Here is a 72089-nt window from a genome sequence, read left to right on the forward strand (position 1 = left end):
GGCAGGCCACTGCGGCGGAGAACTGCCGGCCAGAGAGAAGACACCGGGCAAAGAGGGAAAAAAAAAAAACCAAACACCAAACAGCTGACACGAGGGCAGGCCAGCTTAGCAAGAGGCCCAGAGACTGGAAACCACGGAAGCGAGCGCGGGGAGCAAACCGTCAGCCGTGCAGAGCCTCCGGGGCGCCAAGTAGGAGTCAAGACGCAGCAGGAAGGAGCTGGGGCCGAGGAGGCGGGCGGGCAGGGGACCTCCTGAGCTGTAAGGAGCTTACGCCTGCCCTGGAGGTGACAGGAGCAGGGGACTCGCACCGGATTTGCATCTTAAGTAGGGTCCCTCTGGCAGCAGCTGAGGAGGACGGCAGGACGGGGGAGACCTGCGGCAGGGCACCAGGTGCCCAGCTGGCGGGGCGGCAGCAGCAAGAGGCCGCGGGCCGGGCCGTGCTGGCGGGGCTGGGGGCAGCGAGCCCATCCCGGAAAGACTTAGGGCAAAGAGTAATAATAAAAGCCCCACGCAGGATGCTGCTAATTAGGCACGAGATGAGGAGAGGGGGGACAAGGTGCCTCGGGGGCCTGGAAGGCAGGGCGGGCTTGGGGACAAGGACTCCGAGCCTGGGAGGGGCCGGTGGTGGAGGGACCCGAAGCCGAGGCTGCAGGGAGAGGCGAGCGCCCGGCGGGGCCAGGCCTCGGGGCGCGGGGCGGCCCCCCGGGTGAGGAAGGCGAGGAGCAGCACAGGTGCAGACGCCAGGGCCGCGTCCCTAACACGGCTGCACCGGCGGGTGTTTACAGGCGCGGCCTCTGCCCCCTGACGGCTCAGGACGCCGCCGTCGGACCAGAGAAACCCCGGCCGGGGTCGCTCCCCCGGCCCGCGGCCCTGGCCCCGCGGCCACCCCAGGCCGAGCCCCGCGGGCCTGGCCAGGGAGCTCCCGGGCTGCAGGCTCTGCCTCGGCTCTCAGGCCTCCAGGCTGGGAAGGTGGCGGTGCCCTGGAAGCCGCGTGTTCGAGCCTCCCCGCCGCTGTGGGCCGCGCCGGCCCGTCCTCCTCTGCCAGAGGCTCCTTGGCTCGCGGGCGCTCCCGGCCGCGGCCCAGACACCTGCTACTCGGCGCCCCCGGCCGGCAGGTGCGTGACCCCGCTCAGCGCCCGCGCCACGCCCCGCCTCTCGGGCCTGCAGGGCCCCCGGCCACCGCGGGGCAGCGGGGGTCACCCCGGGGCAGCGGGGGTCACCCTGGGGCAGCGGGAGTCACCCCGGGGCAGCGGGGTCATCCAGGAGCGGAGCCGCCTGCTTTCGCCGCCGCCCGCCCGTTGGCCCGTGAGAACCCGCGCAGAACCTTCTAGGCCGCGAAACCTGGTTAGGCCGCGGCGGACTCGCCTCCCGCGGCTGCGGCCTCCCGGGCCCGTGGGAGCGGACGGCCCTTTGGGAGGACGCAGGGCAGCTGCGGGGCTCAGGCCGCGAACTCGGGCGCGGGGACCGCGTGAGCACCGCCGGGCAGGACGCACAGGCCGCGCTGCTGGGGCGCGCTGTCCCCCCCCCCCCCGCCCCCCGACCCCCGCGACCCCGGCGGGAGAGCGACCCCCCTGGCCGAGCGCGGCCGAGCCAGGCAGGCGCCCCTGCGGCCCTGCTCCCAGCCCTCGCGGCCCTGCTCCCGGCCCTCCGCGGGGTGACGTCGCTGCAGCAGATGCCGGGCGCCTCCAGTGGGAGGAGTCGTGCGCCTGTGCGAGGGCGCCGGGCCACCTTGGCCGCCCCCGGGACCTGCGGGGACCCGGATGTGCCCTGCACCCTGGCCGGGCCCGCGGGGGTGACCCGAGGAGCCCCGCGGGGGTGTCGGGGGAGCCCCTGGGTGGCGTCGGGGCGGCGAGGGCCCCCCTCCCCCCACCCCGGTGACCTCGGGGCACCGCAGCCTCCGCGGGGTTTCCTGAGCTGCTGCTCCGTCTGCCTCAGGTGCCGTCGCCCCCCTGGGCTCTGCAGCCCGCGCCGTCTGGGACGCCCATTCCCTTGATGAGTCCGCCGATAGCAAATCAGTAGAATTGCTTGTTCCCTAATTGATAGAAGGCAGCGCCCTCCTCCCTAATTGATAGAAGGCAGCGCCCTCCTCCCGACAGATTAGCCCGAGCCCACTCCCCAGCGTCCCACTTCGTCCACCCCAGGCCCATCGGTTTCTACCGTCAGTAATAAATCCCAGCCTATCAATACATAATAGCTCTTCATAATCAACATCCATAGATTCTGTCTGGTTCAGAAGCAACCACCGGCCATTTGTTACAAGCCTACAATTAGCCGCGGCCACACGGCGTTTAGGCGTCTGAGCACAAACGCTCCTTCCTCCACCAACAACCTGAACGCATTTTACATAAATTCAAGCTGATTTGATTCCCCTGTCGGAGCACGGAGATAGAAATACATTTATGCATGTGTAATGTTCTGCAAATTAAAATAGTTCAGCTGACCCGAGGGCCGCGGTGAGCGCAGGGACCGTGGCCGCCGAGCAGCAAGCTGGGCCGCGCGAAGGCAGAGCGCGCATCGTTTACCAAACGTCGGTGTGTCCGTCTGATCGCGTTTGGCAAGCTTGGGAAGACCTCATCCCCATCTAAGGGCACCCGGCCTCGGGCCAGGATGCACAGTCCACTGACACTTAACCCCGAAAGGGTACGACCCAGGAGACCCAAGCTGGGTTAAGGGGGAGACGTGGGGAAGAGGGCTGGGTGCAGCAGGGCCGAGCGCACATGCCCCCAAAGCCCCTCGGAAGCAGGTTCGCCAGCGGGGAGGACGACAGTGGCCCCCTTGCTTCTTATAAATTAAACACCACGAGAGCAAGCCGGTGAGGGGAAGCGAAGAAAAAGCGCCCTAAACAAGGTAATAGAACCATAAACTTAATGAGGGCCAGTTTACCGCCTTGCAGCCTCTCCCCTTTATAACGTGTCCTCCTGAGCCGGCCTGTCAGGATAATGTAATTGAGAACTTGCTATAAAACGTATGTTTAATGGAGCCAGGGGCCAAGAAAAACACTGTGTAATTGTAATAAGCAGCCTAGTAAGTAAAATGATATCTTTTAAAGGTTAAAATAGAGTTGCTTTCAGAACTGGGCCAGTCTGCGTCTTCAAATATTGCTTTGCTAATGATTTCTTCACTTCACTTACAAAATGCATCTCTGAGGAGATTTGTTACAAATGTGATCCCTGCCTGGGAAGTAAACTGCTCACCATACAGAAGGCTTGGGCATTTATTCTCCAGTTTTATATAACTTAGAGAATGATGTTAAAATTGGCAAATACATCTGAGGCACACCAGGCCACAGGATTTTTTTTTTAATCCACTCATTGTCCAATGCAGTTCAACTTGAAAGAGATACAACAGAGAAAAGATTGATCCTTTGTGGCCTATTCTCTTTCCAGAAGGTAAAAGCAATTCCCATCAACAGAGCCCAGTGCTCCGTGGGGTCATCTCCATTCTGCTCTGGGGAATTCGTTGCTCATCAGGGCATGAATATTTTTAAAAATAAGAAAGAAAGGGGAAAAAACGAAAACCGATTCTGGGAGCTGGAAGACCCACCTGCTAAAGGCCCAGGCCAGGTCTACGCCCGGTACTTGCTAATCTTGACCTTGAAGATCCTCCTTTGGGGAACTAACAGATGAGCTTCCCCAATGGTAACCTTTTCGATTTGTGTTTCTTTGGCTTCCGAGGTGGACATTTTTTTTTAAATATGCAAATCTGCCCATTCCACCCAATTTGACTGGCTATTGTTTGTGATGGGGGTGTGTGGGGGGGGGAGCAGGAGGGGAACTGCAAAACTGGTGGGAGGGACAGCCTGGGTCCTGCTAAGAAAACTCCAGTGGGCAGCACTGTCCTCCGACAGAGCCAGTGGCACCCCGTGTGACCCTGGGTGCCTCACGTCCAGCCTCTGGGGCTCTGTTACGGCACCTGTTAGAAACGGGGCTTGTGGGAACGGGACCACCGTCGGGTTGACCTAGCAACTTCCTATCTCACTTCCAGTTTTAATGAGCTGTCATCGAGATTAACCTCCAGATCATAGATGCGAGCGAGATGGTCAGATGGGCCCTCAGCATCTGCCTCCCCCCTTCTTCTACAAGATCAAAACTCCAGAGCTTCAGCTCACATAGCTGCCCAAAGTAAGGACTACATTTCCCAGGCTTCCTTGCAGCAAAGTGTGGCCATGTGACTCCATTCTGGCCAGTGAGATGTAAGCAGAGTGTCACTTGTCAGCCTTCAGGAACCCTCCTTAAGGGACAATTCACATATGGCCTTTCCCACTGCACCTATTACGCTGCCTGGAAGACGGAATACGATGGCTGCAGCTCCTGATGCAATTTTAGACCAAAGGATGAACGCTTACCTAGGGATACTAGACCGAAAATCTAAAAGGGGTCTGTGCATCTAGCCAAGTCCTCCCTTCAGCCCAGCATTTGCCTACCTCCTCGCTCTTCTGTATAAGAAAACCAACTATCTCATTTAAGTCACTGTTATTTCGGCTCCTTTACTTGCAGGTGACCTATGCATTGTATTCCACATGTACTTGTGTCATAATAAATAATTAGTCCCACAAACAGTGACAACACATATGTATAGTAACCAACAGTATGATCTTTTGAAAATGTACAACTGTTATGTCACCCCCTTAACAGCCTCTCACAGTTTCCGTTACGTAGAGCATGAAATCCAAACTCTTTCTGTGCCCACCCCGCCAAGGCCTTTTAAATCATATAAATTTTTTATTTTTTTATTTTTTTTTTCTTTTACATCATATTTGACCACACCTTGCACCTTTGTCCACCATGGCTCAGTGTTCCCCCAACTACATACATGAGTAGTTCTTTCCACTTCTTTCCAGCTCTGGAGGCTGTCAAGGTCATACTGGCCTTGGGGATTTTACAGTTACTATTTGCTCTTCCTGAAACATTCTTGTTCAGCTCATTGCATGGCTGACTTTTTCTAGTATTCAAGTTTCTGTCCTAACGTCACCACCCAGAGAGGCCTTCCTGAACCAGCCTGTCTAAAGGGACTTCACAACACACACATACACACACACACCCTATGCAGAGTAACTGCCCACCCCATGATTGTATTTTATCTTCTTCAAAACCCTGAAATGCTCTTATTCCTTTATTAAGCATCTTCTCTGGGTAGAGTATAAGACCCATGAAAACAAGGCCCACATTTTTCTTCATGTATCCGAGAGCCTAGAACGGTGGCTGGCACTAGTAGTCATTCAGTAAATATGGAATAAATGAACAGGTGATCCAGAGTGCTGTACTTGGGAGGAGGAGAAACAGCTGGTAAAAAGGCCATAAAAGATAGTATCTCTCTGTTCCAGACAAGAGGGCAGATGTGGCCCAAAACACTTGGATACACATTGCTTTGGAATTCAAAACTTCTTAAATTTTTGAAATGTAATTTAGTGCATATATCATATATCATGAAGCATCCAGGGTAGAGTTTGGGACAGCATCTCATCATCAAATATGTTAATATTTTTGCAGAAAATATAGAATATTCACCCTAAGGGGTCAAAGACCCAAAATAGCCTTTTGCCAGTTCAGGGAAGGTTTGACCATCAAATGCAGGTCAAAGACTATGAAGAAAAAATATTTTACCTTGGGGGCTTTTTGGACTTTGGATTTCAGATAAAGGACTCTGCATCTATACTAAAAATATTGGAGAGACTTTTAGAAGACCCTTATACATCACCACTATTGCCTGGACGTAAACACTACAGATGCATAGTTATCCTTCATTCTTCTTATTCAATACATCTTTAAAAACTTCTCCTCGGGCAGCCCGGGTGGCTCAGCTGTTTAGTGCCGCCTTCGGCCCAGGGCGTGATCCTGGAGACCTGGGATCGAGTCCTGCATTGGGTTCCCTGCATGGAGCCTGCTCCTCCCTCTGCCTGTGTCTCTGCCTCTCTCTCTCTCTCTCTCTCTCTCTCTCTCTCTGTGTGTGTGTGTCTCTCATGAATAAATAAATAAAATCTTTAAAAAAAAGTTCTCCTCAAAGAATATGTTTTATTATGCCCCAAGATTATAGAAATATTTAGGAGAATTTGTATAACTGGTGACTTGGTGGTCATGGCACCACCCAAAAGGCTGGAATGAAGGTAAACAAGTGGCTAAGATAATAACATCTGACATTTGTTGAGCATTCATATGCCAGCACTGCTGTAAGCACCAAATATATTTGTTCATTCAATCTTCACATTCGTGGGCACTATTATATTCTTCATTTTGCAAATGAGGACACTGAAGCCAGGGAGCTTAAATAGCTTATCCAAGGTCAAAGAGCTCATAAGAGGTAGGGCCAGAACACAAATCCTAGAAATCCCGTTCCTGAGCCTGTGCTCCCAATGACCTCCCCAGTTTTATTGCTAAGTGGTCTTGTTCAAGAATTATGAATAGACCACCAGAGGTGAATGTATAATTCCAGTTACTTCTCCTCCACTCCCCACCGTAACTACCCCTTTTTTCCACCTTGAATCTTAGCCAAACATGTAACCGAAAAGCACAAAATTGGGCATCGTCAAATTGAAGGTGGCTCCATGGGAAAATGGAGGGAAGAGGAATCAGACAGAGAAGGGGCAAAGAAAGAGTAAAAACATGATCTTAATCTAAAGGGAAAACAGACGGGGTCCACAGACAGGTCAAGTAGGGCCAAGAGAAATGACACCAAAGGTGGGAGGGTGTCCATCTAAGGAGGACAGAGGGTAAGGCTTCCAGAAGGCTTTCTCTGGCAGCCTGAAAGCTAAAGACCAAAAAAGATCACACGCTGAGGAACGTGCTCCCCACGGAGGCCAGCAGCCCGGTGGCATCTGAACCTGGGCCGCGTGCTGCTCTCGCTGGCTTCTCGGGGCCACCGCCTAGCCGACCTACTGTCTCCCATCTCTCGATTGTGTTACTCTTTCCCTGGGCAAGGAGAGCAATCGCTCAGCCGCACGACATGTGTGCAACACTGAACCAATGTCTATAAATGTTTACCGTGCTGGGTTAGCCCTGAAGATACAGTGAGGAGCGAGTCCGCCTTGCCCCACAAGATCTCACGACCCCCGCGGAGGACAGGCCTCTACGTACATAATACAGCAGAGCGCTATCTTCCAGTCGCTCAGCAAGTGCAGGGGCGCCTCCTTTCACTGCACTTCACTTTATTGTGCTTCGCAGATTTCGCATTTTTTAAAAATTAAACGATCGTGGCAACCCCGGGCCGAGCAAGTCTATCGGCGCCGTTTTTCCAACGGCGTTTGCTCGCTTTGTGTCTCTGTCACATTTTGAGAATTCTCACGATATTTCAAGCTTTTTCGCTATTATTATACTTGAATTGCTGCGAGCTCATGATGAACTGTTAACAGATGAGCCAAGAAAGTGGTTTCTTGAGATGGAACCTACTCCTGACGAAGGTGCCGCTGAAGATTGTTAATATGACGACCAAGGGTTTAGAATATTCCATAAACTTGGCAGCAGCCAGGGTTTGACGAAATTGACTCTGACTTTGAAAGTTCTGGTTGGGGTAAAATGCTACCGAGCAGCGTTGCACAGGACGGAGGAATCGTCTCTGAAGGGAAGAGCCCATCAAGGGGGCCCGCCCACCGTGGCCTGGAGTACGAGGGCCGCCAGCAAGCACCCCTGTGGGGTAGTCAGCGATTGTCCACCCTGAGATCCTTCACCGACAAAGACCACAGCTCTCTGAAAGCTCAGAGGATGCTTAGCATTTTTGAGAAGTCAAGTATTGTTTGATTAAGGCAGATCCGTTACCTTTTGAGACCCAGGATAGCGTCACCGTACCTGTACGTGCCCTGGGGTAACCCAGGTTCCTGCGAGTGGCTTTACGGAGCCAGTCACCGGGAGCCGAGCTCGGGCCCAGGTCTGCGGGGCCTCAAGGCCGTATGCCCGGGTCATCTGCCGTCTGGCCGAAGGCACCTGCCTGCCCCAAGGAGGAGGAGGGTTAATCCGAGGGGTCGGGCTTGAGGAGTCGTGCTGGGCCCAGCTGGCCAAGCAGGTGAGGCCTGGCCGGGCCTTCCGATTCTGCACAAGAACCCAAAACACAAAAAAAAATAAAAAAAAATAGAATAAAAATAAATTAAAATTAAAAAAAAAAAAAAGAATCCAAAACACAGACCTCTTCTGTGAGATCTTCCAATCTTTTAAATGTTCCAGGTAATTCAGAACATTCTCCACGTGTTCGACAGCCTGGCCCAGCAGGTCCGCAGGTCCGAGACCGTGCACAGGCCAGAACCTCAGCAGGTGGGCTGCCAGGTGCCCCCCAGCACCCCCACCCCCCTGCCCTCATCCTGCCACCCTGCCCGGTACTGTGTCCTCACTGAGATGCGGGAGGGAAAGAATGAATTTTTCAGAACTCAAGGCAGCTGGGTAGGGGGAAACGAAGCCACAGAGTCGTCCCTCATTAAGGGGGGCTCGTGGCTGGATGTGTTCATCTCTCCCCACCGGCAACTTTATGGCCCTGTGGAGCCAGGTCTATCCTTCTCGCAAAAAATTTATGGATATGTTTAGTTTTCAACTGTTTTCTTCCACAGGTCTGATCTCTTACTCCTTTGAAGTTAGGAGACCCTGAACCAGACCTCTTTCTAGGACTGGAATACATTACAAGCTACGAGGTCACTGATCATTGCAGCAGCAGCAAACTATGTATTATCAGTTACAGGTACGTGTGCCTGTGCACACGGGTATGCGCGTGTATGCACATGTGTGTACGTAAATGCACAGAGACTCTAATAACTGTTACTTCTAAAAAGATCTGTTGAAAAAAAATAACTTCCATAGGTTTGTTACCAAAATCTCAAAAGACGTTTTCATTTTTTTTTTAGAAAACCTTAAGCCTTTGTTGCAAAGGTATAAAACATCATAAAAACGATTGCAGGTGACTAGCCAGTCTTTTGTTATATCTCTAAACATAAGACAAACAATAATGTAGGGTGTTTTTTTTTTTTTTCTTTTAGGGGAAAAAAAAAGAGCTCAATGTTAGTCACAGTAAGCCTCAACATATGGGAATAGGTGCAGGGCGGGGAAGGGGGAGGGGAAGCCCACACTTCATAGTTTTTCGAACCTTTAAAACTGAAAAAATATGTATCCCTGCTTTCTGTATATGCACATAATGTAAAATTTCATCAACCACAATATTTTAAAAGACAGGAATCATGAGATATATCACATCTAAATGGAAATATCATCTAAGGAAGGCACCATTTATCAACATCACTTTGAAATGCAGTGGAGGATGTGATGGCATTATGTAGATCTCAAATATCTATGGGTGAATGAAATTGGGTAACCTTAGCAACCCCAGGTACATCCATGCAGCTATAAATCAAATGTCAGCACTCTGAGCTATGCACAAAATAAAGAAATAATTCTTTGAAATATTCATAACGCTATGCAGTGTATTATTTTGTAAGTCTGTCCCCATTATGCATTTCTGAATCTAACTAAAAAAAAAAAATAGACATTACATTTGCATAACGCACCACCCCGCCCACCCTCCCACTCACCCGCCAACCGACATCCACAGGAGCTTCTAGAAACAGGCAGACCTGTGCTATATACTAATGGCCACAGCAGAACTCTGGCTCTTCTGTGGGAGAAGCAAAGGGAATTTTATACGCAGGCAGCTAGCCTGACAGCAACCCAAATGGCTTCATATTGATTATTCCATGAAAAAAAATAACAACTAAATAAGATATGAGAATTTTGGTAAAAGTGTCATGATGTAGGTACATTTCTGCGGGTGCGAAAGTAATGTATTCAGTATCCCAGCCTCTGAAACTGGAGGAGATTTGCTTTAAAATAAAGGGATCCTGGCCGGCGAGAACCTTCCCGCGGCTCCCGAGCGCGGTGGACTCGCGACACGGGTGGGCCCGGCCCCCAAAGCAAAGCCTCTCATCTCGTTCACACTGAGGGCTTCACCTGGATGACCCCGTTTGCTCGGAGGGGTGCGCGCTTTATGGGACACGTCTGTTGGCACCTGGCCCTGAAGCCTCGGCCCCGCCTGTTCCTGGAGGGGACTCTGCAGCGCCTGGCGGGCCGAGGCCGGCGAGCGGGACCGGGCCTGCCCTTCTCAGTGCCCCGGGAACGGGAACGAGCCGCTCCCCACGAGGCGACCTGCCTGGCTCTGAAACGCTCACGAGCGCGTTCGGCCGAGCTCAGCCATCGAGTCGTCCGGACACATCTAGGTGGCCGCCGTGGGGACAGCGGGCCCTCGCTCCGCGATTAGATACGTGTCATCTCACAAATGAGTTGTGTTGCCTTGAAATACGTGGACAGTGGCCCGGGCCGGGCGGGCGCTTTCGAGGGAGAACACAACAGGCCGCTCGGAGGGAGAGCGTCCCGCTTCTCCCGGATCTGTTTCCTGTTCCGAGCGACCCCCCTCTCCAAGCTGTATTAATTGTTCTGGACCTACAGCACATGCTTCAATGAAAATAAATTACTTTATTTCTATTACAGCGCTAATGGCTGGGTGACTTAATTTCATTAGCTCGAACCTGTTGAGAGTATTCAGATTTCCGTAGCAGGACGCACTTAAAATGAAAAGATTCTTTCGATTCTCAATTAACGGAATCGTTCTCTTTCAACTGAAATGAATGTTATTGAAACCAATTAGCATAGACTGGAAAATCTCTCGCTAATGAGGGGAGTGTGGGTGAGTAAACAGCAATGAAAAGATGAAATTAGAGGAGAGCCTCTTCTCGTTGGCCTGAATAATTACATGCTTAGTTGCCTAATTGTCTGGTGAAAGGCGCCGTGGTGATAGTAACAGATTGCCATGTTCATTAGGCGGCAAAAGGCCACCTGCTGCTAAGCTTCATTTTCCTGCAGTCGATATACACGTGTTTGTCCCTGGGGATTGATATTTGGACACAACACTAGCTGGGAAAAGCAAATGAGCTTGCCAATATGCTGCAATATTGTGTCCTTTATGCCAAGATACAGAAGCTTAATATGTCAAATAGGATGAATAAAACCAACAGTGATAACGAAGTTTATAAGGAAACTGACCTCCGAGCAGGCCCAGTGTAGGACGCGAAACCGTGTCGGGTTCAGCCCTGCCATGCAGATGTTCCCGTCCGGCCCGAACGGCCCCGAATTATATAGGACAAAAGACAAATTATCGCGGGTAGGGCCCCGGCAATATTTTAGACAATGGTGTAGCGAAAGCACGCCGTGCAACTGCTGAAGCTGGAAACAAACGTCCGGTCCTGCGGCGCCAGGAGTGAGGAGGGGAACGGCCGTCCCGTGGCCTCGCTGGGGCCGGGGCGTCAGAGAGGCCCCCGGTGCCCCCCGCGCCCCCCAGCTCGGCTGGCCGCGGCCCGGGGACCCAGGAGAGCCGAGGCTTCCCTGTGAACGTCAGGCTGCTTCTGCTGGCGTCCCATCTTCGCCCGGGGAAGGTGGGCAGCACTTCCAAGGTCCTAAGTACCGCACCTGATAGGATGGGCATTTTCCTACAAACGAGGCCGGGGGATCGGTGAGGAGCCCGTGCACGCTCCCAGCGCAGCGCTCCCCGGAGACACCGGGAATAACCGGGCAGCAGGGCTCCTGGCCGCCCGGAGCTCAGCACCGCGCCTGGGGCCCGGGACGCGACGGGCCCGCACCGCTACCTCCACCGTCCCTAACATCTGCCCACTCCCAGCCGGCCGACAGCAGGACGTTTAACATAAAGAGACATGTGTGCCTGGCACCTCGAGGAGACCCGGCGGCCTGGCCGGCCCCCTCCGGGGCAGCATCAGTTCAGCGACACTGGTCACGAGCTCTCGGCTGGCCTCGGTCCCCACCACTTCCTCCACACCCCCGAGGCCGGAGTGGATGGCGGCACCTGCTTAGTATGGTTCTTGCACCACCGTCCCTCTTAAAAAATTCAGTGGTTCCTGGTACCAGACGTGGGACAAATAGGCCAGGCATTAATCTTCCGAGAAGCATCCTTCATAAAGCCGGCCTCCCTCACCCACTGCCGTTACCCACCTTGTTACAGTTCAGCTTTAGAATTGTTTGTGAGCCAAAAAAAAAAAAAAAAGAAAAAAAAGAAAAAAGAAAAGAAAAGAAATTGAAGGCACCTGGGGGGCTCAGCCAGTTAAGCATCTGCCTTCGGCTCAGGTCACAATCCCGGGGCCCTGGGATCCAGTCCCACGTCCGGCTCCCTGCTCAGTGGGGAGTCTGCTTCTCCCTGTGCCCCCCCTCCTTGCTCGTGCTGTCTCTCAAAATAATAAATAAAATCTTGATTGGATAAAGAAGCTGGGGTCTATGTACACAATGGAATATTCCCCAGCCATCAGGAAGGATGAACACCTGCCATGTGCTTCGACGTAAATGGAGCTTGAGGGTATGATGCTGAGTGAAGTAAGTCAGTCGGAGAAGGACAGTCATCACATGGTCTCACTCATACGGGGAATATAAGAAACAGTGATTATAGGGGAAAGGAGGGGAACTGAGTGGGAAAAATTAGAGAGGGAGACAAACGATGAGAGACTCCTGACTCTGGGAAACACACAAAGGGTTGCAGAAGGGGAGATGGGTAGAGGGTTGGGGGTGACCGGGTGATGGGCACGGAGGGGGGCACCTGCTGGGATGAGCACTGGGTGTGATACTAGATGTTGGCAAATTGAATTTAAATTAAAAAAATTTTTTAATAAAAAGTAAAGGAAAAATAAATAGGTAAAATCTTTTAAAAAGAAAGAAGAAAGAAAAAGAAGAAAGAAAAAGAAAAGAAAGAAAAAGAAGAAAGAAAGAAAGAAAGAAAGAAAGAAAGAAAGAAAGAAAGAAAGAAAGAAAGAAAGAAAGAAAAGAAAAGGAAAGGAAAGAAAAGAGAAATTGAGGCTCTGAAAGGGAAGGTGAGTTCTCAGGGTTCACCCAACAGAGCTGGGACAAGAATTTGGGACGTCCAACAACGATCCTCCCTGTCACCCAAGAAGATGGCATCCTGCGGCGCCTGGCGGGCTCAGTCGGTGGCGTGTGCTACTCTTGATCTCAGGGTCGGGACTGTAAGCCCCACACTGGGTGAAGAGTTTACTTCAGATAAAATCTTTAAAAAAAAAAAAAAAGAATACAGCATCCTGAGAATTAAAGGGCATGAATCCTGCCCTCAAAGAACACATCAAGATGCACACAGTGAAAAATAACAAGCACAAGAGACGGTCAGTTGGACAGAGTGCTGACAGACGCGACAGGTAAAAGCTGGCAAGGGGACAGGAGGGAGGCGGGAGCTCGGGGTGGGGTGGAGGCTCCCCCAGCCCCCTCCTGGGTTGAGAGTAGAAGGAGAATTGAACTTTGACGGGGCCTGATCTGTCAGTCATCCCCGCAGAGGCAGCAGCCTCCCCGTGGCCCCTCGCAGGGCCCAACCACACCGCCCAGCTCGAGCAGCGATGGCGCGTGGGAGCCAGGCCCAGAGACACTCCTGGGGTGAAGCCCCCACTGCCCAGGTCCTTCAGGAAGCCCAGCTCCCGCACGACGGACACAGAAACCCCAGCAGAGGCAAAAGCCCATGCTCCATAGTCCCCAGGATCCCAAATTTAAAAATCCCTTTGGACCCTTCAATCAAAACCTGCTTTGCAATTCCCAGTGTCGATGCGCGTGAGCCTGTGTTGGTGAAAGCAGGCCAAGGTCGTGGCCTAGAAACAAAGCGGCCTTTGGGTCAGCAACAGGGCTGCCCAGGCTCGGTGTTGTGTCCCTCCATCCTCCAGATCATGTCGAGGAGTGCTGAAAATCTCAGCAGTGACTTTTCCCTACCAAACCCCATTTACACACACATTATTTTGCCTTTTGGTCCCAGGTTCCTTACTTACGCTTAGGATTTGGGAGAGTTTTTGAAACAAAGGTAAAACATACTATATAAAATTTTAAAGGAGCTCTCTTCCATAATTTTACTATTTATTCCATGGGTAATGCATGTATATTTTTGAAAATTGGTGAATGCAGATAAACAAAAGAAAACTATCGTTTTTTGTTTTTTTTTTTTTAAGATTTTATTTATTTATCCATGAGAGCCACACACTGAGAGGCAAAGACACAGGCAGAGGGAGAAGCAGGCTCCATGCAGGGAGCCCAATGCAGGCAGAGGCTCGACCATTCAGCCCCCCTGGGCATCCCCAATATTTTATTTTCTGAATGAAAGAGTAACACAACTATATTTGAGTATAGAAATTTTGGAAAATAGAGAAAGAACTTTTAAATTACCTATAATCCGGGCAGCCTGGGTGGCTCAGCGGTTTAAGCACCTGCCTTTGGTCCAGGGTGTGATCCTGGAGTCCCGGGATCGAGTCCCACGTCGGGCTCCCTGCATGGGGCCTGCTTCTCCCTCTGCCTGGGTCTCTGCCACCCGCCTCCCCATGAATAAATAAATAAATAAAAATATTTTTTAAAAAAATAAATTACCTGTAATCCTACTACTCTACTATAAACACTTTTTAGTATTTTAAAGTACAACTTCTAACTTACTAAGTCTTATAATTATATCTTAAATTTTATTTTATATCGGAAAACACAAAAATGTAAGAATTTATCTCCATCTAATCCTACTCCTATCAGCAGCATCATCAAAATTTAGATGGTTACTCTTCCCAACTTCTTCCCCAGTTGATACAAATATTTTTCACAAACAGCAAACAGGAACCTACTTTATATACTACATCATCATTTGCTTTGGGGGGCGGCAGGGAGCTCAATAACAGACAGTGACCCTCTTACTCAGTAACCAGCACATTGGCATCCTGAAACGTCCAGAGTATTCCATTGCATAACTGCACAAACCCCTATTGCTGAGCACGTAAGCTGCTTCGGGGGCAGCCGGGGGGCTCAGCAGTGGGGCACCTGCCTGTGGCCCAGGCCGTGACCCCCGGGTCCCAGGATCGAGTCCTGCGTCGGGCTCCCCACAGGGAGCCTGCTTCTCCCTCTGCCTGGGTCTCTCGGTAATAAATAAATAAAATCCTTAAAAAAAAAAATAAGCTGCTTCAATTTTTTCACTGTTAATTTAAAAATAGAATATAAACATCTTCATATTTATATTGCACACATATCCAATCATTTTCTGTAGGATACATTTATTTCTAAAAATAGATTTGCCAAGTCAAAAGACATGTCGTCCAATACTCTGGGTCTGGCAATGCCTTTTTCTCCACGCCCCGGCTGTAGTGGATATGGTCAATCCCACAGATGAACACGGTCTATTTTGCTTTTAATTTGTATTTCTTTGGCTACGAGTAACGTTGAACAGTTTTAATTTGTTTACAGGTCATTTATGTTGCTTTATTGGGTTGCCTGCTTAAGTCCCCAACACATTTTTCTGTGAGAGATAATCATTTTGTTTTTTACTTGGAAGAGCTCCTTATCTTTAACCTTTGTCATATGCACCAACATTTCCTCCGATTTATCATTTGTGTTTTACCTTGGTTTATTCCCTATTTTCCAATTCTGCATTTGTGAATGTGCAGATACCCTACCTTTCCCTTTGTGGTTTCGACTGCCGGTCACGCTTTGAAAGTCTTCCTCTACCCTGAGATTTCATTGTTTTCATCCACAGTTTCTTATAAACGTCCTCATCATTTTATTTTTTTGTTGCTAAATCTTTAATCCACATGGAATTTACTTTTATGTAAACTACGACTTTCTTGGGCATATTAAGGCATAAAGCTTTACTTTTCCTAAAAAGTCAGTCAGTTTTCCCAACATAATTTATTTAATAATATATCCTTTTTCTACTGACTTGAGATCATTACATAAACCTAATCCCTTTGTCTGTTTACTATTGGGCCAACACCATTCAGTTTTAATGTGCTGAGCTATTATAATTCATAATGATCCTGCTGAGGCACAGTGTTCCCAATCATAGTGATTCTCTTCTTAAAATGTTCCTTATTGTAGGATCTTCGCTCTTCTGGATGAACTTTAGAACAATTTTTCAGTATCTGCCTAAAAAAGGGCCAGGGGCTTGGGTCTTGACACAAACTGCATTAAATGTATGGATCAATTTGGGAATGCAAATTCATTTTTCATACAAAAACATTACAATTTCCAAACAAACTTTTTAAAACGATGCCTTCTTTACCTCCGCTGGCTTCAAAGTATGTAAACAGAATTTATGTGCTCAGTGACCCCACTTCATCGATTTGACAGGACTAATTCCTACGTAAGCAGGAGCTATTTCTCTAACCTATTGAGTATATGCTTCCATGACAGCAGATTTTCTCCATTCCTTTAATTAAATGGACAATGGATTGAAATGCAAGAGAATTTCTCAGCAATAGAAGATTCATCCTCAACTCTTGATGGTTCTTTCATTAAAAAAAAAAAAAAAATAGCAACAGAGCAAGCTGAGAGTACCCACGGTGAAACCCCGGCAGATGTGCCTGGGTGAGGCTGGAGGCAGGAAGGGCCACCTGCAGGGAGAGACCCAGCCAGCGCATCCCCACGGCACCCCCTGGGTGCTTCGGGAGGCACCTTGGGGCCACAGAAGACACCCCAGCCTGAGGACTCACTGAGCGGCGCAGGGCCAAGCGGTGACAAAGCCTTTATCAGGGAAGGTCGTTCCTGTGTTGGAGCCTGCAGCTCGCGGCTGACGCACACAGAGGTGAGGGAGAAGGAAGACGCGGGGCCGTCGCAGTCGATGGGGTGGTGGGGTCGCGGCCAGGTCACCCTCCATCTGACTCCGGCCCGAGGGTGTGCGTGGGGGCCTGGGGTCAGCCGAGCCGGTGGAGTCGTGGCGGCTGTGGCCCTTCTGAGGCTTCCACTCGGTCACGGGTGCAGCAAGGGTAGCAAGCCCACCGTGGGACACGGAGCGCCGGCGGGGACATGGGCACGCCCAGCGCCTGGCACCCAGGACATGCACAGCACGTGCCACCTGTCACCGTGGCTGGAGGAGGCGCGGCTCTTTGCTTCGGCTCCTGTCACTCGAGAAGCAAGCAGACCTCTTGCTCCTGAGCCCATTCCTCCCGAGTGGAAGCGCACCCCTTCGCCATCCACGCTGCACCCTCGACGCTTCAGGTGAAGGCGTATCCCGTGTGCATGACCAGCACGCAGCCGGAGCGGGAGGAGCCCGGCCCGGTGAGGCCTGTCCCCACCAGGGCTCCAGCCAAGCACTTGGGCCCGTCCCCGGCCTCTCGGTGTCGCTGCCCCAGTCACACGACCGTCGGGGGGGGGGGGGGCGCCGCCTCCCTTAGGCTCACCTGCGGGGCCACAGTGGCCGGAGAAAGAACGAGACGGACGGGAGAGGTGACCGGGCCCACCAGCGCTTCGGGCAGCTACGTGATGTACACGACGGCCTCGCACACCCGCGTGGGGCACGGGGCACAGCGAAAAGGGGGGACCCTTGTTGGAAAGTCCTTAGGAGCTTCAAGACAAGAACGGCAGAAAGTCACACCAAAGAGCAGGGCCCCGGAAGCCAGGCCTGGACGCGGCCCACCTCCCCGCCCGCTCGGCGCCCTGGGCCGCAGGAGCCCGCTGCCAAGGATCCGGACAGACGGGTGCGAAGCTGATCGCCCCGGAACCCCCTCCTGTTCGTCACCACTAGGGCACTGATAATAAACTAGGAACGGCGGCTTTGGCCAAATTGAAACTGGCCTTAGTTCGGAATTGAATCAAGCTAAGATTAACTCTAATTGATTAAGTCTCGTCCTAATTTCTACCTAGAAGCTACCTCTGATGTCTCCAGCCTCAGAATAAAACGATACACGGGTAAAGCAAATGCCATTTTACCTATTGTGGGCGACACTGTCAGGGTGACACACAGCAAAATGTCGCTGACCCCTGAAGGAATATTATGGCTTTCGCCAAACTGAATATCCAGAGTACCTTATAAGTCTTAAACCAAGGCCCGAGGGGCTTAAGGCCCAATTAGTAAATTGAGTACATTAATTACCAAGTTCAGTTTTATTACGATTGGTGAGTAGGTGATTAGGTAGTTTACTACTCTCCTAATAGTCTAATCTGATTTATGGGTGATGCGGCTATTAACGTTCGCTTTGGGGAGACACGTGCTAAATGCAGCTCGGCGAAATTTCCCAGTCCCCATTCAGGAGGACGTTGGACAATTCAGTGCAAGTGAACCGGATTTAAAACTTAATTAAAGTTATTCTGAGCAATAAAACAAGGGACATGGACAAATGAGAAAGATGTGCATCATGTAAGGTCTCGACTCACTCAAGGGCAGGCATTTCGACCTGATTTTGTGTGAAGAACTTGCATTTCTAGATAGGACTATCCTGGACGTGGAGAAATTCTAATTTAGACCAAGATCAAGGTGGGAAAAACAAAGAGACGGGGTTTTATTGACAGCCCCCTTCTATGGGGGGGGGGGGGGTACCTGTCAAAAGACTAACGGTGATTATAATAAAGCAAACAGACTGAAGTTGCTCCTAACGACAGAACCGCAAGTACTTGAAACGTAAAGGCCCGATTCCATCGTGCGCAGCCAGCTGAAGCCCGCGTGAGTGTGGTACCTGTCAAAAGCCAAGGGTGTGAGACCAGGACGTGGAGAGAAGCTACGTTCTGATTGTCCAGAAAAGGAAGTGTCGCTGTCCCTTTAGACAGATGCCCAATCATGTTGACGAGACGGTCCCCAAACCAACGTCAGTGCAACTGCCGACCCGCGCCGACGCGGTCACACAAGTCCCCCCAATCAGAGGGGGAGAGAGAAAATGACCGACGGTCCTCACGTTCTTCTGGTAGCTTGAATATTCTCCTCTAAGAACTTTACCTTTGAGAAAAAGGCTATTTATTTAAGCGGCTACACGTCCTCCTCCCTGCCCCATTTTGTGTGTGTCCGCGTGTACACACGCACATAGATAGGCAAATACATGGATTTACACACGTTTTATTTTTCTAAACCATTTCAGAATAAGTTGCACACATAATTCCTTTTTACTTGTTAAAACTTCAAGTGTATTTCCCATGAATAAGAATATTACCCTACATAACCTCCACATAGTTCTCACAATCAGGAACTTGAACAGTAATACAATGCTATTATCTTCTCTTTTTTTTTTAAGATTTTATTTATTTATTCATGAGACACAGAAAAAGAGAGAGAGGCAGAGACCCAGGCAGAGGGAGAAGCAGGCTCCATGCAGGGGCCGGATGCGGGACTCGATCCCGGGACCTGGGGTCATGCCCTGAGCCGGAGGCGGCACTAAACCCCTGAGCCACCCGGGCTGCCCGATACTATTATCTTCATGTCATATTCCAGGTTCACTGACTTTTCCAAAAAATGTCTTTTAGAGCAATTATCCCCTTTGGTTCAGGATCCAATCCAGGATTACACTTTGCATTTCGTTCTCACGTCTCTTTAATCTCATTTCATCTAAATCAATTGCTCGGCCTTTCTTTGTCTTTCCTGCTCTTGACTTTTTTTTTTTTTTTTTTTTTAAGAACAGGCCTGTGGTGTGTAGCGTGCCCCTGACCTTGGATTTGTCTGTGTTCCTCATGATTAGATTAAATTCAGATTATGCATTTTTGGCAGGAATACCACAGAAGTGATACTGTGTCCTTCTCAGGGGACCAGCGCAGGAGGCTCATACTGTTGGTTGGTCCCACCAGTGGTGATGCTCACTTTGATCACTTGGTGCAAGTGGCACCTGCCAGTTTCTCCACTATAATGTCACCATTTTCTTTATATAATTAATGAATAATTTAGGAAGATACTTTGAAAGTACCCTTTGAAACTTTGAAACCTGTTCCTCATCAAATTTTTAGCCACTACCTTTAGCATCTATTAATGATCCTTTCCTAAGGATTACAAAATGATGATTTTTTTTGTTAACTTCATCATCCTCATTCTGTCTACATTGATTAGTCTGATTCCTACTGGAAGGAGGAGCTTCCTCTTCTCATTTGTCTGTTTGTTATTAAATGGACTGACAAATGCTTATGTTATTCATGTGTGATAATCCATTAATATCTTTCTTATTTTGATGCTGAAATCCACAAATACTTTAAACATGGTGGCTAAAGGAAGGGCCATTTCTCAAATGTCAAGAAACTAAGACAATTTTCAATGTAAATTACCAAGAAAGCAAAAATATTTGGTTTTTAAAAAAAAATATTTGTTTTTTATATCTTGCCTTCCAAAGGGAGCCGGATGTCAATAGAGAAAACTTAGGAGGGATGTTCAGGATCAGAAAACCAAAACTCATCATATAATTGAATTTTCATGAGAGAGGAGCAAGCCTTGAAAGTCTATCCAAGCGCCCATTATTGCTTGTGCCTTCATAAAAACTTCCACTGCTTTTGCATTTCATATGTCTGGACTCCGTTTCAAAGAGGCATCAGGTGCGCACACCCTGTAATGAACCAGTCGCTCTCCCACAGACCAGGTGCCATGTGTATTTACTGAATTGCTGCTGGAGACCACACACTTACAATCACTGTTGTTTTCTTTAATTTAATTTCATTTAATTTAGAAAGACGTTTTGCTCAAGGTCATCAGTCTGAGAAAACATTTAAGACACTGTCATTGTGCAACTCTCCTCTAATATGACTAAACCCCACTTATAAGAGAGAGCGTCTCATCTGGATCAGTGCTCCAGGCCTGTCTAAGGAAATACCGCATTCACAAAGGTTGCCGAGTATCCGCTCAGAGTCCTAAATATCTAGTTGGCACACATATACAACTGGCTTAAATTAACCCTCTAATCCTAAGGAATATGAATATCACAGAGCAAATAATACACATTAAATACAACATCTGGTAAGTCTACAATGCGTCAAGCCATGTTAAACTCGGAAGTGAGTAGAAGGAGAAGGGATGGAGCACGGAAAACCCTTGGATGCCATCTCAGGCAAGACAACTGAGTCTAAGAGTTTGTTTTTCGAATTATTTTTCTCTTTAGGATTGCAGTGTAGCTTAGGCTTCTATTCCTTATGTCTAAATCAGGCTTCATGTTATGAATTTGTGCCCCTTCCAAGTTTATCGCATATTCAGCCCTTGCATTTCACATGGGGGTATCCCTGTTCTTACTTTTCACAAGTAGCGCCCAAATGTTCACCACCATCAACTCAATAGCCAGCATTAATGGAGCACTTATGGTTACTAGTCACTCTGAAAAGCATCCACATTCATTTTTCACCTAATTCCTGAAGCCACACGAGGAAGTGAATTCAGATGAGGCGACGGAGGCTGCAAGAGGTTGAGGAACCCGTCCAGTGTCCCACAGCTTCGTGTCTGTTTCGGGCAAGTCGCAGTGATTGAGGCTCTGGCCAGTGTTCCTCCAGAAACCTGCCCAGGGTGCTCTGTCCTGCACGGGGTGCGGAGAGGAGGGTTCTCCCTTTGATGTCGAAACCAGAAGCCTTTGATTGCAGCCAGCTGTGTGATGTTTGTAACGCAGGTATGCACCTGAGCCCTGCCAAGGAATCACACCCCTGGGGATGGGAAGGCAAACAAGACAACTCTCCAGGATTGTCTGGGATTTATCTTGCTCCTTCCCCTTCCCTTCTTCTTCACCATATCCAATGAGTCACCAAATCTTCTCAGTTCTGCCTCCAGCGTGGCCCTTAGTTACATACTCTCCTTTTCACTGGCTTTCCTCTGGGAACGTCACTCCCTAGTCTCAACTTCCGTCTGGGTTCCCCACGCCCACTGTTCTGCGGCCACTCAGTCTGACTTAGGTATCGCCTCCAACAGCTCTCATCCACTCAGGAACCTCAAAGGCTCCCCACTTCTCATAACATAAGCAGCTTGACACTCCGAGACGCCCACTCTTTGGTCCTCACCTGCCTCTCCAGGGGGCCAAGGCCCACCCCAGGCTGTGTGCCCCCACCCGGTCCACGCCGATATACTTGCAGGGCCCTACGCTGTCCCTTTCCAGCCAAGCTGTCCCTCTTCCTGGAAGAGCCTTCGCCCTTCACTTCTCTCTCTTCCCCGCACCGCAACACTTAACCGCTGTCACTGGTCCACCTTCTCCTTGTCCAAGACCGATCTGTTTAGAGAGGTTGAGGCCAGGCCTAACGGGGTCAAACCAGACTAAAAATTATCTTTTGTGTACGAGGTGCTTCCAGGCACCCTGTCCACAAGGGGACTAGCTCAGCCGCCTTTAATCTCTCCTTCCTACAGAAGCCTGACGCGTTCTGTTTGTGATGCTGCTACAGCGCTTACCAAACCCCGCCTTGTGTTGAAGTTAATTGTGTCCACGTCCACCTCTCCCACATGACTGGGAATGTGTGAGAAGTGAGAGCCATCCTGAACGTGTCTGTTTCCTCACAGGCATATGTTGGACTTGTCTCCAGTTATGGGTGGGAAGATTGGTGGTTATAAGAAGATGATGATTTTGGTTTCCGACGGTATGATCTATATATAGGTAGATATCGTAAATACGTATATTTGTTTTACACACACACACATGTATATTATCTACTGGTTCCATGAATTCAAGATATTGATGATAAATAAAAGCTAATTCATAAATTTTGCAAACCACACTTCAGTCACTGGAGATGTGTGGCGTGAACCTATCTTTAATTGGTGAGATATTTACAGAACCTACATGGTCTCTTCAATTATAAAACATACACATAGATTTAAAATGTTTCATGGAATCAGTATCTTTTAATATACAAAGAGCCCTTTCCTTTCCAATAAGGAAAGTGTTAACCGCACAAAAGAATAAAATGGGCAAACGACATTAGCCGACATTTCTCAGAAGAATAAGTATAAATGGCTAATAAACATATTAAAATTGTCCAGCTACTAGTATCCACAGATTGCAAATTAGAACAACGATGCACCTTTTTCTAACCTACCAGCTTGACAAAATTTGTCTAAGGCAATACCCATTCCCACTGTTGGTAGGCTTGTAAATCATTATGAACTTTCTGGAACGTATCTTGGTGAAACATACCAAGAGGTTTAAAAATTTCTTCCTCTTTGACCCAGTAACCCCACGCCTGGGAATCTATCATGAGGAAATAATAAGAAATATGAATAAAGATATATGTTCAAGAACTCTCGTCAAAGAGGTATTCATAACAATGAAAAAACTGGAAAAATCAAAACTATTGAATAATAGGGAAATAAATTATGTAACCATCCATACAGTGGAATATTTTTAATCATTAAAGATAGCATTTTCAAATGCTATTTTTAAATGTGGGAAATGATCAAAGGTAACAGGAAAAAAAACTACTCGTTACGATTCCTGTTTCTGTGAAAATTATTTGGTGGTATTACAGATGATATTTTTTCATTATACAATATCTATTTTTTTCCCAAGTTTTCACAGAGACAAAATAGTTTTTATTCTTTAAGACCCAAAGTGAAAATAAAAAAAATGATACTTAATTGTCTTATTCCCAGTAGGAACTGAGACTCAAAGACCAAACAAGTCCGTTTTTTATTTCCTCCGAGAGTGAAAACGACTGACTTCAAGAAACCGCCAGAATGCTGCTGTAAGCTCCCATTTCAAAGAAGTGGTGTGGTGTTTGTAATGGATAAATTTGAAGAGACAGCCAGTATTATTCTCATCTGTGATATATCATTTCTGCCTCTGATATGATCTTAAAAAAAAAAAAGATCCACTTTCACTTCTCTTTATTTTAACTCCTTACAACTATATGGACACCACTTGGTAATAAAAACAGCCCTAAAACCATGTGTCTCATTATCTCACAGCTACTAACCATAAATAATAGTCTCGTACTTTGGAGATTATAAATTATTCATACGAAAGTAATGCCAAATTATTAAAAGCCATTGGGTGAATCTGTGACCTTGTTTGACAGCCGCTGGTTTGAGTGACAGCGTGAGAGACAGTGTAGTTGAAGCCTGTATGGCCTAGTCCAAGACAAGCTCTGTCCTCCTACCCACCAAGCTGCTTTAACTTGAAACCAGATGAGCCACATCTCTGAGAGAAAAAAAAAAAAAAAAAGAGTCTTTTCCATTCTAGAGCTCTGTTTGGGGTCATAGGTGTACCTTGGGAAAATAGGAATACTCTTACACTGTAATAGCTAACAAATCACTTTCACATTTATTAACCCTAAATGCTTGCTATTTTTCTAGAATCTTTGAGGTACCTAGATTTTCTCTGCAGCATAAAATTATTTCTGGTCTAACTGCAAGAATGAAGAACACTTATTTACAATGTAGACCACATTCATTTTGTCCCACTTTTTGCAGTGAGTAACGTTTTATTAAATGGTGCAAATATCAGAGTAAAAAAACAAACAAACAAACAAAAGCAAAAACCATCAGAAGTGACTGTCATTAGATTATTTTCATTTAGCAACTGTTGACCTGGCTCTGAATTCTGTTGGCACATCTTCTTTCAGCCTTGCTTCCCTTTGGAGAACTACCGCTTTGCTCTGCTTGTAGCAAAAGATGCTAATTTGATCACGCTGATTCCTTTTAATGCAAAGAGTGAATTGTTTTTAGACCACTGGTGATTAATGTGGGTATTGATTAGCTGATCAATAAGGCCACAGTGTCTAATTATTGATAATCCCTCTCCAAATGAAAGATCGAGTATAAGGAGTCCTAGTTACAGAGTTCAAAATATAAAGTGATTCAATGTGATGCCTGGTAATTGAAAGTCAAACTAATCCCATAAATTAAATCACAACAATCCATAACATTTACCTGATAAATCCTTTGGAAGCTGTATTTAACTTTCAGTATTCTCGACTTTTTCCCTCTCACGAAGCCCTCTGAAAGCGTGCAATTTGTTGGGAGAGATAAAAATCGTTCTAAAGTGACTTACCTTGATGAAGTAAGGGATCCAATGGCCCCACCACCGATGGCTACACATTCAAAATGATGGCTTCATCCCTGAATCACATCATAGAAGGAAGAATAAAGAAGATTTAGCATGAATGCTCAAGAGAACAAAGGCTGTCCCTGATGCTTAGGCTCGCAGACCTGGAAGGAACACCAGCGATCCCATAATCACCTTCTCACTCTACTACGGGTGGTGTGAGGGACCCGAGATTGTCACACAGCCAGCCAGCGGTCAGGACAGGATTGAGAATCTAATTTTGTTACAGCTTCTCCCCTTTTCATCAGTGTGTCCGGGGTACGTAGGCATTAGTTTGTATCAGGGTCAAAATTTACTCACAATGTCAGTTGCTATGATGTGCAATAATTATAAACCTTCTTTTCTTCTCTGAGACAGATCTCAGCTGGCTCCAGAGCCCCTACATTTCCACTGGTGATGGAGGGGCAAGGTGGGGAGATCTTGCTAATGGAAGACAACTAAATCTCTTCCCTTGGGATTACCTCAGGCTCCTTTGGGTAAATGCTCAACTTGGGAAATTTCCTTCTCTTGCTTTTCCTCATGATGGCATCTGAGTCTGTTAGGGCTCTTAGGGCCCCAAGGTAGTGGGAGAGGGGAGCAGTAGAACCACATGGGTTTTCAACAGTCCTCCAGAATTTACTGAAATCTGCTGTGAGGTGGCTGGCCTGACCCCCAGAGGTACTGCACAGGTCACAACTCATGCACAGCTGCTCCTGCCTAGTGTTCGTTTTTTCCTTCACTTTTTTTTTCCTGTTTGCAGTTTTCATTCTGACACATTTGATCCAAGCAACATCATCTCTGTAACAGGTAAGTAAGTTAGCGTGATAATGGACACTCAGGACTCCACCACCCAAATTAAGAAATGGAATATAATCAGTACAGTTGATGTCCCCAAACTCCTTTGCCTATTTTCTTTAGTTTTATGTTTGTCATTTCTTTGTTTATTGGTATGAATTTGGGATATGGGTAGATGTGCCTAAAATATATAGTCTTTTGTTTCGTTTGTCTTTGAATATTGTGATGGTTCATAGCTCATGTATACTTTGTAGGCTCACTTCTTTCATTCAACATTCTAGGATTCCTGTATTCTTATTTCCCTGAATTCTTAAGCCAAAGCCCAAGTTGGTGAGAACAGAGTCTCTGAAGACTACAGACTACATTTCATCTTGCCTTTGCTCCTCCAAAAATATCCCCCTTCCTCCCATGGTAGCAAGCTTTCTGCACCCTCCTCCTATCTGGGGAGGACATCTTTGTCATCATATTCCGGCCCCTCTGAACAAATACATAGATTGATTAAACATAGCTGTTGATATGTAAAGAGAAGCTTTATAAAATTTAAAAAGCTTTTCTCTTTAGGAAGAAAACCTAGCTTTTCAGACTTCTGTTTCCAGCTAAGACAGTGGTTTGCATCAATTTAACACACAACTAAAATAATTATAAAAACTGTATAAAGTCATTTTTAAAGAGCTATTTAAAGCCATCAAAGAACAATCAAGGCATCCCAGACTTGAGGAGCCCAGATCTCAAAGAAAAGACAAACACACTGGGGTGAGCTCGGCTTTCTCTGCCTCTTCTCATAAGGCACTCACCCATCTATGAGAGGTTTAGGCAAGAGACTAAAAACAAAGTGGCAGGTCAGAGGTTTCAAAAGGTTCACGGGACAGGGATATGGACAATGGGAGTTCAGGCTTGCCGAAACAGCCAGGACCGGAAGGACTGGTTCCCAGGAGAGAAGGGGAGCTCAGGGATGTGAGCCTGATGGTCTGGATTGCTTTTCTTCCCTCAAAGCATTTGCCTATTTTGCAAACCAGGCAGGCAAAGAGGTGGAGGATCCAAGCAGAAAAAGCTACTAAGAGACTAAGAAGCTAAATACAGCTAATTCACTGTCTTTGCTGTTTGGGAGACAGGCAAGTTGAAGGCTTTGGTAAAGACGAGTCTTTGCGTTTGGAGCCCTGAAGGACTAACTAGGAGTATGAAGACATTGGAAATAAACAAGGCCTTACTAAGCATGAAGTCCAGCCTTGAGACATCTCAATCTGAGACCTTAAATCAATGTGATTTGACCCTACTCTAACAGCCAAGAAAGCAACAGAAAAAGATTTTCAGCATTTTCATGAGGCCAGAAAGACGAAAGCTGAAGGTCAGGGTTGCTAAGGCAATCAGGACTTGAGGGGATGGGAGTAAAGTGACCCTTAGATAAGTGACCCCAATATTTAGTACATTCTTCTTGAAGCATTTTCAAGTGTCTAAGCTATACAGGGCAAGAGGCTAAGATATTACAGAGAAATCAGCAGCTAAACTGCTAAAAAGCTAAGTCACACCTGACAAGGAAGAAAAATCTCAGAAAACATTCCAGGATTTCCACTGAGGCTCCTGAGGACCAAGCCTTAGGAGGAAGGTGAACTGGAAATCACAGATGTCCTTACAAACACTGAGATCTACCTTTAAATCACCTTGATCCCTGGATCAAGGATCAAAGTAAAGCGCTCACAAGAAGAAAATTACATTTTCCTTGGAAAATACTGTCACCCAAAGCCTCTACAATTTTTCATTTATAAAATCTGACACAATCAAAAGCTATCATGTATGCCAGGATACAGGAAAATTTCCAAAGTGCAAGACTTTTTTTTAAAAAAGATACTATAAACAGGCCCACCAATGATTCAGATATTAGGGTTATTATATAGATTTTAAATATCTATAGATTAATATATTCAAGAAAATAAATGACCAAATAAATAGTATCACTAGAGAGCTAGAATCCTTAAGAGAGAATTAAATGAAAAACAAAAGAGAGAGAATTAAATGCAAATTCTAAAATTGAAAAATACACTGATTTTACCAACAATAGCCAAATTATAGAAACAGCCCAAATGTCCATTGACTGACGAACAGATACAGAAGTGAGATAGATAGATTAGATGTAGATATAGATATAGATATATACATATATACACACACAATGGAATATTACTCAGCCATAAGAAAGCATGAAATCTTGCCATTTGCAATGACGTGGTTGAAGCTAGAGAGTATTATGTTAAGTGAAATAAATCAGTCAGAGAAAGACAAATACCATATGATTTCACTCCTATGTGGAATTCAAGAAACAGATGAATTGGAGAAGAGAGGGACAAACTAGGAAACAGACTCTTTACAGAAAACAAACTGAGGGTTGCTGGATGGGAGGTGGGCAGGGCATGGGCTAAATAGGTGATGGGGATTAAGGAGAGCACTTGTGAAGAGCACTGGGTATTGTATGTAAGTGATAAATCATTAAATTCTACACCTGAAACTAATATTATACTGTATGTTAACTAACTAAAATTTAAATAAAAACTTGAAAGAAGAAAAAAAAGAAAAGAATACTGATATTAAGAATGCAGTAGATGGGCTTGATAGACAAGGCAAAGATTAAACATGGATTAAATGTAGCAGAAGATGTGAACAGGAAAACAGATCAGTAGAAAATGTCCAAACAAAAGCATGTGAGGAAAACAGAAGGAAAAGAGAAAGAAAGAAAAACAGAAGGAAAATAGAGAAAAGAGCATATGAAGCATAGAGCCATGATGCAAAAACATGCATAACTGGAGCTCCAGAGGGATGAAGACAGAATGTGATAGAAGCAATATTTTAAGACAATAGTTGAGAATTTCCCAAAACCAAAGATGATCATGAACTCACAGATTCAAGGGTTTATACCATGAAATAGGTAGAAAATGCAGACAGCAAGAAGAAATGAATAGAACTCAAAAAATACACATCTCTGGAAAAATTAAGAATAACTACAGTTTAATGTCTGAAGAGTTTAAAACATGTGTACAATTAAAATACATGATGGGGCGCCTGGGTGCTCAGTCAGTCAAGCAGCCAACTCTCGGGTTCGGTTCAGGTCACGATTTCACAGGTGGTGGGATGAAGCCCCGAGTCCAGCTCCACGCTCAGTACTGAATCTGCTTGGAGATTCTCTCCTTCTGCCTCTCACCCTACTCACACCCTCACTCACTCTCTGTCTAAAATAAATAAATGGATCTTTTAAAAAAAATAAAATACATGATAAAAAACAGTAACACGGAGAAGAGGAGATGAGTATATGAAGCGAACAATTTCTTAGGTCCAGGAAATGATTAAATTGATTTATGTAAAATACTAATAAGCCAAAGATGCATATTGTGATCTCCAGGGTAAGCACTAATGGACTAAGAAAAGGATAGAAAGGAAAGATTGAAAAGAATAATTAATACAAAAGAAAATGAGAGGGAGAAAAGAAACAAAGATGAGACAAACAGAAGACAAATAAGAAGACAGTGTATGCAAACCCAAATACAGAAGTAATTACATAAATCATAAAAGACTAAGTTGGCTAATCACGGAGGCAAATAAAGTCTCAACAAATTACTCACTATGGAAATCATTTAAAGTAGTTTCTTTGATCTGTGAAATTAAGGCAAAAATGATAACTAGAAAATCCAAACAGTCTGGAAATTAAGCAGTATACTCCTAAATAACCCAGTTATTTAAGAAATAACTGAATTAATAACTGAACAGATTCAGTTCAGTACATTCAAGAAACCACAATGTAAATGGAAAACTATTTTGAACTGAATTATGATTAAAAAAAATATAAAAAATAAAACACCATAGCTTGCATCATATAGCTAAAAGAAACAGAAAAAAAAATGGTCTTAGATGTATATCTTAGAGAACAGGAAAGGGTGAGAGCTAATGATTTTAGGATTCACCTCAAGAAACTGTTTTTAAGCAAGGAAATGAAAGTATAAAGAAAGAAATATAAAAGACATTAACGAAAGAAAAAATTAGAGAAAATCAACTATGGCAAAACAGACTTCTTTGAAAAGATTAACAAAAAAAAGGCTAACGAAATTAATAAAGTACTAAAGACAAATCTCTAAAGAGAAAAGTGCATGAATTAGCAATATCAGGAAATTTTTAAAAATACATCACTATAGCTCTTGTAGGCCTTAAAAGGGTAATGATAAGATTACAAAACACTTTACGCAAACAATTTTTAAAATTTAGGCCAAATAGATAATTTTCTTGAAAACACAACTTATAAATTTACACAATAAGAAAGGGCTATCTATTAAGACTAATGTATTAAAATTAAATACATTTTATGTGTAATTAAAATCTTCCCCAAAAAGAACACCAGGCCCAAATGGCTCTATCTGTGAATTATTTCAAGCATTTAAGATAGAAATAGCACAATCTTACACAAAGCAGAAAAGAGGAAGTAAATATTCCCCATTTCATTATATAAGGTTCATGTAACTTCATAAAGAACATTGTAAGATAATATACCTGTATATCTTGTGAACATAGATGCAAAAAATCTAAACAAAACTTAGCAAATCAAATCCAGCAATAAAAAAAGATAAAGCCCTAGAACCGAGTTCAGTTTGAATGTAAGATTAATTCAATATTCAGAAATCAATCCCTTTATATTAGTTAATTTATACAATGTAATTCACTACAATAACAATAAAAGATTGCAAGATCATCCTGGTAGATAGACTAAAACTATTTGATGAAAATCAACACTCTTTGTTAATTAAAAAATAAAAACTCTAAGCAAACTAGGAATGAAAGAGTCTTTCTTTAATCTTACAAAGAATATAAACAGTGAAGTACTGGAAACTTTCCCCATCTCTTCTCAGCCGTTTTGCTAAGATCAAGTGGCAACTTTCTCCAAAGGTTAAAAACGAAAAAGAATCACACTATTATAACTTGTATTTAACATTTTACTGGAGATCCTATTCAATGTAATTAGAAAAGAAAAAATTTAAATGCATATAAATCAGAAAGGGCAAAATGAAACTACCATTATTTGCAGATGATTACAAAGATAGAAAATCCAAATGAATCTATAGGTAAACCACTAGAGTTAATATGTGCACTTAGCAGGGGGGCACTTGACAGGATGAGTTGATATATGTTGGCAAATCGAACTCCAATAAAAAAATATACCAAAAAAATGTGAATTTAGCAAAGTCTCTGGGTCCAAAGTCATTACACAAACATCAATTTTATTTTTACACTGAAGCAATATACCTTTGAGGATGAAATTTTTTAAAAAGTATCACTTAAAATAGCAACAAAAACGTTTTTAAACATCAAATATCTGGATTAGCCTAATGAAAGATGTGAATACTTCTCCAACGAAAACTGGGAAAACTTCTGAGAGAAATTATTATAAACCTAATAGGTTATGGTCTCTGGGTCCTGGGATCCGGCTCCCTTCTCAGCTGGAAGTCTGCTTTCCCTCTCTCTCTGTATTCTCTTCTCTTCTCTTATCTTCTCTTCTCTCTCTCTCTCTCTCTCTTTCAAATAAACAAATAAAATATTTTAAAATAAATTAAATAAAGGTATCCATTCTCCACCAAACTGATTTATAGAATCAATGTAATCATCATCAAGTTCCCAATGGATTTTTTTGTGTAAGAATTAACAAGCCCGTTCTAAATTTCATATAGAACTGCAAAAAGCCAAGATAATCTGCAAGAAAAATATCAAATCTGGAAGACTCACTAGCATATATCAGGACTTATTATGATGCTGCATTAATGAAGAAAACAGTGTGGCATTGGTACAGTCTGGATGAATAGACAAATCAGAATAAAAGTCCAGAAACAGATTTCATGTCTGCGGTCACTTAATTTATAACAAAGATGGCATCATAATGCAGCAGAGGAAAGAACGGTCATTCCAATAAGTAGTAATCGGTCAGTTAAGTATCCATATGGGGGAAAGTTAATCTTGATCCTCCACTCTGCACCATAAACAGAAATCTACTCCAGCTAGATATTAGACATATGTGGGAAAAAATAAAACAACGAAGATTCCAGGAAATGACAGGGGAATATCTTCATGACCTTGAAGGAGGCAAGGATGTCTTAGACAAAAACACAAAAGCATAAATCACAAAGAAAAAGACTGATAAATAGGATCACTTTACAAATAAGACTTTTTTTTTTTCATGAAAAGACATTATTAAGAAAAAGGCAAGCCATTGTGGGAAGACGAATAGAAGATACATATCTGCAAAATGATTTAAATCTAAAATATAGAAAGAACTGCAAACCAACAAGAAATAAAAACCAGACAGAACCATTTTAATGGTCAAAACAAACCCCCAAAAAATGGTTTGGAAAGGAGGATATATAAGTGGCTACTAAATATATGAAAAGGTGGTCGGCATCATTAGTCACTAGGGAAATACAAATGAAGCCCACAGTGAGATACCACTATGCATGCAATGAAGTAACTAAAATTTTTAAAAAGTCACAAGAGTAAGTATTGGCACCCAGGATTTTTATTCACTGTGTTGAAAAATAATTGTGGTACATTCATAAAGTCAAATACTATATATCAATGAAATCAAACAAATACTGTACATATTGATAAACCCCACAAACCTAATTTTAAGAGAAAAAGAGAAGCTAAACACAAATCATCACAAAATGGATGAATTATTTTCTATAAAGTTCAAATATAGACAAAATAAATCTATGGTGAGAGAAGTCAGACTAGCAGTTACCTCTCAGGGGTAAGCGGAACGTTAGAGAAACTGCGGTGCTGGCAACGCTCTTTATCCTGACCTGCGTGGCGGCTACACGGATGCATCCTCGTAAAAATAAAATTCACCAAGCAGAAGACTTAGGATTCGTGCTTTTTTTTTTTTTTTTTTAATAGGAGATATTCAATTCAAAAGTTTACTTTAAAAAAAAAAAAGGCCTCTCTTTTGAAACAATTAACTTCATGCAGATCAGAAGTCCTATTTTGGAATTCAAAAGCTAAACATTGGATCTTTCTTTCTCTCTTCATTCTATTATGTAACAGTCCAAAGCTTCCCCAAAGCACTGGATGCCTCTGGCTGGATAGCAGAAGAATCAATGTTAAGAGGAAGTACAAAAAGGAAAAGAACATTAATATATTTCAAAAAATATTATCCCTGTTACACTTTCCATAAAGACTGGAATCAAGCGAACAGAAACAGAGGTAAATTAAAACTGTGATATAATTTTTCAAGATAATGGCAAAATATCTTTGAGAGGACATCCTTCATGGTAGAAAGGATGCTTAGAAAAAGATATTCCATATGGTATTTGTACATGCATTCTGGAGGAAAACTTGGGGAAAATCCATAAAAAGTGTGTACTATTTGACTTAGCAATGCCCCTCCCAGAAACACGACTTAAATAAAAAAGAATCTGTGCACAGACTTATCTACCAGTCTTTTCTTTGTCATTTTGTTTATAATGTAAAGAAATGTGAAAAAAAAACCTAACAGTCCAATGATAGAGAAATTTAAAACTGAACAAGTAAATGTATTGAAAAAGAATGAGGGGATCCCTGGGTGGTTCAGCCGTTTAGCGCCTGCCTTTGGCCCAGGGCGTGACCCCGGGGTCCCGGGATCGAGTCCTGTGTCGGGCTCCCGGCGTGGAGCCTGCTTCTCCCTCTCCCTGTGTCTCTGCCTCTCTCTGTCTCTCTGTGTCTATCATGAATAAATAGATAAATAAAAATCTTTAAAAAAGAAAGAATGATATTCATACTTCATTGTAGGTGGGAAAAAAAACAAGGTATTAAATATAAGTAGACACCATGGGATTCCATTTTGTTAATATGCTTTCAAGAGAAGTCCAACGGGCCAGGAGGCATTGCCGCTGGATGGTGGAGTCATTCACTCACTGATTAATTAAATGTTTATCCGCCAGGCCCAGGGTTAGGGACCCGGTGTGCAAAGATAGACACATTCTCTGTGGTTACAGAGATTCAAGCCTGAAAGAAGCCACAAACCCTCACCCATCCCACTCTGCTCGACGCCCCTAAACCTTCACACACGAGAGTAGCTGAAAACATTCACAAGCAAGAAATGAAATTTCATAACCTGAAGTTTCCCAACTACAATTTAAGGACGTTTCCTAGTGGGGGAGGAGCGGGTACTCAGAATAGGAAATTGTTAAATAGTGTGTAAGAACCAAGAGGGTCATGATGTGGGTTTTGGTTTTGTTTGCGTCTGAATTTGTTTTATATGCTACGGCAAGCCTCAAAATCTAAAAAGAGAAGGTGGAGACATCATCCAAATATGAATCTTACGGTGAAATTAATGCTTGCTCATCATATTTGTTCTTGATCTAAACGCCATGGGATAATATTTTTATACCTTTAGACACACCAGAATCGTAACCCAGTGATTGAAAGCAGAGGCGCCTGGCATCAGGCGTCCCGGATTCCCATGCCAGCTCTGTCACTTTTCAGCCCTGTGACCTAGGGCAAGTTATGTGGTATCTTTGAATCTCCATTTCATCATCTATGAAACAGAGGCGACGACAGGAAGTATGCTAGTGTGAGGATTAAATGCGTCGAAGAACAGTTCTTGCGATAAGATCTAATAAAAAGTAAACCCTTAATAATGGTTACTGATTATTGCATTTTAAATACACAGTGACTTCCTTCTTTAGCAGAAAGAGAAAAGGGATTCCTGCAGATACTCCATTCACAACAGATCTGAATTAAAGATTCACATGGAAGAAAAAGGGTCACCTTGCAGCATCATCTACCAGATTACATCTGAAACTTGAAAATTGAGCAATTAGTTACTTGGTTAACTTGTTCGACTTAGATAGCCAATGTGGATCTTTAAAATATTTTTTTCCTCGCAAAATATATTTGTTTTTCTTTACAAACATGTCCTCTGTTCCCTGGTTCCTAATTGCCACCGGCGTGGTCATTTCCTATATATCCCACCTTGCTCAGCAGCCACCTAAGCCCACGCTTTCCTGGAAACTCCCATCCGATTGTGGCTTCAGACGAGCAAAATGGTGCAAAGACCGCTTGGAAGTGATGTAGACACTGAAGAGGTCATGTTTGACAATTATTTTTGCCCTGCCAGTCTCCGAGCTCATGGATTATTTACATAGTGCTTTACAATCGCTGGCTCCGATCATATAACTCTGTCCAGATCTCGTGGTCGCTTAGATGACTCTGTTATAGCTGCTTTCATTTAGGTCCCAGTGATTGTAGGCGCACAGCGCGCACGGGCCAGGCGTCCCTAAGTCTCCCTCGGGCCCTGCTCTCGGCACCAGCTTCAGCCCTTTCTTCGGGGTCGGGTCCGACTCACTGGCACAGGAACAGGCTGCAGCCTCCTATCTAGGCTAGAAGGGAGGGAGGGAGGAAAGAGGGGAAGGGGGCTGGAAGCAAGGAGGGAGGCGGGAGGAAGGACTCCTGATGACCCCACGTCCCCCCAGACGGTCCCCATTTCTGTTTTCCTTTCCAGTAAAATCCCTCCGTTCTGTCCGCCCCTCGTGACCGTGACCCTCTGCAGCCAGGACTTCACCACTCCCTTCGGGTTGTTTCCGCCCTGCAGTTCTGGTCTGATCAGCCCCTGGCCACCCTTGCCGGAGCTGCTCACTCTCCTTGCGAGCACATTCTCCTGTTTGTCCTGCAGCCTCACTGCGCGCTCTTTCTGTGCCTCCTCTCTCCAGCATCTACGTACCAGAATGTTCCAAGGCCCCTGCCTGAGACCTCCTCTGACACCAGGCTGTAACCCGGGCTGCACCCCCTTGACTCCCAGGCGTGTATCTCCAGCCCTGACCCCCCTCCTGAGCTCCACCCGCCTACTCAACGTGCTCACTCCTTGCCTTGGTCTGTGAAGGCTCCAAAACGAACAGTCTTTGACTCTGGCCTTAAAGATAACACCTCCCCCCTTGTCTAATTCACCTGGACCTTCTTTCATTTCCTCCAACATTCCAAACCCGTTTTTGCCTCAGGGTCTTTGCACTTCCCTCTTCCTTACATGTTCTTTTCTGATATCTAATGTCACTTCTCCGTGACACTTAGATCTACAGGCAGATGGGTCCTCCCTCCAGCCCCTAGAGAGGATTTCCCAATCACCCTTCCCCGCCCACACCTATCATATCACCCTCCTTTCTTATTCTCACCACAATCTAGCATATAGGTTTTTTTTTTACTTATTTCTTGCCTGATTCCCCACTAAACATTAAATTCCTTGTGAGTAGGAACTTGAAGTTGTTTTGTTTGCTGCTCTACCCTCAAGTTGAGAGCAATAACTGCCATCTAAATTTACTGAGCGTGTGAGTGATAAATATTTAGCTTGATGCACCATGAAATGTGCAGGTGGGTGGGGAGCCGGAAATTCATTCAAGAGGTGTTTCTTTGCCCTGTGGGAAAGGTGAACAGAGACAGAAATGTGAAGAAATTGTGGAGTATGTGTTCACTTCCTACTTTCCTGAGCTTTGAATTTGTCAAAAAAAAAAAAAAAAAAAAAGGAGAACATCTTAGGAGCTGTGTTAGGAAGTGTGACCCTTCACCTGGGGACGTGGCTTATGACCTATAGACCTGTGCTGACTTCAGACATTACACAGTCGGCCCAGACCAGTATGCAAGGTGCTCTTACACAGGCTCCTCCCCCCGGAACAACTCTGGGAACTTTTGAATATGCCATCATCTTTTCTCTCCCCTCCTTCCTCACCATGTCTGTCCTCTCCCTTGTATTCCTCAGCATTATTAGCTCAAAATTGGTAGACTTTTCATTAACCTGGAACAATGAATCTGAGCCTTTTGCAGCTGAACCAGAGTCAACTGTTTGAGTCTGGAACCTGGGGAAAAAAAGGATCATCCTACACACAAGATGAACCTGCCTTTCAGACAGTAGCAAATCACCACCCTGTTGGCCCTTTCTCTCCCATAAACATTTAAAAAAAGCCTGGTTTGTAAGCCATCAAGCAGTAAGAAACTCCTGAGAAATCAGTGCTGGAAGATTCCATCTTCTTCTGGTTCAGTCACTGGTTATGGGAAACTCTAGGTGACTGTTAGCGACAGTGAGACTCTGAATGATTCTCAGCCTTTGAGCGTGATGAGAAACAGAAGTTAGTTGCTCACGCAGTTCTTCTTCTCTTTCTTCTTCCTCCAATCAATGATGATGGAATAAATATATCAGGAAGGAGAGCTAGACTGTTAAAAGGAGGGAAATTATTTATTGCTGTTCCTCTGAATGTGTTCTAGCTTCTTGTTCTTCCTCATTCCAACATGCTGAAATAAAACTGTTTCATTTCCAGCTGGAAAGAAGCATGTAACATCTTATAAAAACATCCAACTTTCCCAACAAACTCCCCCATTTATGATCACGTACATTGATGATTTCATGTAAATTTGTTCATATTCATTTGCATTCGTAGATGTCTAATAAATATACAAATGGATAAATGAAAAATAAACCACTCCGGAAATTTAAGAGAAGTTCTTTTGTCCGAGCAGAATGACAAAATCAGATCTTAGAGAATTATTATAAGGTGAAACATTTGTAATAGATAAACTCACTGAACAAATTAAAGTCAGCACTGATAGGTGTCTTGAGACAGTTAACTCATTCCAACGATGTGTTATTTTATGCTAATGTTCAATAGCTCATATTTTAACTGCTAGAATCAGATACTTTCAAAGAGAAAAAATGTGAGACAAGGAGATGTAGCTCCTAGGAAGGCCTAACAATCTTGGAAACCCAGGGCCACATCCAAGATAGTCAAAGTCAACCTAAGTCATTATATATGAACTTAAACTCCAAACACCGAACATAATTACCATATTTCCACTTATTCTACTATGGGGCAGCAATAGCTGCAAAAATCCTTTTTCTGGTGGTTACTTATTCATAAATTCTTAGAGATAACTCAAGTCAGAAGTTTCAGGCCAAGTAAAAGGTCTGCTTTATACCACTGTATAAAAACTCATAGATCTGGTCATACCTGCAGAAAGTACAATGTAAAATATTATTAGATTGAATAGGAATTTTGATTTAGCCATATATTGGTGGTGGGGAGCTGTGAATCACTAAACTTTTGAAGCTAATGTCATGGAGGGCAACGGGGTTCCTACTAAATGACTCTTGATGTCGTAAAATCCCAAACTAAGTTTAGATACAGAAAAATAATCTTTGCGAATTATATTTTATGAAAAATCACTTCACCTTTAATCAAGATCCAAAATCATTTCCCTTAGGGACGCCTGGGTGGCTCAGAGGTTGGGCGTCTGCCTTCAGCTCAGGGTGTGATCTCAGAGTCCCGGGACTGAGCCCCGCATTGGGCTCCCTGGATGGAGCCTGGTTCTCCCTCTGCCTGTGTCTCTGCCTCTGTGTGTGTGCTTGTGTGTGTGTGTGTCTCATGAATAAATAAATAAAATCTTTTTAAAAAAATCATTTCCTTTAATGGGTCTGAGTAGATTTGAAGTTGCTAAGTAACATCTTCCTTCATTCTATAAGCATTTATTAAATTCCCCTTCTGCGTCAGGCAGCATGCTCAGCTTTGCAGAATGCTCCCTAGTACATACAAATGCACCATCTCACTTAATCCTCCTAGCCCAGCCCCCAGCCTGTGGGGATACTGGTATTATTATTCCTACTTTATAGTCAAATAAACAGAAGCTTTGTGATTTTAAGTCCTAAGATCAGTAAGTAAGAAATGGAGCTTGTTCTTAACCCACAGTTTTCCCATGGAATTGGATAGCTTGCTTAAAACTGTGTAAGTACTACATCCTCAAATAAAATCTTCACCAGATTTTAAGTCTCGATAATATAGATTTTCCAAGTTCCTTTCAACCAATCAAAGCCTGAGAGATTCCATAACAAAACCACCACCCTTCACAGCATGGTTTTCTGAGTTGTCCCTCTCTAAGTGAGACATGTTATTTTGGGCAGTCTCGTGTGATGAAAGAGATAATGGGCTCTTTGGGCGGTAATAAAAACAAAGTCACTACTTTGACAGTAAGTAAAATAGAAATTGAAACTTTAAAAAAAATAGGATTTTCTGATTTCACAAATGAGCCATCAAGAAACTGGGTTTAACTTTTCAGTGTAATTTTCTCTGTCACTTAAAATAATAACATGCCAATTTATGAAGTCCTTTGGGCTCATTTTAACATGTAAATGAACAACTCAAATTCTATTTGAAAATGTAGGCTTTTGAATACACGATCAAGAATAAAGAAATAATGGGAAGGAGATGTTTTGGTCTGGGTATGCCCTCTAGCCCAAGGCACAGGTGAGGATGGAGTGAAGGAGGGCCCAGCCAGCAGGGGCTTCGGGAGCCCAAAGGGGAGCTAGGGCTTCAAGGTCACAGTCAATTAGGAAAGCCTGGGTGTTTGAGGTAGAACATCCATGGGGATGTGCTTTTTAGTTGTGTAAGCTTCTTGGTTTTTTTGTTGATGTTGAGAGTGAGATCAAGGTAGCATGTGACCAACCAGCAGATACTAAGAGTGCAGATCTGAGGGAGAAGAGGCCACATCCAGTGGGTCAATCAGAAAAGCATCTTCTGGCAAATTTGGCAAATGAATGAGAGGAATTGAACAAGATGGCCAGAGGGGAAAAGAACCACTGGCAATTGCTGAATAGAAACGCATCAAGAACAGTTGAAAAGTCTGATATTTTACTCTATTTTCAAGCTAAGAATTTAACTTGCCACAGTTTCATGGATGCTAGCAGAGGGCACAAGACTCCTGGTTCAAAAACAAAGGATTTTATGCTCAGAGCACAGCGAACAACATGAGCATCAGCCTATTTGCATTAATTCCTCGTGCTCCCAGGGTCTCCGGGGCAATGTGGATGGGTCTCCATAGACGCTTGCACATGCGGTGGGTTACACCATGGGAAAGGAACGCCGACCTTAGGAAACATGAGTCTTTCATTAAGAGCAGTAAGCATGCGGGCCCTTTGCTCTGGAGAAAGACACTATCTTTATCTTCCAGTGCTGCTCTAGAACAAATGGCAATCAGTGCCTCTCTTGCAAGATATGCAGAAATTCAAGAGACTTGGTGAAAGTGGTCTCTCAACAAAGAGTTGTCTCCTAGGTGGTTGTACCTCCAGTTCCTCAGCCATGGTCACTTAAAGGGACACCTGGACCCAATCAGACTATATTTTCTGAACAGCTGAACAAAGAAGTGTCCATCTTATGTTGGGCTCTCCAAAAGTAGACTTTGAGATAAAGATCCATATACAAATGATTTCTTAAAGAAATTATCCCAGAACAATCCAATAAAATATGGGGGAGGCAAACTGGAGAGGGGATTTTGGGTAAAGTTCTCTGATCCAAAAGTAAAACTCTGGTGTGTGGATTAAGCCTCAGAGTTGTCTCAATCACTCCCTCATCCCTTCAGGGGGATAACATTGAGGTGCATGTTCAACACTGCATCCCAGAGTGCTCAGCAGATTTAAGGGCTATCCTTAATAGTGGCAATCTACTGATAGCACACCCCTTTTAGCCCATCTTCCCTTCCAGGCTAAATCAAATCCTACTGGACATTATTTGAGAGCTGCTCCCAAGGGGCATTAATTCCCCAGCACATCTGACCTGTCTTGCCTGTGGTTAGAGCAGGATCTGGTCCCAGAACAAACCCTCAGGAACAGAGTCACAATGCTACCAGTGGTAGTTGGAAGGTGGGGTTGGGAGCACTGACATTTTAAAGGCTAAAGGGATCATGGGTGGGGAACCCTTTTGAGTGCTTACATTAATCTTGAGATGGCTTTTTAACTAGATCTGTAAGATGAGTAATAGTTCGCCAACCAGATTATTGGCTCCAGGAGTTAGTGAGAGAACAGAAATAATATCTTAGTTCTGGCTGACATAACAAAATATCGCAGACTGGGTGGCTCATAAAAAATGGTAGTTATTCCTCACAGTTTAGGAGACTGGAAGTCTAAGATCAGGATGCCAGCCTGGAATTCTAAGATCATGGGTGGATTCTACGAGGACCTTCTTCCTGGTTGCAAACTGCTGTCTTCTTGTTGTAACCTGTCATGGTGGAGGGAGAGGGAGAGGAAGACAGGGACAGAGAGAGAGAGAGATCTTGTCCCTTATAAGGGCACTAATCTCATTTAGGAGGGCTCCACCCTTGTGAGCTCATCTCACAAGCTACTAGCTACTTCCCATCACATTGAGACTTAGGGCTTCAACATGTGAATTTTAAGGGTGCACAAACATTCAGTCCCTAACAGGTGAGGAATGTCCACCCAAATCCTAAGCATACACATGTGGTCCTTTTGGAAATATCAGACAGGTGGGCGATGTCCCAGTTAAGGCTGTAGTTTACTCTTAAATTCTAATGGGGGTGCAGGTCTTCCTGTGCTCATCCCCCATTGTTCCATGCAGAAGAGAACATGTTGAGTTAAAATCCAGGGTACTCTGGGGTCCTGGTACTAGGGGATAGAGAAGTCAGTGGAATGAGTGAAGGAGTTACAAGCTGTTACTGTATTTAATTCTCTTAAAAATTGTAATAACAGTACCATTTATGAGAATCTGAGAACCCACTTCTAGGTTTCTCTCTCTATTCTATGGTTTTTCTCCTCTTTCTGTCTTGAACCCAAACCCTAAGGCCAAGTAGGAATCAAGGGAACCACAACAAAGGGAACCCTGAAACTTCCCTGGAGCCCCTTAAAGAAAGGAGCTGGGCTGGACCATATGACAATTGCAAAAACTCCTTTTCCTGCTCTGGACCAAGATTTAAATTAAAATCAGTCTACTTTTGGGGCACCTGGGTGGCTCAGTGGTTGAGCATCTGCCTTCGGCTCAGGGCGTGATCCCGAGGTCCCGGGATTGAGTTCTCATCGAGCTCTCCACAGGGAGCCTGCTTCTCCCTCTGCCTGTGTCTCTCCCTCTCTGTCTCTCACGGATAAATAAATAAAATCTTAAAAAAATAAATAAAAATAAATAAAATCAGTCTACTTTGAGCTCTTTATTAAACTTTATTCAACTCACACTAATCTTGCCCCACATGTTCACTGTTCACTCTATCTGCCACGGTTCCAGCTGAAAACAGATGGCTCATAGAGACGGTACCTATTCAAGGACTTGGGAACCAACAAGGCCACTGTGTCTCTACCACCGGAGATAGTAATTCCAAGCAGCTCAGACTGTCCTCCCACAGTGATAAAAGTAACAACGAAAAATGTCAGAGCCAAAGACCACACACTGCCTATACCGCATTGCTGTCACCACATCACACAATTTCAGGGGTGCAGACAAAATACCTCCTCTGACCACAAACTGTACCCTGAACTTTCACAATCCCTTTGTCCACAGAGGCACAACTGTGTAAGTCTTACCCGAAGTTTGTACCTCAACAAAATGGGCTTGTTGAATTTGAATGAACAAATGTTTCTAGTTAATATTTTCAACAAATAATTATTATCTCCTCTGTGTCACATATGCACTCTGTGCTTATTACTCAATGGTCAACAAAAGAGGCATTTTACTTGCCCTCGTGGACTTTAGACTAGAGACAAATAAACAAAAATATAAATAAAGATGCAGCAAATTATGGTAAGTGTTATGAAGAAAAGTACAGGATGTTATTAGTGGTATTAGCCGTGGGCAAAAGGAGATAGTCTACTTCACACTGGGCGATCAGGGAAGGCTCCCCTAGCGAAGACCCGAAGGGTCAGTAGTTGCCCACCAGACTCCAGGCTGGGATAAAATCTTATGAGAAACATAAGCAAGGGAGCTTAGGGAGTATGAGGAACAGAAATAAGACTAATGTGACTGAGGTACGATGAGCAAAAGGAGGCAGGCTGGGCAGGATCAGCTGAGGTAGAGTCAGCATTTCTGCTGAATGCGCTGTAATGTTTCCATAGAATGGCGACATGATTCCACTTAACTGGTGTTTTTTTGTTGTTTTGTTCTTCATATCTTCCTGGCTATGAGGCAGAGAATGGATCTAAAAGGTAGGATGAGCCAACAGACACATGAAAAGATGCTCAAATCACTGGTCATCAGGGAAATGCAAATGAAAACCACACCGAGATATGACCTCACGGCTGTCAGAATGGCTAAACTCAAGAAGACAAGAAACAGCAAGTGTTGGTGAGGATGTGGAGCAAAAGGAATCCTCGTGCACTGCTGGCGGGAAAGCAAATGGTGCAGCCTCTGTGGAGAACAGTATGGAGGGTCCTCAAAAAGTTAAAAATAGAAATACCATATGATCCAATAATTCCACCATTGATTATTTAGCCAAGGAAAACAAAACCACTAACTCAAAAAGATATATGCAACCCTATGTTTATGGTGGCAGTATTTATGATAGCCAAGACATGGAAGCTACTTAAATTTCCATTTATAGACTAAAGGATAAAGAAAATGTGATACACACACACACACAGGAATATTACACAGCCATAGAAAGGATGAGCTCATACTATCTGAGACAGCATGGTTGGACCTAGAGGGCATTATGCTAAGTGAATTAAGTCAGATTGAGAAAGACAAATACCATATGGCTCCACTCATAAATGGAATCTAAAAAATGAATAAACAAAAAGCGGAATCAGACTATAAATACAGAGAACAAACTGATAGTTGTTTGGGGGGAAGCAGTGGTGGATGGTTGGGCAAAATGGGTGAGGGGGAGAGGGAGATACAGGCCTCCAGTTATGGAATCAGGAAGTCCAGGGAAGAAGCAGCGGAGCGTAAGGAATACGGTCAATGATGAGGTAACAGCAATGGAGTGGGACAGGTGGGAGCGACACTTGTGGTGAGCACAGCAAAGTGTATAAACTTGTCAAATCACTAAGTTGTGCACCTAAAAATAATGTGGACGTTGTGTGTCAACTGAACTCAAATAAAAAATTTTTTCTAAAAGGTGGGTGAGTAGGGCATGAAAGAAGTGCGCTAGAGGCAAAGGCAACTCGCCCTTGTGACCTAGTCTAGGTCCATTGAAGACAAGTTACCCTTGCTCCAGCCATTCGCCTGGGTTGGCCACAGAGAGAGAGAGTGTGGGTAGGACCAGAGACAGCCCCTTTGCTTGTTACCATTTCAAATGTAGACTTGGACTCAAATCGGGAGTCAAAAACATGAATGAAATGCCAAAGCCACCCATTTAGAAACAAATGAATGAGATTTGACCAAACAGACACTATTTTATTATCCACAGATTAATCTATATATATATTTGGGTTGTTTATGGTGGGGGCACTCTTAATGCAAACAGAATTAGGAAATAGTTTTGACTTTAGCAGTTGCCCCACACTTGGTACAACATAAATTATCAATAAAGTGTTTTTCCACTGGGAGATTGTGTTTTACATACACAAAACTCATAATTTGTGTTTATTGAAAAGATTTAGGCACTGGAATGTTATTTATGTTTTTAATTTGTCTGCACCAGTAAATAACATCCCACTTAGCTAGCAATTCCTGGACAGAGCATTCGCTTCTTAAATACAGTGTCCGCAACCTGTTCTGGCCACCTGCACGCTTGGTACTGCTGATCCATAAAACCATAATCAATGTACTCAATAAATATTTATACACTAGAAGGATGAATGAGTGAATTCGTATATCTTTTCTATTTACCAGAATAATTAACCCAACACAGAACTTGGTTCACAGGCTGTTATGCCATTTAATTCACAACACCAGTACCCCTTTGTATTCATGACTTTTATTTCACTGTAGCTACATGCCAATTTCTCATCTTTAATGTCATTGGACATTCAATACGCATTTTTTTCTATTAGACTTTTTAAATGTATAAAGCAGATTGTTATTACACGTCAGCATTCACTGATGATGAGGGGCCTCCTTAGAAGACTGGTTTGGGCTCTTTCCCTTCCAAAATCTTTATTCATCCATGAAAAAGCCAAATGTGAGCAAAGTGCACTCACAGGCCTTGAGGGGAGGAGGTATTAGGATGAACAAGGTCGAGCCCCATTTTCAAAGGCCTTTAAACCGGGACACAACCCAGTTGGCGACGACAAAGTCTATTGATTCTGCCCATTAATATTTCTACAAACCATTCCCAAAGCCACAGCTCAGTGAAGGCCTTCACCATCGCTTACCTGGCCTACGACAGCGGTCTCCTAACTGTCACTTTAAAAAGAAAGCTGTCTTTTCTTTCCTCTTCCCTTCACTTAAGACTAAAATATATTTTGAGAAAAGACAATATCATCAATCTAGGGCCTAGAGATTTTAATAAATGGGCTTTTGACATGTTACATCATAAATGAACCTTCCAAGTTTATAAGTGGTCCTTTGACAGGATGCATCATGTCAATCTATAGCTCAGAACCTTTACTGATTTAATCCATAATTCATATAGTAATGGATCCTGAAAATTCCATTGCTTCCTTTCTCTTAGCAAGGGCAACTCTGCTAGTACAATTTGAGACTCATCAGTTGGTGCTGTGAGGCTAAACCGTGAGGTGTCCTCTGAATGAGTCAGCCAGTGGGCCCTCACCCAGTGTCTCTCAACCTTGGATCACTACTGGACCACCTTACTACGTTAGCCATACTTATTTACCTTTTGTACTATTAGCTGCTCAGTTTTTAAAAATCAAACAATTTTTAACTTACTTATAAAGGCAATTGTATACTAACAGCACAAACAGAAAACCAGCATCAATTGTCATTAAAAGAAGCTCCCACAGTTCCATAAAGGGCACAGCTCACTCACATAGCAACAGAGGAAAGAGAATCACAATCTGGGAAAGACTCAACTTCGCCAACTCTATCACCTCCACTGATCAGGAAGGGAGCTGGGGAATAATAATAGAACATTGTAGTCAATTCAAGACTGGCTTGACTTAGCATAAATAATCTAAAATTAAATTGGGCGTGTGACCCATATATCACAAGGGCGTCCTCTGAGTCCCATGGTATCCGTGTTGGCCAGACCTCCCAGGCTAGTCCGGGCTTGGAAGCATTTGTTTCATTGTCTGCTTTTTAATAGAATCAGATGGCTTTCTTGAAAAATTGAAATCCTGGGAGGATCAGGAGAAGAATAAGGAGAAAAAAATGATTTGGGACGAATAATATTAAAGATATGGGAAAAGAAGAAAACACAAAGATACGGCAAGGAATCACAAAAGCAGAGCATGTGCGACCAGAAAGCAACTTGGTAGCAATTATACTCTGTTCTCCTAGAACAATTTTGGCTTATTGGATGGGCACAAACCTGGAAATATTATTTGTGCAGAATAAAGAATGTAAAAAATCTTCTGATGTTAACCGCTCTTAACTATGTAAACTAAATCAAAACAGCAACACACTTTCCAAGAGATAGGTATTCTTTTGTTTGGAAGGTCTGGGTAGAGTCATATTAAATTTCAGATCCAGGGGCCACCTAGGTGGCTCAGTCAGTTAAGTGCCTGCCTTTGGTGCCCGTCGCGATCCCAAGATCCTGGGATGAAGCCCTGGGTCAGGCTCCTGCTCACCAGGGAGTCTGCTTCTCTCTCTCCTTCTGCCCCTCCCACTCCACACATGCTCTCTCCCACAAGCACTCTCTCTCTCTCTCTCACTCAAATAAATAAGTAAAATCTTTAAAAAATGATAATAATAACCAATTTCTGATCCTATGAATTTTTTAAATTTTGATGCTTCAGGATCATGTTATTGGAGTGATATTGATAATGACAAAGATAATAACAATTTCTGGCGTTATTTGATTTTATAGAACTCCAGTTCCTTTTATTACACTAGACCATTCAACAGGATCTCTGATTTAAACCCTATCTCCTGAGCTAGTTGAATTTCATTCTTCTTTCCTTGTTTTTTTTTTTTTTTTTTTTTTTTTTTCATTCTTCTACCCAGTGTATGTTTGCTCCATCAGCTATATTTACCTTTGGGAGCACAGCAGGAAAATGCATGCACACCCTTCATTTACTGCTTCTCCTGCCAAAAGACCTGCATTATCCCAAGCGCGAAGCCAGGGTCTTCCTTCCAACACTCATGGTTCCTCCAGAAAAACCCACCCACAAAAGAAGTGTAGGACCTAGAGAGCACAGCATTCTGCACCCCAAGTACCAGATGGGTACCAGCAATGGCTGGACCCTCCCAGGCCAAACTTAGGACTAGGAACACAATTCTTGCCCTTTTGGTATTTCTGCCATTTCTGGGCTATGTGGTTCATAAAAATAGCCCTAGGACATTTGTTTTCTTGCTTGGAATTCTGATGGAACTGCATGAAAGAACCCCAGTCCCCATATAACCACTGACAGCTCCTTGGCCATTGACCATCACTGAATCCTGTGTAGAGGACATTTTTCAACATGACTCAGAATAATCTTTTAGAACAAAATGTCCTATGAGTAATATCAAACCCATTTAAAATGACGGTGACTTATGGAGCTCGTTTAGGGATTAGCAGCTAAAATGTCTCACAACACAATTAGCTCTTTGAATTATAGGCTTTGTTTTAACTAAAGAAATGGGGAAATTTTTACTGGAAGTAACTCCAAAAACCACATCAAGACAAAAATCCCCAATGAAAAGATATTTTTCACTCTTATTTTTTTCCTAAGGAAACTTACTACGCTGAGATTTCACTTATGAAATCTATTAGTTGAGAGATTCAATCCCTTTATATTGAAATGCTATGTAGTTCAGTCAAATAACGTCAGCACATGTTTGAGTGCCTACTTTTGGAAGGCACTAACTGAGGCAATAGACGAAACAGAAAGATGTGTAACGCATGTGTGCACCCTCAGGCTATTGATAACTGACATTAAGTTTGTCAAATAAAATACCAAATGCCCAGATAAATGTGAATTTCCCATACGCAATGAATCATTTTTTAGTATACATATTTAGCATAGGTATGCCCCAGATGGTATTTGGGACATACTTATATTTTTTTAAATCTTTATTTAATCTTCATCCAAAATTCAAATTTAAGTGAGTGTTTTGTATTTTCGTTTGCTAAATGTGGATACCCTGTCTATAAAAGAAGAATCACTTAACAAATAGTAACTGGGAGCCAGTTGTGCGCTGATGACTGGTCCTGATGCTACATGGAGAAAGGTCAGACAAAAATCCCTGTTCTCATGGACTTCAAAGTCTAACAATAAGTAAGAAAACAAAGAAATACCTACAAATACAGGCTGCAAAGGGAATCGGAAGAGAGCTGTGCAGCGAATAATTAGAGGGGTGAACATAGACAACGGATGAACTTGTCACCTGCAGGATGAAGAGTCACCAGCTAGAGGAAGACAGCGGGACACCCTTCCAGCTTGAGCGACTTCATGTGTGAGGCCTCGGGGGTAGGGTAAAGTGAGTTGTACCAAAATGCAGTGGGGCATCGCCGTCCCTTCACTGCCTGGCGCTCTGTCCATTACCGGCCAATAGTTCCTGTCGCACCTCCCGGTCAGCCGAGAACGGAGACGACAAAGACTTCCACAGACTTCCAGCCCTCCGTCCTCCCCACCAGCGTTAAAAATCACCGAGTAAGAGGAACCAGTCACACCAGGCAGCGTGGGCCATACTATGGGGTCAACCTTTAAATGAGTGATTAAACAATAATCCTCCCAGTAATTCAGAGACAAGAATCAAATGAGAAAAAAGGCCACCTCGGCACGGCTTAGCAGCCCACGTTCATGGGCAGCAAGTGCTCTGAGGCCAGAAGCAGACGAGCTCACGCCTGGCCTCGTGGCTTGGAAAGTCACCCCAGAGAACGAGAACTCAAGACCTCAAGGCAGAAAGGAAGAGCAGAGAAAACAGGCTGATGGCAGTCGTGGGAACGGTGTGAGCCCAGGCCCTCAGGCACAAAAGAATGTGCATCCATTTGGGGCCTAACACGTACCCTGAAACCCCTTTGCTCAACCCATGAACGTGGCTTGGTGTTCGGGTTGGCACAAGGCTGGTCCCCAGAGTGAAGACAGAGAAGCAGGGCCACGCACCCTCCCCTCCACCGACGTGCTCTCCCCCCACGTGAGACTGGGAAGCGGACCTCTCCCTTCACCGGGGGATGCAACGGGCAATACACGTCTACTTCGGCAAGTCCAACCCTAAAAGCCCACATTATGAAAAGATTAATGGGAAAGAACGATATGATCTGGTTTAGATAATGAGTCTTGCTTTATGACAAAATTTGCCAAGAGGTTTACTGTCACTGGAGCCTGGGGACTCTGGGCCCCGCGTGCCCTCTCCCTCTGTCTCCTGCTGCCGTCCCTACCCCTTGACCAGCTCGCGGCTCTTGCTACCGTCGCAAGCACATCTTACATTCGCTTACGTTGTCCTCTGGGCCGAGAAGGCCTTTCTCCACCGGCCCGCTTAGAAAACTCTGGTTGATTCCTCAAAGCTCGACCCAGAGATTCCCTTCCCTGTGAAGTCTTCCTTGCTGCTTGAGCCCCACTTCCTAACGCCGCCCGCACCCCTGACGTGCACACTCACACAGGCATGAACCCACAGCCTCTTTCTGGGATCTGACATAGTATTTTACACACTCCTCCACTGCGACCTGGCACTTCACAGGTGTCCTCGCCACGCTGTCTGACCCGCTGGCTGGTTACATCCTTCCTCCTTCACTTGACTGGAACTCCCCACAAATTCAGATAATTCATCCTGATTCTGCACCAACACAGACAAGACACACGGTATATGCTCAGTAAATACAGAAAGAAACGAAGACACAGAGAGAAGGGGAAAACAAGGGAAAGAAAATAGAAAATGAAGGAAAAATAACTCTCCTATTGACTTTGATATATTGTTAAAAATCACAAAAGTTTTAATGAAACCTCACATTTAAAGGACATGTCTGTCATTTAAAGGAATGTATAATTATATGGATGTGCTTTTTTTAATATGCAAGAAATGTGTCGCCGATGATTATTCACAGGTCAGGGCTTCTCCAGTTGGAAATGAGTCTAAATCAGGGACCCTGCTCTAACGAGAATAAAGAAGGGGAAACTCTCTCTTTCACACATGAATTTGGGGAACATGTGCATATTTCAGCACGCACCAAGAAACCGGCTAGTCTCTGGCACCAAATTTGTATTTGTTTGTTCTGCAAATAAATTATAACAAAATCTGAATATGCACACACTTTATTTTAACTCATAAGACACTTCCTTTCACGAGCAACACCGTTTTTAACCTGTTTCTGAGTTTTATTCCCTGGCTAGCTCTAGTGTTACCAAGACAAGAGCATAATAGAAAACTAAGGGAAAATGGAATGTTAAAAAAAAAAAAAAAAAAAAAAAGGAGGCAAAAAGATCTTTAATTTTTCCCACCAACTCAATGTCGGGTCATGCTACAAAAGATCACATGGGGCGCACTTCATGAAAATAACAAAAAATAATAATTTCATTTTTCAGGCTGAACAATCAGAAGATGTGAATGATGAGGTAAAAAACGAAGTTACCTAGTGAGGGTGGAGTTCAGGAGGTCTTATTAGTAGCTCTGTATTACCATCTAGAAACGTCTTTATGTAGACTAATCATATTGCGAGTCCAGAGGAGATTTACAATCTGATTTGCCACCGAGAACTCCATGTAATCTTCGTTGAGGAGTGACACCATTTTATCTTTGCACGATTCCCTGTTTCTCACACAAGTAATTCCGTCCTTTCTACATTGTCAGCTCTGACAGGCTGATTTAATCTGCGGGATTCTGAATGCCTCTGACCACTGCAGCGAGTCATTAACCTTGACTCGCATAATTGAATTCAAGGTTGATTGCCTGTGACCCCCTGCGCCGAGGTCTTCCGAATGTACATATTCATTACGGGCGGCCTCGCTAAACGGATTGCACAGGGAAGGCTGTAACCGGCTGCCTGTTTGGTATGCAGGGGGCGAAGAGGGCACTAATTGCATGTTAGAGCTGAGGATTAGATTATGAAACGAGTGAGAAAATGAAGATAGATCCTCTGACACTGTCAGATTAGGGGCAGCGACGTGCGGGAATATGACATTGAAATTTACAGTGACATTAACAGAAAGAAAATTAGAAACAAATAGACACGGGACATTTCGGTTTTTTTTTTTTTTTTCTTTTGGAAAACCTTCATATTTTCGACCATCACCTAATACACAGGATACGGAAGCTAAAGCCTGTATCTTTTCTCATTTGCATGATCGCAGCAGAACAATGGAATTTTCAGGAAGCCTTCTGGAAGACTAGGAAATCACATTACGGTCACTTTCACATCCCATGTTCTGCAATATCTAGGCCATGTTTAAATAATTGGCCTTACACACCGAGTGCCATTTTGAGTTGCCAAGAAAAGACATTCGCACAACTTCAGCAAACCCAGGGAACACACTGACGTCGTTCAGAATCATCGCCAACGATCCTATCAACCAATACCATACAGGTCAATTTTAGTGAAAGCCAGCTTACAAAATTATCACTATTTCTGATTTTTTATTGACTTTGTGTCACTTCATAGTTAAAACAAGTGCCTGCTCGTGTTCAAATCAAACAACTCTTGCGGCACACAAGCAGATGCTTAAGATAATAGCCAAGGGTTCTAGAAACGGCTTGCATTTTCCAGAAACCAACGTCTACACTGTTACAGACACCACAGCAGACGACGTTGGCCAGAGGTGAAGCCGTGTACACACGTCAAGGACCTTGCTCTTTTCCATGTAGGGGTGCGATGCTACCTAAGCAACGTTCCCTCCTACTCCTGCCAGTTGTCTTATGATTTATTGTAAAGGAAAACGGCAGCCTGTCTTCCTTGAAAACACACACACACAAAACTTAATGGGACACGACGTTTCAAAACAAAAACAAAAACAAAAAAAACCCAAAAGCCTGTGGTGTTTAATCACAGCTAGAAATGAGTGTTAAGTTGGATGAAAGTTAAAGATTCCATCTCTGGAGAAGCCCAGTTCGGTTTGGTTTTGTTTTGCTTTTGCTTTGTTTTTGAAACAAGCTCACAGAGTGGTCCCCGTGGTGCTGTAAGATAATACTCCGGAAATGTTCTACAGCATTTTTACATGGTTAACTTAGTTAGCTTGCATTGATCTCTTAAAATGAAATTTATTTTTGCTACTTCAATAAACTCTAAATGGAAGGAGAAGTAACCTCCTAATAATTACGCCCTATTGGGAAGTCCCTCCCCATGTAAGCAGTGAACTCATGAACCTAAGCCTTGCGGTAAAAAGAAAAAGCCAGGGATGACTTCAGTGCCTGGGAACATTCGTGCTTTCCAGAGGCTGCATAGACGGCCTCCAATGCACCCTCCTGAGTGCACTGAATGATTACCTACTAATGGCTGTATGTAAAACCTGTCAGCCAAATTTATTAAGTACATGATTAAGTCACCTTTCAAGTGAACCAACATTATTTTTTCTTTGAATCCGAGGAAATAAGGAATACTGGTGTTCATGCTCCGCCACCTAATGCCTGGGTCAAGACCTAGATTCCAATACCAGCTCTGTTACTTTCTAACTGTGCGGCATTGGGCCAATCACTGTCCGCTTTAGACTGGCATACCCCAAGGTTTTTATGAAAACCGCTGCAAAATGTTACCCGACGTGAAGTGTTATCAAGATCACGGACACTGTTTGTTGTCTGTCATTGCACAGCAAGCCACCCCAAAGCATGGTGGCTCAGCACCACAATAATTTGTTACTCTTCCTGAGCCGGTGAGTTGCCTACTTAGAACTAAGTAAGCAGGTCTAGGCTGGGGTCAATCACGAGGCTGTCCTCATCAAAGGACCCAAAACGGCCCTATGAATATGTCTTGCAGTCGGTGCTCATTCTTAGCAAGGACCTCAGTCTAGTCCTTCTATTCCTCCATCTATGGCCTCATCTTCTAATAGGCTAAAATGCACTTTTTCACAACACGAAGGTCTCAGAGTTCCAAGATGGTCAAAGCAGATACCACAGCCCCCTTAGAGGCCTTCGATCTGGAACCCATGCAACATCATTTCTGCCATACTCTATTAGTCAAAAAAAGTCTCAAGGCCAGCCCAGATCCAAGAGAGTAGGGAAAGAGACTCCACTTCTCTATGTGAGAAGTGGCAAAGTTACATAGCTGAATCGTATAGACACAGGAGACTGGATTTATTCGGGGCCGTCACCATCATAATGTTCTACCCACCAAAATACATATGGTGATAATGCTACATTAATGTAAAAAAAAAAAAAACACTAATCTGTTGATATTCTATTTGCGCTTTCTGGAACTGCCAAGGTTGTAGTTCCTGCCATTTTCCTCTCCTTCCTGTCTCACTCAGCGTGTAAATTGTTAACCTGTGGTCACTGGCCGTGGGGCTTGATCCTAATTCTGATTCTGACGGGTATCCAGGGAAGCCAACACAGATTTCCCCTCTACCAGCTTTGCCGTCAGCATTTAGCGCTGGTATGTGCACGTGGCACAACGATTAAATGTGTCAAGCTTTGGGACGCCATGGGGGCTCAGTCACCTGAGTGTCTGCCTTCGGCACAGGCCATGATCTCAGGGTTCTGGGATCAAGCCCCACATCAGGCTCCCTGCTCAGCGGGGACTCTGCTTCTCCCTCCACCCCTGCTCGTGCGTTCTCAATCTCTCTCTCTCTCTCCATCTCTCTCATCTCAAATAAATATTTAAAAGCAATCAATCAATCAGTCCCAACTCCCTTAGTTACTAATTACTTCATCTCTCTAAACCTCAGCATCTCCAACTGTGGAAGGGACCAATGGTAGGAGCTAGCTCACTTTGATACACAGTGTGTGCTTAACCCGATAGCAAGGTTTTTTTTTTTTTTATCGTCATTTATGTGTATTGGAGTTTTTTCCCAACTTTCTTGAGATATAACTGACATAGAACATTGTGGAAGTTTAAGGTGAATGATGTGATGGTCTGATACCTTTATGTGTTGTGAAATGATCACCACCATAAAACTAGTTTGCTCACCCAACACCCCACATAGCTATCTCTTGTACACGTGTGTGTGGCGAGAACCTTTAAGGCCTGCTCTCCTGCTAACTCGCGAGCGTATGATACACTAGAGTTAACTAGCGTCGCCACGCTGTACGGTAGATCCCTGGAACTTACTCATTTTACGCCTGGAGGCTGTGTCCTTTGACCACATCCCCTCATTTCCCACAGCCCCACAACCTCTGGCAAATGTCAACGTCCTCCATCTATGAGTTCAGTTTTTTAGATTCTACAACCGAGATCATACAGTATTGGTCTTTCTCTGACTACTCTCTCTTAGCATCATGCCCTCAAGGTTCATCCGTGATGTTGCAGTTGGTAGGACTTCCTTCTTTTTGTGGCCGAGTAATATTCTGTTGTATACACAGACTACACTTTCTTTATTCAGTCACCTGGTAGCTGTTATCAGTGGTATTTGCATCTGGACCCTACATGGAGTATTGTTCTGGAAACCCAGGCTTGTCACTTGTCAAGGATCTGAGATACAGCCCGAGTTACTTATTCCATAATTTAAAATATCCTTTAACCAAAATTTTAATACGTATCAGACAGTTAATAACAGGGACATGAAAAAGAGAGCTCCCTCACCTCTGAACCTGCCCCAAAGCCAAAGGTAATGAAATGCAGCTGCCCACTGAGCAGCCTTCCTGGACTCATGAGACACAGGCGGGCGGCTTTGGTTTCCCTTCCCTGCAATTCGGAAATGTGCACGTGTCCTAACTGAAAAATTACACTTGTACAACAAATGGCTTAGATCATCCACATTCTCTCCAGTCCTGCTTTGAGCGTCGCGCCTTCATCATATTGATCACCCATCGTGATTGTTTTGTATTCGACTGGCTATCAAGGCAAAATAAAAAATGTGAAGCGGTTTTGAAAATGATGAAGCACTGTACACAGATGACGGGTATTATTATTATTATTATTATTATTACTACCTATTGTTTAACACAGCTTCATCTTTTCCTTAGAAGGAATGAGGAAAGGCCCCGGCTGCCACTTTTCGGACACTGCCACAGTCTCTACCACTCTATGCTTTGAAAGTGAGTGCCCCGGATCCAAGGTCAACAAGTCTTGTGAAAACAAAGGAACCAGCCAAACACTCAGGGAAAGCAACTGTTGATATTTTTACGCTTTCAAGTTCACTGAACCAACAACAAATGCATCATGAGTCACTGCTATGCCCCTACCGGGCAAACGCAACTACTGAGATTCGATACATGCTCTTGACTTTAAGACGCAAACAAGGCCTGGTGCCCACCTGGATTAGTGAAGCCGGCATGGGTTTACCCAGCGTCTACCTAAACTCAAGGAGACGTGGGGCACCTTATAAAATGTGTGTTCAGGGCCTAGACTCCACCGTGAGTCCCTAACCACTGGCCTGGAACATTCTAGAGAAGAAGAAAATGGTTGTGTCCACTCACACGCCACAGAAACCCTCTCTTTCCTTCCCACAAGATGCCCACACCTTCCTTGACACCTGAGGGAAGGTCTGCTCCAGCGGCGCCCCTTCCACCCACCCACGAGCATCCTGCCCGTCGCGCCCATCACAAGCTACCTCTAGTTTGTGTGGCGGTTTTTCTGGTTGTGGTCAGCATTCGTGGCCCCGTTTATCTGTATTATATGGAGGACAAAGAAGGGGGAATAGACGCCAGGGTTTAAATGGGGAAGAGGCAAGAACACAGCGGAATCCAACAAAAACCTTCCTAAAAATTAGTTTTCATGCCTTTGACCAAAAACAACCTTTCCTCTCGACATCTCTTCCAAGCAAGTGTCCAGTTGCATAAATTGAGGCAGAAAGGGCTTTCTCGAAGCCGTGGCCTCACAATGCGTTAGTTACCATAGCACCCAGTGAGCGACGGGTTCCAGGCTGGCGCCCAGGGTCCTCGGCCTTCGGTGATTCGCCTTGTCGTGGGAAAACAGGACACGGGGAGGTAAGGAGCAGGTGGGCTGGCGGGCGACGGGGTCCACGATGGGGTCAGCAACGGGGTCAGCATCGGGGCCAGCGACAGGGCCAGCAGTGGGGCGAGCGGTGGGGTCAGTGGTGGCCCGTCCCCGGCAGGCTGGCAGCACTGTGTAGCAGGTGGTAGAACAACTGCCAGGAGAAGTGGGTCTTGAGCCAGACTTTGTACCAAGGACGGGCCATAGGCCCGAGGAGAGGGGGACAGGGCTCCCCGCAGAAGCAGCGGGATTGCGCGCGTGGCTCTGCAGCCCTGGGAGCTCAGCTGCCCCGAACAGAGGCTCTCTGGACGCAAGTGATGGGACGGGCCGTGCCATTTTGTAAAAGCGACACCATAGTCCTGGGGCCGCGTTGTCTCGCTCCAGCCTCACAGTCCTGGGGACGGCCGGGCAGGGGGCAGGGGCACCAGCAGGAGGAGGCAGGGGCGCGGGCGGCCGGGTGTCCCCCCCTCTGTCACGGTGCTTGCGAGGCGGCCGTGAGGCAAACTGGGCAAAGGGCGCAGAAGGTGCCCCCACATGAGCCCCGAGGGAACCTCAGCGACCCCAGCGGCTCTTTATCACGTCCGTTATGCCCGCTGTGGCCGGGTAAGGAGCCTGATGGCCCCGCTCAGCCTGTCCCCTGAGCTCCGGACGCTGGGTCCTGCCTCGGTCGCCGCCGTGGGGACCGGGAGATGCTCGCAGCTGCGGCCGCACATGGGCCCCAGAGCCTGCACGCTTAGGGAAAGCAACTGTGCAGGGGCTGTGGGGCCGGGGCCTGTGGGCCCGAGGCCCTTCCCCTAGTTCTGCAAACCCTGGTCGGGTGCGTCTGCTCATCCCCAGGGAAGCCAAGCGGCGAGGCCTCCCGCACGCCCCAGGCGGCAGCAAGCAGCGCGGTCTCCTCCCGGCGGGACGGGCCACCCTGGGACCCATCCTGCAGAGGCCGGGTTGTCGCCTGCGCCCAGCCAGACCAGGCCCAGCCCCACGGGCCCGGCCCCACAGGCCCCGACCCCACAGCCCCGCCCCACAGGCCCCGACCCCACAGCCCGGGTCCCACAGGCCCCGGCCCCACAGCCCCGCCCCACAGGCCACGACCCCACAGCCCTGGCCCCACAGGCCCTGACCCCACAGCCCCGCCCCACAGGCCCAGACCCCACAGGCCTGGCCCCACAGGCCCTGACCCCACAGCCCCGCCCCACAGGCCCAGACCCCACAGGCCTGGCCCCACAGGCCCTGACCCCACAGCCCCGCCCCACAGGCCCCGGCCCCACAGCCCTGCCCCACAGGCGCCGGCCCCACAGGCCCCTGACCCCACAGCCCCGCCCCACAGGCCCAGACCCCACAGGCCTGGCCCCACAGGCCCTGACCCCACAGCCCCGCCCCACAGGCCCCGGCCCCACAGCCCTGCCCCACAGGCGCCGGCCCCACAGGCCCCGACCCCACAGGCGCCGGCCCCACAGGCCCCGACCCCACAGGCCCCGACCCCACAGCCCCGCCCCACAGGCCCCGGCCCCATAGCCCTGGCCCCACAGCCCTGGCCCCACAGCCCCGCCCCACAGGCCCCGGCCCCACAGGCCCCAACCCACAGGCCCCGGTCCCACAGCCCCGACCCTACAGGCCCCGACCCCACAGGCCCCGACCCCACAGGCCCCGACCCCACAGGCCCCGACCCCACAGCCCCCGGCCCCACAGGCCCCAACCCACAGGCCCCGGCCCCACAGCCCCGACCCCACAGCCCCGCCCCGCGACACCTGAGACCGCAGGCGAAGAGCGGCCGCCCTCTCGGTGGGCGACGGCCACGGGCTCCTCCCGCGGTTGCGCCGCCGCACACGGGTCCCTCCCGCCGGCCCCGGCCCCGCCTCAACCCCGACCCACCCCCACGGCCGGGCTTCTCCGTCCTTCGCAGGAACGGTCCACGGTTCCACGCTCGAGGCGCTGAGCCGGGAGCCGACGAGCCCGGAGAGGAGCCCCCAGGGCGCGTCGGGGGCGGGGAGGGGCGGGCGGGGGCGGGGTCAGGTCGGGGTCAGGGCAGCCCGCGGTGGGGGGGCAGGGTCAGGTCGGGGTCAGGTCGGGGTCAGGTCGGGGTCAGGGCAGTCCGCGGGGGGCGGGGTCAGGGCAGCCCGTGGGGGGGCGGGGTCAGGTCGGGGTCAGGGCAGCCCGTGGGGGGGCAGGGTCAGGTCGGGGTCAGGGCAGCCAGCAGGGACGGGCGGGGTCGGGCCGGGGAGTCTGCTAGAGACTCTCTCTCCCGTCCCTCTCCTCACTCTCTCTCTCTCTCTAAAATAAATTTATTTTTTTTTGAGATTTTATTTATTTATTCATGAGAGAGAGGCAGAGACCCAGGCAGAGGGAGGAGCAGGCTCCCTGCAGGGAGCCCGACGTGGGACTGATCCCGTGACCCCGGGGTCAGGCCCTGGGCCCAAGGCAGGCGCTCCACCGCTGAGCCCCCCGGGCTGCCCTAAAATTAATGTAAAATCTTTGTAAAGAGTAGACTTGAAAGAAACCTGTGGGAAGGTACTTACTTTAGCAGAGAACCTCCAAGCTGGCCGGCACATAAGGCGGACGGCCGTCCCCGTGTGGTGGGTGCACACAGCACCCGTCCCCAGTCCCCAGCAGGCCCGCGTGGCCCGGGCCGCCCCCAGCGCCGCCTCTGCAGGGTGGCTGTAGGAGCATCCCCCGACTCTCCCCTCGGTTCCACTCCACGAGAAACCAGCCCCCCTACTGCTCCCAATGGCATCTTAATCAAATGTAAATATGATCCTGTCTTCCCTCTGCTTAAAACCCTAAGTGGGCCCAAAGCTTCCAGGGAAAGTCAAAATTCCTTACACTAACACCAAAGCTGTTTGCAACCCCACCTGCTGTTCATCACTCATCTCCCTGTACTCACCCCTGCATCCCCCGCCCCGGGCGCACCTCCCTGTGGTATGAAGTGTGGAAAGCAGCCCTGTGTTCTTAGGCCTCCGTCCTCCACCCGTACTGCCTTCTGGAAAGAATATTGATTCCTGCGTGTTTTTTTTCCTGCGCGTTTTTGAAACTCATTTCCAAGAAACTGTCTCACACACAACCTGGTTTGCGTCCCTCTCCTTAGCAAGTCCCCACAATACTTCCTGAATGCCTGTTCAGCGCACCAAAGTGTCCCATCAGTGTGACCTATTCTCCTCCTCTTTCATCCAGTTATAAGCTGCTTGAAGGCAGGAATTGTTTCGCTTGACTTGGAAATGTGGCATCTGGCCCAGGCCAGGATCTGGCCTATACTCAATACTTGCGGTTCCCTGGTTTAATCGGTGTTTTACAGAGCGCTAGAAGGAACTTGATGTCCGATTTTAAATATATGATTTGGTGTACATTCGCTACCACTTCCTCAAGATGAGGTCCCATTTTTATCAATCACTCTTCACTGAAAAGGTGGGAAGCATTTATTCCATGTTAAAAGGTGAAAATCTGGTTGTAACACTCACCTGTATCTTACTCTGTGTTGATGCAAATGAACGAAGCCTGGGAAAGCGGGCCCACATTTCCTTGTAAACTTGAAGACCTCTAAAGTGATAGTTTATGTCACGTGAGCTCAGAAAAGGTACTTTTGTGATCTCCTGGGGCTCACAATTAGGAAAAGGGCCAGATCATAAAACATAACACACAACCCTTTGAAACTTTCTGCTTACAGATTAGTCTCCTCGCCTTAGACCCAAGGTTTCTTGCTCCAAGAAAGCCAGATAGAGTAAAGCACTTTGAGCTCTTAGGATGAAAAGGACTTTAGAACTGCAAAGCGCTGTTTGGATTCTCCTGCAGACTTGTTATGCCTCTGCTGCCATATGATTCCACTTTGGACTGGGATCTGTCCCATCGTTTATGGATCCAGCATTGTTCCACTTCTAGCCTCCAGTCCTCTCCAGACTTTGGGGTCTCCCGGGTGGGCCTCTTTCTGAAGTCACCTGATGTGCCGATCCAAGATGGTTCCAGTCTCAGCCTTGACATGCAGCCCTAAATCTTTCAGACATCTGTAAACAGCACTCTGAGCTTTCCACCATCCTTTTATTTTGTCTACAGTAAAGGGTGAGCACAGTGAACGTTGTTGTTGGTGTTTTTGATTTGAAGTCTCTCTATGGTAGCAAGTAGTGTTCATGGTTTTATCCCTTCATGATTCTCCAAAACCTAAGCCATTAAATCTCCTTTGGAAAACAACTGCTCTTAATATCTGCCGGATTTCCTTTAGTGAGAGTTAAGGTCAAAATCTGAATTCTAAAGACAGAAAATCATCAAGTCGGTGCCTTCTCAATGATACGTTGCATTTTCAGTCTCTCTGTTTCATCTGGTTCCATTCATGCGACTTATTCACATATTCATACACTCAACAAATATCTATTGGGCAACACTATTCAGAAATTATTGTCACGGGTTGCACATACCTAAAGGGGATGACGCCCTCCCTGACCTTATTCAGTGTATGGCTTATAGCATACACTGAAATACATATAGCAGAAATAGGCAAAAAATTACAACAGAACATCCTGCGTGACCACAGAGGGGGCGCCAGGTACCACGGGAGCAGAAACAGAGGCCTGAACTTTTGGGGAGGCAGTTGTGGGGGGAAGAAAGGAGTCCGTTCAGCACTTCAAGAAAAAGAATGACGCCTGGAGGACCAACAGCTGCTGGGCATGAGAAGGGTAGGAAGAGCGAAACAGAGGAGAGAAAAAAGAGAACATGCACAAAGACTCAACAGTGGGGGGCTCCACGTGGTTCTGCCTTCCTTGAACAGAATGACAGCAATGCTGCTGGGCATGTGATTCTGGGTCTGGTCCAAAAGTGTTTGATAGCCCACGTAAGAAGTTTCCATTCTCTCAGGCGGGAGATAGGAGCCACTGCAGGATTTTGAGCTGGAAAGTGACCCAACGGGAACTCGGTGATAGAAATAGCACTCTGAGGGTGAATGGAGGGCAATTTGGAAGTAGGTGAGATTAAAGACATAAAGTCAAGGGGGGGGTGGTGATAATCTGTGAAAGAGAAGACGAGAGCTGGAACAAAGGCAGCAGCAATGGGAGTGAGAAAGGAGCAAGAAGGGAGAGAGACCTCGCACATAAGGGCAGCATCTTGCAGTGGAGTGAACGTGGGGATTCCAGAGAGGAGCCGTGAGAAGATTGCCAAGTAGAGCCGCCGTATGAGGGTGTTGGTTAGGATCAGGCCTGGCCATCTTTGGGAGAGGAATTTAGGGGGAAGAAGTGAGTCTCAACTCTTCTCTACTTCACGAGAGATAATTGCTTGAAATCTTTCCCAGGTTCACACGTAGACTTAGACTTACCAAAACCCAGCACTTAGACTTATCAAAACCCAGATCAACACATTTACCTATTTATTTATTATTTGTGCCAACAAGTGATACAGGATTTTGTGTGTGTGTGTGTGTGTGTGTGTGTGTGTGAATATTTCCGTGCTCTGCAAATCAACTCAGTGGGATTGGAGTTCTTCTACCCCCAGCGCTCTTCTGCTTACAGGATACTGCTAAGAGGTGGGTCCCCGATGAAATGCCTCGGTTGTCTATGGATGGCCATCTTGTCGGGCTTTGAAAAATACACATTATTCTTTGTCCTCATTCATCAGCATGATTTAGCTTCCTTTTACACCAACCCATATAAACAGATCTCAGAAAGTGATAAAGCTCCTCTAAAGTATGCTCTTAAATCCGTGAGATACTTCAGAAAATTTACCTTATTCCAGTGCAACGACTTTCAAATTGTGGTAACACCGTTAGGAAGCGGTTCCTTGCCACTTGCACGCTTGCGTGACCCTCTTCCGTACAAAGAAATCAAAACAATTCGATCCCAGAATATCTGTTTTCTTGATTTCCCTGAAAGGAAGAATTGTCCTTAAAAAGTTTTTTTCCCCTTTTTAGTATAATTTAATGTTTTTTTATTCAGAAATGATGGTAAACCACAGGCACCAGATAAAGCAAGTGGCACCCTAAGTTTAAACCCCTTGAGAGGAGAAACAAGGTACAAATCTTGGGAGTAATGTGCTCATGGACATGTCTAGAATCATGGCAGAGCTATGAGTCAGATTCATAAACCCAAGCTCAAAGCGTTGTACCAATTTAACTAGCACCCACCAAAAATTTTTTTTGATTCCCTAGCACAATGTTGATTGCAAGGGAGATGCATAGATTTAGAAAGAGATGCCTAATTGCAATCCAGATCAGAGATTTTTTTTTTTATTGAAATAGGGCCTAAAAGAACATTTTAAAGCTTGTCTTTGCTTTAAGCCAACTAAAACACATGCTAACTTTAATTTGCATTTTTATACAAATAGTATTGGGTACAGAAACAGCATAATTTTGCATTGGCAAATTTTCTCTGTATTCTTTGATAAATTATTCTCTTGAAGGTATTTTTCAACTCTTACAATTTAAAATTTTTTAGATGAGTAATTCTACCTTCCATACAAAAGACAGGCTTTCCATTTATAAGCCTGTTACCTAGAGGCACAATTAAAATGGAAACATTAAATAGAAATAAAACATAATTCCTCGGCTCTTTTCATCCACCAGCTGGCTCATTTCATAGACTCCCTGTTCGGTGAGTTCCAAATACATTAGTAGTTAGTCCATCACCTATTTGCATATCCTTCAAATTATACAATTTAATTGTCCAAGCTCCAATTCAGGTAATCCTAAATGTTTTCATTTTATAAACAAAGCTTTTCTCATGACAGTAAACTGGGACTTCGGATCAAGTTTCTTAATCAATGTTTTCTCCAGATAGATCTTCCCGTGCCCCAGCCCCTAACAATTCCTTCCTGGTGCCCTCCTGTGCTTTCTCTGGCAGTGAGCCTATCCCCAAAATTCACCAATCACTGGAAATTTCTCTATAGCATCTCAGAAAAGCTTTTGCTTTTGCACTGTTAAGAATAAACTTAAAATTAAAACGTCCCCCTTTTTCCCAGTGTAAACAAAAGTACTACTGCTGGCTTTTATTTACTTTTATTATTAGGCACCTCGAGGTGCCTCTGATGAGGCTGTGCTGCACTGATTTGAATATGTGGTGTTGTGATAGCTGGTTATGATTTTCTGATGTTTTTCTGCAACTCTAACCATATGTAATTTTGAATTAAATGAAAGTTAAGTACTAAAACATTTTGCCCAAAGGGAATTCGGATTCTCAATGTGCTTTTAATAACTGTTTGTGAAACATTTAGGAAAATCTATGGCAACACATTTAGGGGAAAAAAATCAAATTACTATTGCCTTAAGATGTTATTCTAGTGTCTAAACTTTATGAAACATCCTGTGTGGCCCAATTGTTGAGCTAATCTAGTCAGTAATACTTTAGAACATACTGTATATATAGGACCAAAATCGAATTTGTATAATATTTTTTAATAATACTTATTTAGAATATTTCTTTAATACTCACTGAAAATATCGTGGATAGTGCAAAAGATGTTTCATCAAATATTTCTGGGATATTGCAAATAGAGTCTAATTAGAAGGCATTAAAAATAATTAGTGGAATCAGATTAAGAACCACGAAACAACCACTACTTTAAAAAAAAAAAAAAAAAAAAAAGGAGTGTTCGAGGTCTCAAGACTTCTGTCAAATCTAAAATAAAATGTCCTGGTGTCATGGTGTACCCAGGGCCTAAGGTAAAGAAATGAGATCGTCACTGGAAAGTGGGACAACAGGAGAGGGCTTTCTGGAAGGCTAACTCCGCCAGTTGGTTGTGTAGACACTGCTTCTGAAGGTGCAATTTGAAAAATGAACTCCAGTTGAAATGTGACCTGAATTTCCATTTTCTCTCACAGACAGAAATGGCTATATACCTAATTTGGGAAAAATTCAAACCATAACCTTCAATGCACAGCTCAGAATCTGTACTAAATGTGAATACCAGAATCACCTTTCATCCAGAAAGATGGTGTCCTTGAACCTAACCAGGAGATAATGAGCTTTCTTTTTCTCACATTTGTAATCCCTCACCCAAAGCTTCATTAGAATACAACCATCCCATAACACAGTTGTAGCCATTTATTTTGCTATTTCTTTATGCATGTTTTCTATTTCCTTCTGTGGCCATGAAAACAATTACAGAAACTTGTAAATTTTGTAATCCGTATCTATGAAGAAACAAGTGAATTATGATGATCTAAAACAGAGTGGCGGCGGCCAAAGGGCTTTAGTCTGAAAAGATCAGATTTTCTAAGTAACTGATATGTCAGAACCGTCCCCAGTGAGGATATGACCAGAATTTTTATCCATCACTCATTAAATTATGACACCGTGTGACTTTGTAAGCCCTGACTGATACAGCATCCTTATTAAAGGGTTTATTAGCAAATGATTGGAAATACGGGTATTCTGTTTGTACTTTACACACTTCGGTTTTATTTGGGTGTTTTTTAACAACAAGAATATATCAACTCTGTTTGATTGGAATTCCTTTAGCTCTCAGTTACAAGACACTTTCAAGTGTTTGTCATATCCAAGCATTGTTATTTGTTGAATGTGGGTGATGGGTACATGTGGATTCATCATAGTATTTTCTCTGACTCTATGGCTTATAGATTATTTGGCAATATCCATGATAAAAAGGTTTCTTAAACTGTATCATTTTGGTAATTTCAAATATGCAGTTCTAGGGAAATAGGTTTTCTGCGATCTAAGTCTATCATCACAATTCCTTACCTTATTTTGGAAGATGAAACTTGCATGAAATGCTTCCTTTCACATGCTATATGGAAGGAGGAATCAATAATGCAATAATGACAAAGTCCATATAAAGTTTTAGTTTTGCTTTTTATAACAAACATTGACATTTCATTTGACTTGATGCACAGTCTAAAAAAGTACCCTGAGGCTGACTGATTGCATTGCCACCCTGGGCTTGAAAATCTCTTAAAATGGGCCACTTAGGGTGCAATTGTCCTTTCAGCCTTTACCATAAAATGCCTAATCTCTAGGGATTTTTTTTAAGCACTTACTCTGTTCAGTAATGATAAGAAAAACCAACACTTCCTCAGTCCCTGGTATCTAAGGGATGTGCCAAGTGCTTCGCAATCATTGCCTCTTCTAACTCTCATGAAACCATGGGTAGGTAGGTTCTCTTGTGTTCGTTTTACAGAGGACAAAACTGAGGTTAAAGGAGGTGAAATGGAAGGTCCCACAGTGAATCAGTGACTGGGTTGGGATTTGCCCTTAGGCCATCTGGCTCTAGAACCCATGCTCTTGGCCCAATCAAAAGAGGAAACACAAGATAAAAACAACCCCAAATTGTGTGCAGTAAAGTAGGACCAGACAAGTTCAAAAAAATCTGATGAAAATAATTAGCAGATGTGGAGTGCTCTAAAAACATGTTATTTTAAAGTACTTCTAGGTAGACCATCCCTTTGGCTCTAGCACAACCACGAGGCAAACATGAGTCCCCCGTGTTACAGGCAGGAAGGGCCCAACTAAGAGCAGACTAACCTATGACTAGTCATCAAAGACAGGGCCAGAATGATCACCCTGCTCATCGGAGTCCAAATCCAGATCTTTCTCTGTTTTTTAAAGATTTCATTCATTTATTCATGAGCGACACAGGGAGAGGCAGAGACACAGGCGGAGGGAGAAGCAGGCTCCATGCAGGGAGCCCGATGCAGGACTCGATCCCAGGACCCCGAGGTCACGACCTGGGCCGAAAGGAGAGGCTCAACCCCTGAGCCCCCCAGGAGCCCCCCAGATCCAGATCTAATTCCACACCTGTGAGCTACCTCTAAAGCATGGCTTTCAGGGGATGCCTGTTTATTTCTTAGTCTGATTATTTTGCCTATTTCTTCCCATATCTTCAAAACTTCAAGTACTGAATTTTGAAATATCTATTTTAGGAACAGGAAAGAAGGCCCTTGGCCATCTCGCATTTCCCAAGTCATTTGAGGCTCTGGTTTAAATGATCTGGCGCAGGACTGGGACGAGAGTTAGGGCTTTGAAGCTCAGTAAGCGACCCTAAATGGCATCCAGGGTGGAGAAGCCTGGCTCCCGGTGGATTGCTGACACATAAACTGCCAGGCTAAATCGAGTTAGGCTCAGGCACTACCCGGAGAAACTCCGAGAAACTCGGCTTCACAGTTTCACCCCTCGGGCCAAGGACAAAGCACTCAGGGTAGAAAAACAAAAGAGGCAGAACACCAGCAAAAGTAAATCTGCCCTCGCGACTGAAGGCATCACGGACATCTTCCCGCTGGAGGGTCGTGGAGGCGCCGCAGCATTCCTCCATGCTTGGGGGGACCTGCTTACAGGTGCGCCTGTAGCGTCCTCGGATCCACATTATTAAACTAATTCCAAACAGATATGCTTCATGGCCCTAAAAGCTGCTTGTTCTACTCTGCTACATGTGAAACTAGAGCATTTGGAAGGAACACAGGAACATCTATGAAGAGAATAGAATGGGTTGCCAAAGGGAATTAGTCTTTGAATCCACACCAGCATCATTTCTTGACTATTTGTCTGCTAAGAATTGGTCAGCAATGAGATTTGATATAAGTGAATACAGATGGCCCCGACTTACGATGGTTCAACTTATGATTTTTCAATTTTACAAGGGTGTAGAGGCGATACACAGTTAGTAGAAGCTGTTGTTGGACTATTGAATTTTCATCTTTCCGTAGCCAGTGAAATGTGGTGGAACACGTGGCATGATACCCTCCTGCTGCTGGCCAGCGCCCCGCACCCCGAGTCCACCCCATGACCACGGGGGCAAACCACTGATACACTGGCAACCATCCTGTGCCCGTAGAGCCACTATTTTTTTTTTCATTTTCAGTACAGTATTCAATACATTAGATCCTCGATGCTATAAAATAGGCTTTGTGTTAGAGGATTTTGTCCAACTGTAGGCTAATGAGTGTTCTGAACATGGTTAAGGTAGACCAGGCCAAGCTAAGCTGTTTGATAGGTGAGCTGTATTAAATGCATTTCGACTTATGATATTTTCCTTTATTTGCAATATTATTGGGATGGAACCACATGGCAAGTCATGAAAGAGAGATCTGTGCAACTGCAGCACTTGCCCAAACAACTGACGGCACAAGTTGGGAAGAAAAGAACGAGAGGGTAGAAGGAAGGAAGTCGGCATTGGACGCGGAGGAAGACTACTTCACACCGACTACGAGGGTCATAATCAAAAAGGTGGACTTGCCAAGCGTGGGTGAGGATGTCGGGAAATTAAAACCCTCATAAACTGCTGGTGGGAACGCAAACTTTAGAAAACAGCTTGGCAGTTTCTAAAAAGTTAAAAGGCACTTACAGTGTGACCCCACAATTCTTAGGTGTAAACCCAAAAGAAATGAAACGTATCCGCAGAAAGCCTTAGAAGCAAATACTCATAGTAGAACATGAGAGCCAGAAAGTGGAAGTAATTCACATGCCTGGCGTCTGATAAAGGACAAGCGGAATGTATACTATGGACTAAAGATTTGTATTCCCCTAGATTCCTGTCCTGAACCCTAGTCCCCAGTGTGGTGGTGTTTGGAAGTGGGCGCCTTTGGAAGGTGATTAGGTCATGAGGGTGAGGCCCTCATGAATGGGATTCAGGCCTTCTTTTTTTAATTATTTATTAATTCATGCTAGACACAGAGAGAGAGAGGCAGAGACACAGGCAGAGGGAGAAGCAGGCTCCATGCAGGGAGCCCGACCTGGGACCCACCCTGAGCTGAAGGCAGCTGCTCAACCGCTGAGCCACCCGGGCGTCCCTATTCAGGCCTTTATAGAAAAAGATCCCACAAAACAGGTTTGAAGGGGCACATGCACCCTGATGTGTGTGGAAGCATTATCCACAACAGCCCAAGCATGGAAAGAGGCTAACTGTTCATCGACTGATGGACGCATAAAGAAGGTGCAACACGCACACGCACACACACACGCACATGCACACACACTAAAATATTACTTACTCAGCCATCAAGAATGAAACCTTGCCGTTCGCAATGACGTGGTTAGAAGTAGGGTGTATTATGCTAAGCAAAACACGTTAAAGACCAATACATATGATTTCACTCACGTGAGGACTTTAAGAAACAAAACAGGTGAACAGAGGGGAAGAGGGAAGAAAAAAGAGACCCCACAGAGATCCCTCACCCCTTCTGACATGTTAGGACACACCCCAAAAACCCCAAACTGACAAACAAAAAAACAAACCAGCCATCTAAGAACCAGAAAGCAGGCGCTCAGCAGACACTGGACCCGTGAACACCGTCACCTTGGACTCCCCAGCTCCACAACTCGGAGAAATACGTTTCTGTTGTCTGTAACCCAGGCCGTCTGCGGTGTTTCGCTACGGCGGCCCTAACAGACTAAGACAACGTGCCGCATCCATCTAATGGGAAACTACCAAGCGGTGTGAAGGGATGGACGATTGAAACACGGGCCAACAGGAGTCTCAGAAGCGTTATGTCCAGCGGAAGGCTACCTATTGTCCCATTCCCCTGGAAGTTTCTAGAAAAGGCAAACTATAGAGGCAGAAAGCAGATCAGTGATTGCCTAAGGCTGGGAGTTGGAGCAGGAAGCGACCACAGACAAACACCTTTCTGAGGGACAGAAGGGTTTTACACTTGGATCGTGACGGCCGCACAATTACATAAATTACTAAAAACCGTTGAATTCCACATTTACAATAGGTGAGTTATATAGTATATAAATGATACCTCAATAAAGCTATTAAGAGGAATGCATATACGTATCTCTATCAATATCAATATCTATAAGGGTAAGAGGAGGGAAGAATAAGAATCCTGGGTGGGTAGGAACGTTCTCCCTGCATTCTGTGTTTTATTCTTTGTGTTTCTATTTTTTGAGTCAAACTGCACAGCCAAGCGTTTACAGAATTTTAGAAATATTGGGTAAGAACGGCGTCACTGCAAACGTCCTAAGGGTGGAGAAGAACAGGTGAGGCGGAACCTGGCACACACATCGGTGCCCGCTTCTTTGTGTGTCGTGGCTGCTGAGCCCCCGGCTGCCAGGGGAGCGTGCGGGTGGCCCCAGCTCGGCACCAAGGGGGGACACCAACGCCCGGGGTGCGGCAGCTGCAGCACCGGGGGCAGCTCCCGGCTCTTGGCTTGGCCGAGTCCCCTTTCTCGGGACACGAACACCTCCGTCCCGGCTCCGAGAACCACACCGCATGGAAAGAAAACCTGTCCTGCTCCGCTTCGTGCATACAAGGAGCGCGGTGCCAGTGGAGGGGGTGGGCAGGGGAGCCAGAGCCCGTGGGCCACGCTCCCGCCCGCCCGCAGGGCCCTGGCTTCACGTTGCTTGTGATACACGCGCACTGCTGTTGGAGGTGACGCACAGCAAAGGGCACAGGATGGTTTAGATTCTTCACTCAAGACCTCACATGGTTCTTTCTCCACTTAAAAAAAAAAAAATACGAGATTTTGAGCGAGATTGAAGACTATTCGGCAGCTGATGCTGGGGACCAGTCACACTGGAAAATGTGCCAGTTGCCAACAGTGCAACTCTGCGCTCCACGCCTCTGCCCTAAGGACCGCCGCGGAGACATGAATTGGAAATGTAAATCTTGTAAGAGGAGCATAGAGGCGGAAACAGTCACTGCAAAAGCCTCCTCGGGGACAAGCCTCAGAGGCCTTGGAGCGCCGGCCCGGCCCCACGCACACCCGTCCTGCCCTCCGCAGCAATCCCCGCAGCCGAGAAGTGGACCGTCCATCACACGTGTGTCTGCTCCTTCAGTGAGAGCTTGTGATGACTTAGGACAGGGTTTCTGAACCTCAGTACTGACCTTTGGGGTCAGATTTTTTTTTTTTTTTAAGATTTCATTTTTAAGTAGTCTCCACACCCAAGGTAGGACTCAAACTCACAACCCCGAGGTCAAGAGTCACGTGCTCGACCGACTGAGCCGACCAGCATCCCCGGGGCCAGATTATTCTTCATCGTGTATAATGTTTGGCAGCACCTCCCCACCCCCGCTCACTACCCAGCAGACGCCAGTAGTCCCTCCCTCTCCCCACACCCCAACTTGTGAATTGTGGCAACTGAAACTGTGCCCACATATTGCCAACTACTCCCTGTTGGAGAAAGTCACCTCCAGCTGCAAAACTATGAAAGACCATCCCCAGTCTGAACCTGCAGACCCCAAAACACTGGAATCATGGCTAAACTGTGGACACAGAGGACCCAGTCGATGCGTTCCAGGCTTTCTCCAGAAAGGTATGAACTCTCCAGCAGCCAAAGTATAAACACCCATGGCAGTGACATAAAAAAGGAAACAAGTGTCACGTTTTAATAATTGACAAATTTTCCAACCTACCCTAAAAATCTGATACCAGGACTGTATTGTTCAGCCTGGCTGAGATTTTTTTTTATTTTTTTAGAGAAATCCAATCACTAAGTACAAATGGGTAAAACAAACTAACTAACTAACTAAAGGGTTTGACAAAAGAAACACGTGAAGCTGAGCAGCCTAAGAAACAAATGCAAGCCTCTCCCTGTTACCGGAGAAAATGCCTTTTGTTTCTCTGGCCCACGCTTAACATACAGACATTTCAGAAAATCTGTCCCCAAATGGCAATTTCTTTCCTTGTGACAAAAGACCCTAAATATTTTTTGTTTGCAAGTAAAAAAAAAAAAAAAAAAAAAAAAAAAAACTCTCCTAACAAAAACCAGTTGTAGACGTTTTGTAATTCTTTTTAGAAAAAAATAACCGAAGACACATAGTCTAATTCACTGCAGCTGAAATTTCATTTACTAACTAACCACACTAATGAGCTGCTGCCCGGGGACTTCTAATTAGATTCGCTGTATTTCTGTCACTGACATTAATTTCCTTACTTCAACTTCCAGAAAAAGTTTGATGTTTTCCGGATTTTTTTTTTTTTTTAAGCAGGGAAAAAAATGTAAGGATTTCAACAGATTTTTAGCTAATCCTAAATGTCGCCTAAGTGCCGCAGTTGTGTAGCATCACATATTTCTGACCTGGAAAACCCAAGGTGGACTTCCTGTCATTTCATCAAGACGGTTGGTCAGCTTGTGTCTGAAACTGTTGTTCATTAGACCGTTTGTGCTCTTTCCATGTCCTCTGGGGCTGGGTCAGAAGAGTAAGCCCGCGTAGCCATCGAGCCTTGGTCTCCAAATCAGCGTTGCATTCAAAGGACTTTGAGAAGGTCGGCTTCCAACTGGTTCTCTACTTGCTAATTCCACAACCTAAAACAAAACGTTGTTCTGCTACCATTTTATGATAATTGCATTACCCTGAACTTCCTGCATTAGGCTCAGCATGAAATTGAAAGGCGTGCTTTTCAAATAAATTGTGTGTGCATCTTGTGTTACATCACTGAATAAATACAAACAGCGCGGGCCTCGGCGGGGTTAGAGACACCAGATTTGCAGAGACTCCACGGGGGTGAATGGCCACGGCTGCCCCCCACCCCCCCGCGCCAGGCCACGGGCCCCCGACCTGGGGGTCACACTGGAGGGCTCAGGACCCGGACGAAGGATGCAGAAGGCCCACCCGCGGGCGGCCGCCTCCACAGCATCTCGTGCCCGGGGGTCCCATACCCCTGTATCACAGTGCCTGCTAGTCTCCGAATTACAGAGCTCTTTGAGTTAACAAGCTTCTTTAAAATGCAAATGACTCCCGGAGAGGTAATTATACTCCTTAATTAATGAAGGCAGATTGCGCTGCCTTGACCCCTGCCTACGTCAGCGGGGGTGCAGGTGCAGGATCAGCCGGGCAGCCGCAAACAGCAGGCGCCCACTGTGTGCCGGGCCCTGTGCCAAGGCCCCCCGCATGGGGCGCCTCGCCGCGCGCTCTCGGAAGTGCTGGCAAAGAGCTGCAGGGAGGCCTGGTCTGGGCGCGCAAACCAGGGTCCCGGGCAGGCGTGGCGCCGGGGCCTTGTTCCCGCTGCACCTCCTGGGGCGGCAGAACCGGACCGGCACTGAAATCCAGGCGCTGCAACCCAGCATTGCAACCCGGCACTGCAACCCTGTGCTACAACCCTGCACTGTAACCCGGCGCCCCGCGGGCTGGGCCACACTGAGCCACCCAGGGCTCGTGACCCTGCCGAGGTCACCCACAGGCTCCGGGCCTGCAGAGGCCGCCTGGACGCAGAGCCCACTCACAAGCAATATGGACGGAAGCAGAGAGGGCGGGCTGCACCCCCAGAGGTGCCCCGGCGTCCCTGGCAGCACCTGCAGGGTGCTCCACGCGGTGCCCCTGGTTCCGAGGCACGGCCCTCCCGGCAAGGGGAGGCCCTTCCTGGGTCTGGCCAGGCACGGAGAGACCACATTCTCTCCGGAAAAGGGTCAAGTTCTAAAAATTGCGGGGGGGACAGGGAGGTGGTGTTGGAGGGAATATTGTCTACTCCCCGGTTTCCAAAGTAAACACCAGTCAGGTGCATTCCGCAGATTCCCGTTGTTCCCGCGGTTCAGGGCGGACATCGGGGCATCGCAGCATGACGGCGCACGATTAAAACCCGGAGCTGTCCTGTGCGGGGACCGTCCAATCTTGCCTGCTGAAGTATTGAGAAGTTCCTTAATACTCATTACACTTGCCGAATAAAAATTAAAACAATGGTCACAAGTTTAAAAAAATAAAGAAGGTTTGAAGCCCAGGAGGAAAACTAAGTCAGCCCTTGCGGGTTTGCTCGTCTGAGTTCTCGGCCAGGCCAGGAGGGATCCCTGCAAGCTCACTCCTCCCCCCGGGGTCCCTATCTCAGGGGCGCAGACCTAACCAGACAGGTTGACTCAGCACAGGCAGGAAATCGCCAAGTCCAGGCTAGAGGAGGAGAAGGTCCCAGACCCAGGCTGTAAACCAC

General features: G+C 45.7%; 2 long non-coding RNA genes across 5 annotated transcripts; one reads left to right on the forward strand and one right to left on the reverse strand.

Moving 5' to 3' along the window:
• Nucleotides 1–19331: 19331 nt before the first annotated feature.
• LOC111092019 lies at nt 19332–57268 on the reverse strand. 4 transcript variants are annotated; one of them, XR_005377277.1, is made up of 4 exons: nt 57182–57268; nt 54930–55466; nt 24674–24741; nt 19332–24318 (listed from the first exon to the last, which is right to left on the reverse strand). It is a non-coding gene; the product is annotated as an uncharacterized LOC111092019 (long non-coding RNA). The 4 variants fall into 4 exon arrangements; XR_005377276.1 differs by lacking the exon at nt 57182–57268 and adding an exon at nt 57058–57129; XR_005377275.1 differs by lacking the exon at nt 57182–57268 and having other exon boundaries at nt 19332–21344; nt 22078–24318; nt 54930–56265.
• Nucleotides 55188–59370, forward strand: LOC111092018. Its single transcript, XR_005377273.1, has 2 exons — nt 55188–55305; nt 58968–59370. It is a non-coding gene; the product is annotated as an uncharacterized LOC111092018 (long non-coding RNA).
• Nucleotides 59371–72089: the final 12719 nt, after the last annotated feature.

This window comes from Canis lupus, chromosome 23, assembly GCF_011100685.1.
Source record: "Canis lupus familiaris isolate Mischka breed German Shepherd chromosome 23, alternate assembly UU_Cfam_GSD_1.0, whole genome shotgun sequence".
Classification (NCBI taxonomy): domain Eukaryota; kingdom Metazoa; phylum Chordata; class Mammalia; order Carnivora; family Canidae; genus Canis; species Canis lupus.